The sequence below is a fragment of the Lemur catta genome, chromosome X (assembly GCF_020740605.2).
Source record: "Lemur catta isolate mLemCat1 chromosome X, mLemCat1.pri, whole genome shotgun sequence".
Taxonomy (NCBI): domain Eukaryota; kingdom Metazoa; phylum Chordata; class Mammalia; order Primates; family Lemuridae; genus Lemur; species Lemur catta.
Window position 1 is genome coordinate 16,166,544 of NC_059155.1, and position 72,089 is coordinate 16,238,632.

A 72,089-nucleotide genomic window follows, 5' to 3' on the forward strand; every position below is an offset into this window, starting at 1 on the left:
GTAAACAAAAACTAGAATACTAACATATGGAATGAAGGAAAAATAACATATTCAGATATAAAGATAATGTGTTAGAATTTGGGGGGTATTATGTTTGAAATGCCTGTGAGGTCTTAAATCCTAAACATATGTATGATAAAATTGATATCATTGCATTTAAATCATTGGTGACATTAAGACATTGCTTTTTGTGAAGTTTGGGGATTCAGGAAGTGTAAACTACTTTCTTACATTTTATGGTGAAGGGATAAAAGAGAGAGAAATGGTAGTAGCTTGAGGGATAGCTTAGGTTAGGAGAGAGAATTTTACAAACAAAGTATGTGGTCTTTAATTATGATTGTAGACTAACAGGAAGGATCTCATGTAGGCAAAGAGGAATACACTTAAGAGTTGAATGTAAATATTTAGCCTCAGAAATAAAGACGCATCTCCACTTTTTGGGAAAAAGTATGCAACTGTTTGCCTTTTACCTTGAAACTCTGATCTTTGTTGTTGTTTATAAACCACAGACAATTATCCTTCATCCTTCTACTTTATGTAGATAGACCACCCCTCTATATTATTCCATCAAAACAACTAAACTAGGGGACAAAAGATCAACACACATATACACACACACATACAGAAAATGGAAGAGAAGGATTAGAGACAAAAATGTGTTTGTAAGACTTTCTCTATCTTAGTGGGGTCTACTCTAGAGCACTTATATTTAATTTAACAGAATTATGTTCCAGACCGTGTGCTAGGTGCTAAGCTATATTGATGAATAGAATATAGTTCTTGCCTTGGGGGGCAGGGTGGTAGGGGGGTGGTGGTGTGTGTTACAATGCAGTGGGAGAAACCAGGAAATATCTATTGTTATATGAGTGTGTAAGAAGAATAGGGGGAGGTGTGTTAGTCATAATTCTGCAGAGAAACAGAACCAATAGGATATATGTAAAAATATTTATTATAAGAGATTGGCTCATGTGATTATGGAGGCTGAGAAGTCCCACAATCTGTTGTCAGCTGCTGGAGACCTAGGAAAGTGGGTGGTATAGTTTGAGGGCCTGAAAGCTGGAGTGCCAATGATAGTTCCAGTCTGGGTCTACAGGCCTGAGAATTAGGACACTGAGAGCGGAAGATCAGTGTCTCAGCTGAATAGTCAGGCAGAGTTAATTCAACCTTCCTCTGTCTTTTTGTTCTATTCAGGCCCTCAACAAATTGAATGATGCCCACTTACCCTACGGAGGGCTGTCTGCTTACTCAGTCCACAAATTCAAATGTTAATCTCTTGTAGAAACTCCCCCATAGGCATGCCCAGAAATAGTCCTTAACCAGCTATCTGGGCATGCCATAGTCCAGTCAAATTGACAAAAAGAAAAAAAAAAATAGCCATTACAGGGAACATAGCTAAGAAATACTGAATTGGCTGGGGCATGTCAGTAAGACCTTTATTAGGGAAGGTGAAGTGTGTCTCTGTTTTGTTTTGGAGTAAACTCTGGCTCCCAATAAAGTAGCAAGCTTATGCTAAAATGAAAACTCATGATTACTTTCTAACCCCTACAAAGCTCATTATAAAAGTTTTACAGCTCTAATTGCTTATTGCTTTAAATATAGTTACTTTTTCTTCCTTTGACACAAGAAGTTAACATAATTTTCCCTAAGGTGCAAGAATTATTGGTAACGACTGGGCTATTATCACAGCCATTGTTCTTTAAAATGCTATCTCAAAGGATGAAATTTATGTGTTTTATGTCCCACTATTCTCCATCTTTATCGGTTCTCTAACGTTTGCATCTTTCATTTCTGTAGTTAAGCACATCACATCAGTTCCATAGCAATGGAGTCATTGAAAGAAGCCTTTTAGATTAAAGTAGACAATACATTTAAGGTTGGCCTTGCTTTCATAATAAATAATAGCTGTCATAAAACAAGAAAATTATTATGTTCTAGTTGTTGCTAACATAGAGTTTAGTCATTTAAATGGCATGAATGTGTTTTGAAGTAATTATTGATGCCTCACTACATTATGAAACATGTTTTAGCTCATTGAAGGTTATGACATGCTCTTGCACAGAACAAGCACTTTATTATGTTTACTCAGTCAACAATATAATTCCAATTCTAGGGGATCAATGCAGCATAGTCTTTTTAGAAGCTGTTGAATTATAATTTGAGGATCAAGTAGCAAAAGGCCAAGAGAAGAGAATAGGGAGAAAATGGCAATAAAGATAGACAGCAATGGAGAGGATATTGTTATTTTAATAATTTAAATTCCTATTGTTTTGAATTTTTTTTCATTTTTGGGAGTGGTCAGGAACCTGAGCTAGGAAACCTAGGCTAAGAAAGAAGAGACCATATTAGCACAAAAGCTCATGATTCTCTCTTGAAATTAAAAGAGTAATTTTTGGAAGTAGCTTGTTAGACATTTCCTTTTAAATTTCTTAGGATATTTCAGAAATTTGTAAAGGTTGCATGTTGCTGTCTCTTGACCTCATCTTTATATTCTTTATCAACCATTATGATAAATAGATAAGAAAATATCTTTGTTGTTGTTGAGGCCTCAAAGCCTCAAATTGTTTTCTGATTACATCAACTCTTTTGAGAGAAATAGCCACAGGTTGTTCATTATGGTGTTGAATTCCATGTGAGCCACCTTAGGCATATCTGATTGGAAGAGGGATTGAGGCTAGCTAGCATTATATAAGTGGTTTAGGAAAGAAAACTCTGTCAATTAGGGATATCCTATATTGGAGTGTGACCAACTGACATAAACAGAGCCTCTCCTATAGAATGTGAATGTGAACGATATGATAAAATCCAGCAGAAGCAAAAGAGAAAATATTGATGCTGAGTTCCCAAAATGCTCAAGTGCTGGAGATTTTATTAGGTGACTATGATTGCTAAGTATGATTGCGAAATCCTGAACCATGCTTCAAGCCTCCATGACACCAACTATTAGATTGTGAAAACTGTTTACTGTGCTTCCTTATGTCTGTATGTAGCCTTATAGTAAACTCTTATCATCTAACAACACATCAGTATGTTTGTTCTTTATAACATAAAAGTTCTGAACTAACCCATTCTTCCTTTTTATTCTAGCATGTCAAGTGATTCTAATTTTTAGAACTGGCCCATTATGATGAATTTCTTTCTTTTCTTTTTTTTGGATTGGTGGTGTTCTAATGTCCCAATCTGTTTGATAGATTTATTGGATTATAAAGAAAGAGAGAAGCTGCAGTCTTGGTCCCCATACCCTCTTTTCTAGATTACCTGTGGTGCTTCCTCTGGTTCACAGAGGTCCCTTTCTTGGAATCTAGCTTTGATACTTGAGAATTGTTTAGGCAGGGAGAGCCAATACATGAAAGTGGTCCTGCTAGCTATATGTTTTCAAATTCTATTTCATGACTCTGAATTTACTGGCATATGATTGTTCTTTGAACTCAAAGAAGACTCTGGTTTCTCCTCTCAGTTTCTCAGAAGGAAAGTCCATTGGTTTTCTTTCTTCTTCTTCTTCTTTTTTTTTTTTTTTGCAGTTTTTAAAAGGAAGATTTATTTGACAAGTTTCGCTTAGTGCAATATACCTAAAAGGAAATCACAATACAATGAAAGATTTAAATTAAGGCCTCAGAATTTCGTATAAACACCAAGACCAAAATCCTAAAGTATTGGTATTATGTCTCAAATTTCCCCATTAACTTAAAAAAAAAAAAAGCTTAAACTTACGTGCGTTACAGGTTTTTAAATGAAACTAGAATTAAACATGCCATGCTTTTTTGTAAAACTCAGTATAGGAGCTTTGTCTACAATTAAAGCTCATTGGTTTTCAATGAAGCCTGAGATTAACATACAAAATTCTTATCAGAAAATTCACATTGGCTTTTTCAGAATACAAGTGTCTTTAGGAAAAGATTTTATAATAAAAATTTTATTTTCAATAACTCAATTAAAGGAATATATGTAACACCTTAACTAATCAACATCATGGGAAAAAGGGGGTTTAAAATGTTAACATTTTTGAGGGATTTAAGTAATTCCTCAATTTTCCTTTTGTTTATAGGGCTTTCTGGGGCAAATATCCTAAAATGTCTGAAATCACTTCATTTTTGTAATTTGTAGAAATTGATATATCATAGTTGTCCATATTTGGGGGATACATGTGATATTTTGAACGTATATACAGTGTGTAATTATGAAATCAGTGTAACTGGGCTATCCATCACCTCAAACATTTATTAATTTCTTTGTATTGAGAACCTTACATTTCTTCTCTTCTAGCTATTTTAAAATACACGATGAATTATTGTTAACTATAATTTCCCTATGGTACTATCAAATACTAGAAAGTATTCTTTCTAACTGTATTTTTGTAGCCATTAACAAACTTCTCTTTATCTCCCCTTCCTCCTTTTCTGTTCCCAGCATCTGGTAACCATGATTCTACTCTCTACCTCTACTCCCATAAGATCCACTTTTTTGGCTCCTACATATGAATGAGTATATGCAGTATTTGTTTTTCTGTGCCTGGCTTATTTCACTTAACACAATTACCTCTAGTTCCATCCATGTTGCTGCAGATGACAGGATATTATTTTTCATAGCTGAATAATATTCCACTGTGAAGATATAACACATTTTCTTCATTCATCCATTGATAAGCACTTGATTCCATATTTTGGCTATTGTGAATAGTGCTGCAATAAATATGGGAGTGGAGATATTTCTTTGATATATTGATTTCCTTTCTTTTGGATACATACACAGCTGTGGGATTGCTGGATGATATGGTAGTTCTATTTTTAGTTTTTTGAGGACCCTCCATACTGTTTTCCATAATGGCTGTACTACTTTATATTCCCACCATCAGTGTACAAGGGTTCCCCTTTTTCCACATCCTTGCGAGTATTTGTTATTTTTTTGTCTTTTCAATAATGGCTATTCTAACTGGGATGAGATGATATTTCAATGTGGCTTTGATTTACATTTCCTTGATGATTAATGATATTGAACATTTTTTCATATACCTGTTAATCATTTATATATGTCCTTTTGAGAAATGTGTTTCCAGGTCTTTTGCCCATTTTTAAATCAAAGTATTTGGGGTTTTCTTTTTTGCTATCAAGTTTATTGAGTATCTTATATTAATATATTCTGGTTATTAATCCCTTGTCAGATGGATAATTTACAAAACAATTTCTTTCATTCTTTAAGTTGTCTATTCACTTTGTTGATTATTTCTTTTGCTGTGCAGAATCTTTTTTGATGTGATCCCATTTGACTATTTTTGCTTTTGTTGCCTGTGCTTTTGAAGTTTTAAGCAAAAACTCTGGCCAGAACAATGTCCTGTAGCATTTCCAAAATATTTCCTTCTAGTAGTTTCATAGTTTCAGGCCTTACATTTAAGTCTTTAATCCATTTTGAGTTGATTTTTGTATACAATGAAAGAGAGAAAAATTTCATTCCTCTGTATATGGATCTCCAGTTTTCCTAGCATCATTTTTTAAAGAGACTGTCCTTTCCCTTCTTGGCACCTTCATGGAAAATGAGTTGGCTATAACTGTGTGGATTTATATCTGTGTTTTTATTCTGTTCCATTGATCTGAAATCATTTTTCCTGGGACAAGTATTGTTTCTTTGATCTTTGAAGATATTGCACCATTCTAATCTTCCATGGTCACTAACTGGGACAGAAAACTAGGAAAGAGGTAGCCGTAGGACTTGCCTAGTACCTACTCTTGAAAAAAAAATGCTTTTTATAATGAACAATGCAATTGATGATATGAAACAATCTTTTGATCTATGTTGTCTACCTAAATGTGGAGCAAGAAAAACAAAAGCTGATCAGTAAGTTTAACAGTTGTGGTACTGAATATCTTTTCCAAAGTAATTCCGTGATTCCTCCCATTGCCCACTCCACAAACATCTCAATGTAACACTGCCACATAATATCCTGTTTGATCAGACAGGGGGAAATCTTAACTCTCAGAAATAGAGATGTTATCAGTTATGTAAATAGATCCCTATTCAATTTGTTCTGCTATAGAGTAAAAGAAAAATATCCATTTGAATAAAAAAAACTAAAACCAGGTATAAACTCTAACACTTTCTGCTACCTATTTTATATCCACTTAATGCCTCTAACCCTGGTTGATGAAAAAATCTGGTGTTCTAATGAAGTTAGGGTTGTTTGTGAATACTATTACATCATAGAGGAGACATAAATGTAACTTATGTTACATATACTATGCTGGATGATTTTACTATATTGTTACACATACCAAGAACTAATTCCAAGAGAAATAAAAGTTCTACTAGTGCTCACTAGTGTCTGAACTTGCTTATCTTCATTCATTTTTCTATCACATCTGCTTCCTGACATCACAGAGAACATGACACTGAGGTAGTCAGCTGAGCGGAGATGTCCTGGAAAGACTTAGAAAAGTTGATATTTCCAAGGTGTACTATATTGCAGTGTTTGTGACTCAGCTATGACAATAAGCAAATCTCATTGTTTTTGTTCCCTCATCTGTAAAATGAGGAGAGAATTGGCTGACCTGAAAAACATTTTAAGGGAATTAATTCATTAACTAAGGTGACTGAAAAAAGAAGAATTACACAGAAGTTAAATTTAGCACTGAAAATGAATGGTACATTAACAGTGGTCTATAACCAGGTCTACTGATATGAGTAAGATGCAGAAAGAACTGCTATAATGTTTGATTAGTTATTTTCTTAATCTCCAGAATGTAGTATGGTTCTCGGTGACAATTTTAGACTGCATTTTAGTTTGATGTCATGTTGAGAGAGAGGCAAGAAAAGAGAGAAACATAATGCTTTCTTTATATGTCCCAAGGAGAATGACTCTGAAAGCTTCCAACTGAGAGAAGATTCAATGTGATAATGCATATAAAGTGCCAAACATAGAGCCTGACACAGAGTTATCACTCAATAACCACAAATTCCTTCTCTTGACCATAAAAGCAATAACCTTCTCTTTTGTGACAGCACCATCCTAAAAGGATCATGCTCACCTAACCTGGCATATCTCCCTTTTTATTATACCACCTCCACAAGTACTTTGCATCTCTTAATCTATTAGTAAGCTACTTTTACTAGTCATTTCTTACACCCATCTTTTACAAATGAAACTGTAGCACAGAGACGTTAAGCAACTTGTCCAAGGTCACACAAGCCAGTTAGAGGGGATTCATTACAGTCATTAGCTATGTGACAGGTAGTGTGCTAGAATCTGGGGATACAATGGTAAGCAAAATTAATACAGTTTTTGCATTTATGAAACTGACAATCTGGTGGTGGAGAGAAAGAGTAATCAAATCATCACACACACAAAGAAAAATAAAGTCGAATCTCTGGTAGGTAGTATGACAAAAAGGTTACATGTGCTATGAGAATATATAACAGAACCTATTAATGTAACTGACATGGTCTGAGAGCTCAGGGAGGGCTTATCTGAGGAAACGATATTTAAGATAAGAAGGATGCTAAGGACTTAACTTAAAAATAGAGGGAGAGGTGCTGCAGAAGAGTGATTTACTCTGTAAAATATGCACAAAATCTTCATTGTAGGGATGTAAGCCTAGAAAATGCACACACATACAGTGTGACTGGAGCAGGGAAACTGCGGGGGAACTTGGTGCAAAAATGATATTGCAGATGTAGGCATGAAGAGGCTAATAGTGTCTAGAAACCATATTAAGAAAAATTATGTTTTATACTAGAGTAATGAGAAGTCACAGGAAGGTTTTAAGTATGGTAGTAGAGGCTGGGAAGGGGTAGAAGCATGACATTACATGATTTCTGTTTTTAAAAGGTCAACCTCGCAGAAGTATGAAAAGTAGGAAGGGGCGAGAGTGGAGACCAGGGGAGACCTGGAGGCCAATTTGGAGGCCATTGCAACAGTCCAGATGAGAGGTGGTGTTGGCTTGGACAAGGATCATGGTAGTGAAGATGCTGAAAAACAAATGGACTTAAGATGCACTATTTGGGTGATGGGCACACTGATAGTCGGGACTCAAGCATCACAAAAGCGATCCATGTAACCTAAAACATTTTCACCTCCTTAATATTTTGAAATAAAAAAGATATGCAAAGAGAATAAAATGAATAGGAGGTGATGACTCATAAGATATGGAAATGAATAATGGAGATGAATGACCTTTGATAGCAAATGGAAAAAGCAATTCCTTAACAAAATAGTTTAGATTGATGCTATAAACTTTGCTGACATAAACGAAATTTGTGAATTTCTATTTTTTTTCCTTAGCTCCAACCCTTTCTTTGCCCCCTTCCTCTATGTGTAAGCTGCTGCAATCAGCCTCTAGCTTCCAGCTATTGAACCCAAGGTGCTTGGCCAGACTGTAGTTTTGCACTTGTTTAGAAAAGAATGCCTCAGGGTGAGAAGTTAGGTTATAACTAAGTTGGCATAAAACCTGTGGATGCCAGCCAGAACACTGCACCTTACCCCAACATGAGGTTCCAAAATCTTAGACCAAGGTGGTCTGAAAAGAAAATGAAACTCTATTCAGAGACTGCTAAAGATAAGAGATGTCAATATCTATGAAAGCAGTTAGACTACTTGAAATATTACCCAGATATAAGATTTTAAAATTTATTTATGTATAGTTCATTAAGACAAGAGCTCTCTGCCACTGCTTTGGAAGGATTGTTCCTGATATAGGTGATGTGGGCATGGAGCAAAATAGAATTCAGTTGAAATTAAATAAATGTTATTCATAAAATATACTAGTCTACCTTAGACTGTCTTTATGACAGAATTTTGAGGAAATGGGAGCTTTTGGTAACTTGTGAATAACACAAACTCTCAGTCCTTACTTTGCGGTTATAAAGAGTTTACTGTAAATTACTGGGTAAAAGGCAAAGAAAAACTATTCAATATAGAAAATCTGAGTAATCCTTTCCATTTGTTTCTTTATTTATCAGGAGATAATAATCCCTATGTCTTTGCCCTGTTGTGAGGAACAAAGGAAATATATTGTGTGAAATGACTTTGAGACACAAAAAAATACTATTCAAATACCAAGTACTATACTGATTATTTTGAAGAGTTAATTGATATTTTACTATTTCTCTATTCAGTTTTTCCTCTACCAAAATTGGAATAATTGAAATTTCCTTCTGTTTCCCAGGTACATTAATCCCAGAGTAATGCTAAACTATTGGTGAATTATTTTGTCTTTTTCACGTGTTCCTTAATTCCTCTAGCATTTCCAGGGCCCTATTGATAGTCATGTAAGTGCACATTTTTCCAATTTGCAAGTCAAGAATTCATGGTAAAAAAAAAAAATTTAGTCTCAATAGCTAAGATATGGAATCAACCTAAGTGTCCATCAATGGATGAATAGATAAAGAAATTGTGGCACATGTACACAATGGAATATTATATAGCCACAAAAAGAATAAAATCCTGCCATTTAGGACATGGATGGAACCGGACAACATTATGTTAAGTCAAATAAGCCAAGGACAGAAAGACAAATTGCATTTGTTCTCACTCATATATTAAAAACAATTAATCTCATGGAGACAGAGAGTAGAATGATGATTATCAGAGGCTGGGAAGAATAGCGGGGAGGGGGAGATAAAGTAAGAATGGTTAATGAGTACAAAAATATAGTTAGATAGTTAGAATGAGCAGTATTTGATAGCACAACAAAGTGACTATAATCAACAGTAAGTTAGGGTATACCTTATAATAACTAAAAGAGTGGAATTGGAATGTTCCTAACACAAAGAAATGATAAATACCTGAAGTGATGGATACCCAGTTACCCTAATTTGATTAATTCACATTGTATGCCTGCATCAAAACTTCACATGAACCCTATAAAGATACACAAATATTATGTGTCCATAATAATTAAAAGACAAAAACCCAAATAGTCTATGAGATTCTCCAGTTTTCCAAATAGACTTTTTTTTTATTTCAGCATATTATGGGAGTATAAAAGTTTAGGTTACGTATATTGCCCTTGTCCCCCTTCTCCCCCCGAATGAGAGCTTGAAGCGTGTCCATCCCCTAGACGGTGCGCATCGCACTCATTATGTATGTATACACCCATCACCTCCCCCCCACATCTGCCTGACACCCGATTAATGTTATTCCTAAATGTGCTCTTAGGTGATGATCAGTGAAACGAATTCGATGGTGAGTACATGAGGGTGCTTATTTTTCCATTCTTGGGATACTTCACTTAGTAGAATGGGTTCCAGCTCTATCCCAGAAAATAATACAAGAGGTGCTATATCCCCATTATTTCTTATAGCTGAGTAGTATTCCATGGTATACATATATCACATTTTATTAACTCACTCATGTATTGATGGGCACTTGGGTTGTTTCCACTTATTTGCAATTGTGAATTGTGCTCTGATAAACATTTGAGTGCAGATGTCTTTTTTATAGAATGTCTTTTGTTCTTTTGGGTAGATGTCCAATAATGGGATTGCTGGATCGAATGGTAGGTCTACTTGTATCTGTTTAAGGTATCTCCGTATTGCTTTCCACAGAGGTTGCACTAGTTTGCAGTCCCACCAGCAGTATGTGAGTGTTCCTGTCTCTCCACATCCACGCCAACATTTATTGTTATGGGACTTTTTGATAAAGGCCATTCTCACTGGAGTTAAGTGATATCTCATTGTGGTTTTGATTTGCATTTCCCTGATGATTAGAGATGTTGAACATTTTTTCATATGTTTGTTGGTCATTCTTCTATATTCTTTTGAAAAATTTCTATTCATGTCCTTTGCCCACTTTTTGATAGGGTTGTTTGTTTTTTTATTGCTAATTTTCATGAGTTCTAAATAGAGTCTAGTTATCAGTCCTTTATCGGATGTGTAGCATGAGAAAATTTTTTCCCATTCTGTAGGTTGTCTGTTTGCTTTTGTGACTGTTTCTTTGGCTGTGCAGAAGCTTTTTAATGTAATCAGGTCCCATTTATTTTTGTTGTTGCTGTGATTGCCTTTGGGGTATTCTTCATAAATTCTTTGTCTAGGCCAATGTCTATAAGAGTTTTTCCCACATTTTCTTCTAGAATTCTAATAGTTTCACACCTTAGGTTTAAGTCTGTTATCCACCGTGATTTGATTTTTGTGAGAGGTGAAAGGTGTGGGTCCTGTTTTAGTCTTCTACATGTGGTTATCCAGTTTTCCCAGCACCATTTATTGAATAAAGATTCTTTTCCTCGGTGTATGTTTTTATCTGCTTTGTCAAAGATTAGATGGCTATATGAGGATGTTTTTATATCTGGATTCTCAGTTCTGTTCCACTGGTCTGTGTCCCTATTCTTGTGCCAATACCAAGCAGTTTTAATAACCACAGCCGTGTAGTATAATTTGAAGTCTGATAAATTAATACCTCCCATTTTGTTCTTATTGCCTAAAATTACACAGCTAAACCAGTCCTGAGAGGAAAATTTATTTCCATAAATGCCTATATCCAAAAGACAGAAAATTTGCAAATAGGCACCCTAATGAATACACTCAAAGAGCTGGAGAAAGAAGAACAGACTGACCCCAAACCCAGCAGAAGGAGTGAAATTAATAAGATCAATTCAGAACTGAATGAAATAGACAACAGGAAAACTATACGGGAGATTAATAAAACAAAAAGTTGGTTCTTTGAAAAGATAAACAAAATCAACACACCTTTGGCTAGACTAACTAAGAGCAGAAAAGAAAAGTCTCTAATAACCTCCATCAGGAATAAGAAAGGAGAAATTACAACTAATGCCACAGAGATACAAGATATCATCTATGAATTCTACAAAAAACTTTATGCACACAAATTGGAAAATGTGTAGGAAATGGACAAATTTTTAGAAACACACAGCCTCCCTAGGCTCCACCAGGAAGAAGTGTCAGGATACAAAATCAATACACACAAATCAGAGGCATTCACATATGCCAATAACAGTCAAACGGAGAACCAAATCAAAGACTCAATACCCTTCATAATAGCAACGAAGATAATAAGGTACCTAGGAATACATTTAACTAAGGAGGTAAAAGACCTCTACAGGGAGAACTATGAAACACTGAGGAAGGAAATCTCAGAGCACGTAAACAGGTGGAAAACCATACTATGCTCGTGGATCAGAAGAATCAACATTGTTAAAATGTCTATACTACCCAAAGTGATCTACAGTTTCAATGCAATCCCTATTAAATTACCAACATCATTTTTCACAGATATAGAAAAAATGGAACCAAATAGATTTTTTTAATTGTATAAATTTAAGTGGGACAAGTGCAATTTTGTTACATGGACATAGTGCATATTGATAAAGTCTGTGCTTTTAGTGTGTATCTATCACCCAAATAGTGCACATCGTACCCATTAAGTAATTTCTCATCATCCATCCCCTTTAATTAATAGCTTTTTAGATTCCCTAACCTATGACTTGGGTTGAAGATGGAGGGGGTAGTGAATAGAAGTAGCCAAATGGCACCTTCTCTGCTTGCCACTTTTTCTATAACTTATTGTCTCTTTTTCTCTATATATATATAGTTCTGGAAATTATGGCATTTAACTTCCAACATTTTATCAAAATACTACTTTAAAAACACAACATGTGTTGGATTTATGGCCATATTGGTATTTAACCATGTAGATTAACATATGGAAAGTTCCAAACATGTAATTTTAAACAGAAACCTATGACTGTATACATATTTTTCTGGTCAGGAAAATTTATCTTGATTATGAACTTACTCTCTCCTTCCAACCAGTCTGAATGGCTTTGGTATAAGTTATTTTATTAAGACTACATTATCCTTTGTGTACCTGTAACTTAATTTTATCTACCAATCTAGCAAATTGCATCAACTAAAAATCTATTTTTTACCAGTTCTTCTTAAAATGCTACTCTGCCTACTGAAAATGACTAACATACAAATTATTTTGTCTGTATTAGTTTATTCTCAAATTATTATTTTCTTTTTATTGCAGAATATTATGGGTGTACAAACGTTTTGGCTACATAAATTGCTTTTGTACCATTTGAGTCAAAGTTACAAGTTTTCCTGTCACCCAGATGGTGTGATTGTATCCATGTGGAATGTCCACATTGCTATACTCAAGACTACTGTTAGTCTGTTTTGCACTTCTTTTGTTCTCATCTACCCATTTTAGGAAAAAGGACATGGGTCCATCTTATTGAGTCACTATGACTGATTAGACCTTAGAAATAAACGTGGATTAAAGGCTCAAATCAAACCATTAAACCAAATGAATAATTAGGAATTTGGAATCAGATTACTAAATTGGGGTCAAATAGATGGAGATCAGGGTCAAAGATGAAGCACTATCAATTTCTCAATCGCTGATCATGTGTTAGATACTGTATTAAGCACTGAGGATACAAAGATGAATAGCCCCTGAGCTAAGTAGTTCACAGTTTGATCAGAATGTTTGGTTGTCAAGGCACAGTCAGAAAGGTTAGAGATCAGATGAGCTGTGTTAGAATACATTTTTCTTAGGTATATCCTACATGATAAGTATATAGTATATATGCCAGGTGATGTGACTATATATGTATTGAATGAATCTATGTGTATAATGCACTAGACTTACTACTTATTTGGACATTTTCAAAACTTGGCCATAGGATAGAGGGGCCAGGTACAACAAACTCCCCTGGACACTGCTGGCCTCTGTTGGAAGCACATGACTGCAATTAAGCTACATGTACACAAAAATCATTTGGGCAAGTTAAATTTAGAAAGGTGGTCATTGAAAGTATGACATTTTCTATTAATTCATCTCTATATCCCATAAACACAGGAGTTTATTGAAACATTGGCTAAATCCATGCTATAAATCCATTTTACTAAAGCCTGTCCTCTTTATATTAGCTGGTCATTCAGGCTTTGCCATCTCCTGTACTTCAATGTGAACAATAAAATTCATTTGTTGTATAATTGAGCACTCACACTCAGTTTCAAATAGGAACTGGAAGATTTTATTTTCAGAGGGATCTATGTTCATGTCCTGGGAAACCCAAATGTAATTTCTGTGTAGTCTTGGTAAATTATCATGTATACAATAGTTTAAAATTGCAACTCATGCTTTTTTGTAATCTACCAGATATGCTGCTTTTGTTGCAATCATTATTTTCATTTTACAAATGTAGATTATTTTTTATCTTGCACCTGAGCTGTTGTTAAATGCTCCCCATTTTAAGAATATACTGTCACACATTTTTTTATTCCACTCCTAGGAAACTCATACACATAGATGTTATTGAAGATATCAGAGGACTGTGTCAGATGACTTTTTTCCAGGTTCTGAATTCAGACTTAAGATGATTATCAATCACTTGAAAATTATCACCTACAGACCAACAAATGAAAGAAAATAAGTTCCTCACTATATGATTTGGACATGTTGAGCTCAAGTATTCATTAAAAATGCAAAAGATTTTGTTATTCAGATGTCAAAATCAAAATTCCAGTGTTCTTTTCTATATAAGATAATCATTTCCATTGTTCCTTCATAAACTTTTATTACTAAAAATATTTTTCCCTGAAGTGCAGCTATCTTGTTTCTCTAAATGCAAGATGCTTTTATAAAGCCATGATTGAGCCTAATGAGAAATTTGACTAGTGAATCATCCAAGAAAAACAGCTGCAGAAATCCATATAGTATGGGGCTGATGGAGAGAATTAAAACATATTTTTAAAGCTTTAAAACAATGATAAAAAGTAACTCAGGGCATTTAAAGCCTATAGTGTACCCTATTGACAGAAAACAGTTGTCTCCAGTAGATACTAAAAGATGATATCTGTAGATAGTAATTAGGTTAAGGTATAGAAGATGCACCACTAATTTAGAATGGAGTTTTGTATAAATCATCAAATTTAAGAGATTTCTCTCATGTTTTATTGATGGGGCCATTTGATAAGATCTAAATAGAAGAATGGGAGGAACTGTTGGCAAAGCTGTTGTTGCTCAAACTTGTGGATATAATATAGTAGGAACAATAAAAATTTCTGAGGAGTTCTCACTATCATGATTGACACAGATCATGCCATAGGCAATTGGCCTTGGTGTCTTTCCTTCAGCCAAGTATAGATGTGTTTATGGCATATTTCTTGAAAGATTTACTTGGATACTAGTCCAATAATTTTCTGCCTTAGCTCCATTTATGAAGTTTCAGCATTAGCTGATGTGTAATATAAGGAGACAGGGAGTCAGCGGGGTCAAATAGTCAGAGTGTGACCCAAGCACACTGCTAGGTCCCTGGGTGGTTTACTGATTTCCTTCTGGGAAAACCAGAGATAAGTCTGGTGGTCAGGCCAGTGTCAGCACAAGAATAGAATCATAAGGCCAGATTCAGGAACTGAGATGCACATCCACCATAGCTAATGCCTCCCTTTCAAGAGCAGCACGCAAGGGCCCTCATTTGTATAGCAAAATGTGCTCAGAAAGGAACAGCTATGGGCAGCTTAATCATTCTGATCTTCAGTGGCAATGAGAGAAGAATTCATTGTTTCTCTTTCTACCAGCCATTTTATATACCTGAGAGTTGCTATCTGGTCAGGAATCTAAACTCAAAAAATGCATTTAGCTCTTAAGTTGCCAGCCAATGAAATCCATAGAAATAATATGTGAAATATTTATGAGAAATAAAGGCTGAACTGTCCTGCTATAGAGCATGTAGAGAAGAGTTTGAGTATTCTTCCTATGATGGGTTTATTAATTCATATATACTGAAAGTCTGTAAGTATGCATTCATTTCATTATTTGCAGCACTTTTTATACATAAAAGAGGTATAAATTGCCATGGTTCTAGAAGTAGCTCTATGCATTCTGGAGGTATGTGTTCTATGCTCTATTAACATTGAGGTAGGAAAGAATAATTGTTCCAAGAATGGCAGGGCATTTCAATTAGAAAAAGCCTTCACAGAGAGGAGGCTATTGATCCAGTTCTGGAAAGATGAGGTGAATTTAACAAGTAGACTAGAGGAGTAAATACATATAGATATGAAAGAAAATGGTCTAATGTGAGAATTGGGTTATCTCATATTCTTGGAGCATGGGATGCCTGTTGAAAACATGCAGGAGATGAGGCTTGAAAGGTTCATCAGTGGTTAAACTACCCAGGCCTTTGGAGGTACTGTTTGGGAGTTTGGCTCCATCAAAATACTTCACGCAAGGGAATAATATGATCATAGTTTAGATAGATCTTAGGCAGCAGTATAGAAAATATATTAATATTAAAATAGTACAGTCTGAAGGTAGGCATTGCAATTAGAGGTTTGTACAACAGCAAGTGATGTTGAAGGTCTGAATTATGATAGTAACAATAGGTACGGAGAAGAGGGAATCAATTCTAAAGATAATTAGGAGGTAAAAATTTACAAAAAAGGGCAATCTGCTCATTGTAGGGTAAAACAAGGAGAGAAATAAAAAATGACACTGATGTTTATAGCCTAGGCAACAGAGCAAGTGGTAAAGTTTTCATGTGAAACATAGAACTCAAGCAAGAAAGCAGTTTAAGGGAAACACGGAGGAATTTGATGAATTTGTTCTTGGACTTTTGAGGTTCAGGTGGCAGGGGGCCATCCAGCAGAGATGTGTTGTCATTGAAAATGTCAGTCCAATGTTCTGGAAGGGGCCCAGGGAGGTAGTAGAGTGAGAAGAGATGGGGACAACAACACATGGATTCCTGAGGACTACTAAAATTTAAGGGGATGCTGGAAGAGAAAATGTTTTAAAATGTATGATGCATAAGCTTATTTTAAGAAGTGTGTATATACTTGTCTCCCCTGAGTATGCTCGAGTACAGGTGTTTCAGTAAGAGATAATCTGTCTAATGATGAGATAATCCATACATTCAGAAAAATTTAGCTATTTCTGTTCTACACAATCCCCAATTAGGGCTTTTGAATTGAAATTTCAAACTAAAAGAACTGAGATTCATTTGAGCATAACATGGATAAATTATAACCATATTTACTAAGTAGATGAGTTTACCATTTAAATTCATTATATTCATGTGTGTGTTTTCTTAGATCACTATGGGAATAAGTTCTTTAGGGGGAGATGGCTAGGTTCTATTCTTATCTCATTTTCTCCCCTTTTTCTTTATTTATACATTTGTGTGTGTTATGGGGGCCTTTGGACTCCCCCCCTGCAATTTAATCAACATCATATTCTGTTATTAGCCTTATTATGTAATTACATATTATGTAATTAACCTTTTCCAAAAAGCTCTATAAAAGGTATTCTTACTTTTCTCTATACTCTCATACTGGCATATATTCCTATGTACTTTTCTCTCCAGCAGAATTCAGTCAATGCTCTGCAGCAAAACACTGGTGTTTTTCTCTTACCACAACCATCTGCTGCTTTTGTTTGCTCTAAGCTTGCCACAGAGCAGTTCTTTTCTCTGCAGCTTATTATTGAATGATTCTGTGTTGTTTGTATGGGGAAAGAACTGGCTTCCTTGTAGATAATCATCAGATGCCCACTTCTCAAGTGGAAAATCCATATACATGCATACAAACATACTACATATAAGCATACACACACCTCGATTTATGGTGCCTTATGGTATCCTTATATCTTAAAACATTCTCAACCTGAAAAAAATTACCCTCAAGGCCTTTAAAGTTTTTACCTTATACTGCCTCTTACATGTGAGTTAAATGAGCATTTTTTGTTATACTGTGTATACAAATAGAAACTAAGAAAGGATTAAAATTAAGAATTGAAATCAAAGTATTTACATTTTCAAAATATGTAATCAGAATAAATCTCACTTCATGAATCAGAATGATCAATGACATTTCATGCATTTAAGAATATGAATGAAAGAAAGCTTTTAGAGTAGGTACCAGAAGTCTCAAAATCAGAAATAGGAAAGAAGCATAAAAATGCAAATTTCCCATTGCCTTGTCAACATAGTGCGTTTGCTCTGCAAGAATTAATCATTTCTGTCATCCTATTTCAGTGCCCTGATATCCGTGTGTCATTGAGTTTGAAAGACTTTCATTTAGAAGGGCATATAAATTTTGGTACACAGTGTTATGTGGTATAAAGTTGTTATAAACTCTCTCTCTCTCTCTCTCTCTCTCTCTCTCTCTCTCTCTCTCTCTCTCTCTCTCTATGTATTGCCAAACAACTGGTCACTTTATTGGGAAATCAATCAATATGACTCTTTCAGTGTAGGTAAATATCATTAATAACAATGGCTCACATATTTATATGTAGCACTTTATTCTATTTAAAGCCTTTTCATAAATAATCTCTCCTTTGCTTCTAATCAATCCTATGAAGAAGCAGGATAGGTAATACTATTATCAATTCACAGATAAGAAAACAATTATGCTCATAGGTCATTTAGCTGGATTTAGACAAAGTTCAAAGTCAATATTTTCTGACTTGCAACCTGATGGTTATTTTTTCAGATACAGAACCGTAACGTGGCACACAGGGATTCTGTTATACAACATTATTTTATCAAAGAATTAGATAAGGATATAGGTAAATATAAGAAGTGTAACTAACATGTTAAATGGCAGAATTATTTAACAGGAACCAAAGAGGGGCAGAATCTACAAGGTTGATGTTTTCTAGGGAAAAATCAAAAGTTCTACATTTGAAGTCATAAAACAAAACAAAATACAATTTTACCAGTATATAGAACTAAAAGAGCTGAAATACATGCATTCCTACCTCCCCCCTAAAAAAAAACCCTCAAACATATTTACTAGTTTTAGTCAAGCATAAGTTTAATATGAGCCAAAAGAAGAATAAAGGTGGTCAGAAAATGTAATATAAAACTTCATCTGCAGAATAAAAAACTACAGGATAAGTAATGTCATAGACTCATTGTATTCTGTCCATGTGGACAACTCTCTTCATTTCTAGCCTCTATTCTTGAAGAGAAGGCAAACCAATATGTGTTCAAAAAAAAAGCAAGGAAGATTTAAAATATTCATAGTATATTAAAATAGTTGAAGGAACTGGGAAGTTCTTTACATGTTTAGAAAGATATAATGTGCAAGCAGGATTCTGTTTTACCTAGAGGATGTAATCAGTCTCAATGGGAGAGAACTGCAAAAAGACAGATTTCAGCTCAATGTAATGTTGACTATAAGAACATTTTCTAATCATTAAAGGTCTTCAAAAATAGAATGTGTTGCATGTTGGAGTGTTCATACAGAGATCGAGTGACCACTAGGCAGGAATGTGCAAGGCATGCCAAACTATTTGTGGGTTGGACTAGGAAAACAGCTTTTTCAAGACATGATTATCTCAGAGAATGATTCTAAAGGATATAACCTATCATTCTTAGATTGTGTCAAATTTTGTTTCAAAGTGATCCTCAGTATAGGGCTCATCCGTAAATATCTATGTCATCTCCTTGAGGTCTTGGAAATACTTTGTTAAACAGCCCATAGCCTGGGAAATATTGTAAGCTAGCCACAAAGAATTAACCACTTACAAATGTCGAGGTTATTTCCTAAGAAATTTGAGAGTGAAGCACCATTTTACCCCACAAATCTACATGAGGCATCTCTCCCTGGGTTGTAATGGGCCCACTTTCTGACCTGACTAGGAACCTGGGAGATTTGAGCTAGTAGAGTGAATTGTTTTGTTGTTTTGTTTTTTACTTTTAATATTACATTTTTCCCCAGAGCCATGGTTAATTGTCAACACAGAAAATGCACAGGAGAAGTATTTGAATAGAGCTAGACAATAATATTTAATTCTTACTTTCTTCATTAAATATTTATATACTTTAAAACAATGACTGGGAAAATGAAGACTTTATTAATTTTAATGATTTGTTTAAAAATCCATTGGTGTAAGCTACTATATGACTATTATGTAGCCCTTTAAGTGCTTTAAAAATATATTTCATTGTAATAATTGAGTTACTTTTATATTAGATTTCAATCAAGGTCAATGAATTTTTCACAGATTACTTCATGATTAAAGATGCTGCAAGGATCAGTAATGATAATGATAATCTCTTTCACTTCATTTATGTTCATTTAAAGAAATATCCTCATGCAATAAAATGAAGTCATTGGCTCTGTATTTTAAGCTATTTTAAGCTATTTTAATTAGCCTGATTATAGTGTTAGTAGTATATATGCAATTTAAGTCAAACTTAATATATAACATTTTAAAGGTCTTAAGTATAGGCTTTAAAATTGAGTGTTTTTACTAACTTTCAATGTTGATTTCTTTTTTTTTAATGTTCATCTATTTTATCAATATTTACTTGTATGAGAAATGATACACAGGATATTAGGGAACTTCTAAAGGCTGGAGAGATACTGATAATTTCCATGTATACATCAGGAGTTCGAGACCAGCCTGAGCAAGAGCGAGACCCCATCTCTACTAAACATAGAAAGAAATTATACAGACAGCTAAAAATATATATAGAAAAATTAGCTGGGCATGGTGGTGCATGCCTGTAGTCCCAGCTACTCGGGAGGCTGAGGCAGGAGGATTGCCTGAGCCCAGGAGTCTGAGGTTGCTGTGAGCAAAGCTGATGCCACGGCACTCCAGCCCGGGCAACAGAGTGAGACTCTGTCTCAAAAAAAAAAAAAAAAAAAAAAAAAATTCCATGCATACAAATTGCCTTAAAAAAATTAGTTGGATTCCAATAACCAAGTATTTTAAATCAACTTGTTAAGACTGACTCACTGGTTGTGGAACCTCTCTCCACCACCTATACATATCCCTAAACGTATAAAAGGAACACAAATTGATATATGGATATATAACATAAAAATTCCTAAATCTGAGTTCCTTCCTTCAAAAAGTCGATTTTTTTTTCTCATATTATGTAAAGGCTATTGTGTGTCAGCTGTGGCTCAATTCCATGTACCTTCTCATTGAGAAATTTAGGCTAAAGGAGACTACTCTGTGAGATATGCTGTTCCTGTAGAAGATTGAAAATTGAATAAATCTTGGTATTTTTTTGTTCCAAAATGAACAGATATGATTTTTGTAATCTGACAATGAAACTAAAGGATTTTTTATGAAAGGGCTATTTTTCCCCAAGAAAACATGATTAGAATGCAATGATGTAAAGATATTCTTAGTGTGTGGCAATGTAACATTCAAATACAAATGGGTTTTTTTCTTTTTTATATTTCAAAATATTATGGGGTATAAATGTTTTTGTTACATGGATGAATTGAATAATGCTGAAATCAAGGCTTTTAGTGTGCTCGTCACCAGAGTAGTGTACGTTGTACCCAGTAGGTAAATTTTTAGCCCTCACCCCCATCCACGGTCCCTCCTCTTTAGTTTCCAATGTCCTTTACCCCTGGAGTCCCCAACCAATGGTGAGTTGTATAATTATTTCATTATATATTGCAATGTAATAATAATAGAAACAAAGTGCACAATAAATGTAATACTTAAACCATCCTGAAGCCATCTCCCCTGCTCCCTGGTCCATGGAAAAATTGTCTTCCATGAAAATGGTCTCTGGTGCCAAAAAGATTGGGAACCGTTGCTTTACAACACTATATGACTATGTATATCCATCATTTAGCTCCCACTTATTAGTGAGAACATGTGGTGTTTGTTTTTCCATTCCTGAGATACTTTCCTTATGATAATGTTTTCTAATTCCATCCAAGTTGCTGCAAAAGGCATTATTTCATTTCTTTTTATGGCTGAGTATTATTCCATAGTGTGTGTGTATAGATACCCACACACACACCACATTTTCTTTAACCACTCATCAGTTGATGGGCATGTAGGTTGATTCCATATCTTTGCGATTATGAATTGTGCTGCAATAAACATTTGGGTGCAGCTGTCTTTTTGATGTAATGGCTTCTTTTCCTTTGGATATATACCCAGTAGTGGAATTGCCTGATCTAAAGGTAGTTCTACTTTTAGTTCTTTGAAGAATCTCCATACTGTTTTCCATAGAGGTTGTACTAATTTACAGTCCCACCAACAGTGTATAAGCGTTCCTTTTTCACAGCATCCACACCAACATATATATTTTTTGATTTGTTAATAATGACCATTCTAATAGGGGTAAGGTGGTGGTATCTCCTTGTGCATTTAATTTGCAGTTTCCAGATGATCAGTGATGTTGAGCATTTTTTTCATGTGTGTGTTGGCCATTTTTCTATCTTCTTTTGAAAAGACTCTGTTCATGTATTTTGCCCACTTTTTAATGGGGTTGTTTTTTTCTTGCTGATTTGAGTTCTTTGCATAGTCTCGATATTAGTCCTTTATTGAATGTATAGTTTCAAATAGGGTTTTTAATGGAATCTTTTATAATAGAAGACAAAAGTGCAAGAATGCTTTAGATGCTCTAGGGAATATGGCATACTGACCAGTCCCCAGGATTGTCCCAATCTCTTTTGTTAGACTATCAGTATAATGAGGAGAGGTTGCCATAGCTTGGTGACACCTTTAAGATTATTCAATTCTCCCATGTTAAAACAACAAATAATGTCTTGGCTTCATCTGTTTTTAATAGATTTTTCATTAAAGTGTAATTTATAAGGAGAAAAGTATATAAATCCTAAGTGTACAGTTTAACGCATTATCACAAAATAAGCACACCTCTATAACCACTACCCAGATTAAAAAGATAGATCATGAGCATCTCAAAACTCCTTATCTGCCACCTGCCAAGCATTACATACTCCATTCTCTCCAGAGGAAATGACTATCCATATTTCTATTGCTATATATTGATTAATTTTGTCTGTTTTCAAACTGTATAAAAATGAAATCATATGGTATTATTAATTGTTGTCTGCATTCCATCACTCAACATTATGGCTGTGAGATTCACTCATGTTGTTGCACAGAGTAGTGGTTAGTTTATTTTCATTGCTCTATAATGTTCCAGTATATAGATATGCCATTACTTATACATTCTGTGATTGGTGAATAGTTGTAATGTTTCCAATTTTGACTATTCTGAATAATGCTATTATGATCATAGGCAGATTTTCCAGGAAGATAATGAAGCTTAAGCTTCAGGGCCGCTCACTTGTACAGGCCTCCTTAAGGGCTATGAGTTACTACGATTTGTATAATATTCTAGGCAAGAAGGAGAAGCCAAATTCTATGAAAACATTTCTGGTAAGATGTCTAAAGAAGTTTCAGAAGAAAGAGGCCTGAATCCCAAGGCCTTCTGTAATTTTGGTGACATTTTTATCATTCTAATTACATAATCATTTCTGTACCTAATCTCATATTGATCATTTTCTATATTAATCAGAGGCCCCCAAATTGAAAAGGGTTCAGGTCCCATGAAACATGGATCTATACCTGAGTATGAACATTTTTGTATATGTTTTTAACATGTATTCTGTAGAGCTGTGATCCCCAACCACCAGTCTGCGGCCTGGTACCAGTCCAGCTGTAGCCTGTTAGGAGCCAGGTCTCACATCACTGCCTGAGCTCTGCTCCCCCTGTCCCTCCCTCCCCTACCTTCTATGAAAAATTTTTCTTCAATGAAACTTAGGAACTCGGCCACGCAGCAGTAGGTGAGTGGCACATAAGCAAGTGAAGCTTCATCTGTATTTACAGCCTCTCCCCATCGCTGGCATCACCACCTGAGCTTTACCTCCCTCCCTGAGCTCCACACCCCCGCCCCCCACCGCCGAACTCTATTTCCCCCTACCTCATCCATGGAAAAATTGTCTTCCATGAAACCAGTCCCTGGTGCCAAAAAGGTTGGGGACCGCTGCTATAGAGCATATACTTGGAAGAAATGTATCTGGATCATATAGTATACTCATTTCAGCTTTAGTAGATACTACCAAACAGAGTTCCAAATTGGTCACACCCCTTAATAATCTCATGGGCCATGTTTGAGTTCCTTTTGCTTATATCTTGGCCAATAACTTATATTTTGATAAGCTGCAGTGTTATCACACCATGGTTTTAATTTGCATTTCCCTGAGAAGAGGTTGAGCACTTTTTCAAATGCTTATTGGCCATTTGCATATCAACCTTTGTGAAATGTCTCTGCATGTCTTTTGCCCGTTTTCACTGACTTTTTTTATTGATTTGTAAAAGTTCCTACATACTCTGCTTATAAGACCTGAGTTGGTTATAAACATATTTCCTTACTCATGCTTTGCCTTTTTATATTTTTAAGGGTGCTCTTTAATTCACAGAAGTTCTTAACTTTAACAAAGTCTGATTTATCAATCTTTCCTTAATGGTTAGTACTTCTTGTATTCCATTGAAGAAATTTTTGTCTGCCTCAAAGTCATGGGGATGTTCTCCTGTGTAATCATCAATAACTTTTATTATTGCTTTATCTTTACCATTTAGATCATAATCTACCTGAATTATTTTTTTTTTGTAAATGATATAAATTAGAGGTCAAGTTACACTTTTTTTTTCCTTAAGGGTTTTGCATATCTCTTGCTAGATTTATCCCAAGGTATTTGACATTTTTAATGACTGTATATTTTATAAATTTTATATCTAAATTTTTATAGAATACAATTCATTTTTGTATATTGACAATACCAGCAACCTTGCTACATTTACTAATTATTCTAATAATATTTCTGAGATTCTTTCAGATTTTCTACACAAAAAATAATTGGTCTGTGAATGAAAATAAATTTCTTCTTTACCAATATTTAGAATTTTGTTTCATTTTCTTATACTATTTCAGTGACTAGGAGCTCCAGTACAATGGTGCACAGAAGTGAGAAAGTGGGAATCATTATCTTGCTTCTAATCCCAGAGTTAAATCTTACAGTATTTTAACCTTTGCATGACTCAAATTCCATTCCAAGAGTACTTACCTAACCACAACTGGTCATTCTCCCATCTTACTCTGTTTAATTGTATTCATAGAAAATTTTACTCTCTGAAATTATATTCTAAATTGTTTATGTGTTTATTGTCAACTGTCACTGGAAAGTAAGTTCCATGAAAATGGTGCATTTAGCAACATAGCCCTAGAATCTATCATGGTGAGTGGTACCCGGTAAATGCTAAATAAATATTTATTGAACAAATGAGTTAAATAATGCTCATGACAATCCTGTGAGGTAAATAAAGTAGGACAGATAATTAGGTGATGGCCTAAGTATCTCCATCTCCCCATTTTATCAACAAAGAAACTGAAGTTAGGATGGATAAGTGACTTGTCCAAAGTCAAGCAGCTTGTGATGGATTTTGTAGCAGAAGCAAATCCTCTGGCTTGTTCTTTTACATCCTTACAGCAGCTGAACACAAAAGGAAGGCTTAGCCTTGGAGATAGGAGCAAAGGAGTGACAAGGTAATGACAGAAATTTTAAAGAAGGGAAATTGAGGGAATTCTTATCAAGGAGGAAGAAAGTTTATCTGAGGAGCCCAGAAAGCAAAAACCTGGGAATGATTTTGGAAAAAAAATGAGAAAGATGAACAATAGGAGAAGGTATAACTGGAAAAACTGAAGCTGAGGAGGAGTTGTAATTTGAATAGATTAAATATAAATTGTCAAAAATGGCAAAATGAAGAGAAGGAAAAAAATCAGCAAAATTTAGAGCATATCTTCAGTTCATTTAGAAGTCAGCATCCAAAGTAAAAGAATTCTCTGTTGGACTTGACATCACTCCCATCCTCTGATATTCGCCTAGTTCATACTTTGAGATAAAAGACTCAGTAATGTCTTTAAGTTCATAATTGACTAAACATTGCTCAATGCAATTCCAACATTTGTCTAAACCTGAGCAGCATCTGGTAGATTCTTAAACTTCAGTAGAAAACTAGTATTGTATATGTTATTAATAATCCAAATTAATTTCAGAAGAAAGTATAAGCTAATAGATACAGGGCTAGTTTGAATTAATATGCCTTTTATGCTTAGAAAAATAAAAAACTGAAACATTGCATGGAAAGTGATGTGTGATACACATTCATCTTTTGGTCCCATTTGTTAACTGATTGTATATTGGCTGTTGGACCACTGACTTATTGTTCTATTGTTAGTTTTCTTCATTTATTTTATAAATAGTCGATTTTTAAATTCCCATAAGAAGACCCTTTTCTATCTTTTAAATTATTGCTATCAGCCTGGCATGGTGGCTCATGCCTGTAATCCTAGCACTCTAGGAGGCCAAAGTGGAAAGATTGCTTGAGCTCAGGAGTCTGAAACGACCCTGAGCAAGAGTGAGACCCCCGTTTCTACTAAAAATAGAAAAAATTAGCCAGGCATTGTGACACGCACCTGTAGTCCCAGCTACTTGGGAGGCTGAGGCAGGATGATTGGTTGAGTTTGAGGTTGCTGTGAGCTATGATGATGCCACTGCGCTCTAGTCTGGGCAACAGAATGACACTCTGTCTCAAAAAAAAATTATTGTTCCCTAAAGTTAACAAATCCAGATTATATGGTCCTTACACTTGTACAACACTTAAGTGAATAAATGCTTTGCCTTGCATTGTCAGGTACAGGCAAAAGTTGGAATCAGATTTTAGGATTCTACACCCCATTAGCTAAATAATGTGAGAACTAACTTCTGCCAACTCAGATTTTTTTTCCTAATCAATTGAAAGGGAATCAAATTTTTAGCATAAAGCATTTTAGTCTCAAAATTGAATACTGCACAAGTGGCAAATGATTAAAACTGTTCTTACGTCAGTTTCTTGATTGATGAAATTCACATTTTAATTCAGGAATAAAAAAGTAAAAAAAAATGGCAAAATGACTACTCAAAGAGGGAGAAACCCTCTATGATTTGGAGCATGGGGAGAATGATGGTCGTACCATCAGGAGAAGACAATTGCATGAATTTTGGCATGAAGTGAGGTAGTGGTAGTTCTAGAAACAGAAGTACCAGTAAAGAAATATTGCTAAAGATTAATGAACAGAATTTGGTGATTGATAAAATATCCAGACTGAATGACTAAATGTTCTGAGCCTGGGAGTCCAAGAATAATATATTATTTATGCTTTGAGGGCAGGGAATTTAAAAGTAACTGCTATATAAATGCATTTATTCTATGTCATACTTTGTAGAAGAATAGAGTAGTACACTGAATGCTAAATCCAATCCTTAGATCACATTCTGAATTTTACACTGCATAAAATGCAACCACCAAGTAGAAGAGCATTAGGTATGGATACACTTTTTCGACCATTACATCTGAATAATTTTGTGTCTCCACTTTGTTTAGGGGAAAATACTAAAGTTATAAATTTTAGTTATATTAACTCAGCTTTTTCCTGGCACAGTGAATTTCAAACAGAAAACAAGATTGCAATTTAAACGTAATATTCACTAATGTTAAATTCACCTAATTAAAAGATGAACAAAATATTTGATAATGGGACATTATCTCTCATGCAAAGTCTTTAATTATCTCTTTTTCTGACAAGAGCTAATAGCAAATAGAATCATGCACACATGAATTCTGATAAAATTATATCTTTTTAGGATATAATAAGCCTCCAGAAAACTCATTTGTATGCATATAATTTAAAATGCCTTACTATAACTGTTTTTCCAAACTACTCTGCAAATGAAGAGTTTATATTTGTATTAATAAGCAAAAGGAAGGTGAAACACACTGTGCCTTGGGGCTTATTTATACTTAACAGCTTAGTCTTACTATTTGTAGCATTCCCTACAGAGAAGTGATGCATTGTGGGAAGAGAAGGATAGTAACCAATATATTCAGTCAAAAATTGTTTAACCAATTGTGGATCTCGAATTTTGCTACAAACAAAAATGCAGGCAAGATATGAAAATTTGCAAAGGAATGAGCTAAAGCAAACAAGTGAGCAGCTGCAGGAGAAAAGTGAGTCTTTTCTATATGCCAAGGCAAACTGAGCAACCTAAGTGGGAGATGACTGTAGATCTGGCACTAGATAGAACAGATAATTGGCTGAAAGTATTATTGGCATGTGTTGTGGGAGTTGCAGATAAAATCTGAAGTAAGTGAAGTATCTCTTCTTTCATCTTTATGTTAGACTCTAATCAGCATACAGAAGAATTGGGGAAAACATTCACAAACTGAACACATCCGAGTAATGAGTGCCTAGATCAATATAGAAAATTAGCAGGACTACAGAAGCCCTCCTCATAATCCCTTCTGATCCCAACTCCCATGCTTCTACCACAAGGGTAAACTCCAGCCTGATTTTTAACGAGTCACATGTTTTTGTACTTTACACAAATGGAAATATACATAATGAACTCTTTTTTCTAGCTTCTTTCACTCAAATTTTTGAATATGAGATTCACATAGATTGTTGTATATACTTGTAGATAGTTTGTTCTCATTGCTGTGTAGCATTCATTGTTGCTACATAGACTTCATTGTATGACTGTACAATATTCTACTGTTGATGAATGTATAGATTGTTTACGGTCTGGGGTTATTATGAGTAACTATGAACATTTTAGTACATGTCTTTTGGTGAATATATGTGCTTATTTCTGTTGGGTAGCTATCAGGGAGTATAATTGCTGGGTTGTGGGGTATGCATTCAACTTTAGGAGTTACTGACAAATAGTTTTTTATTAATAAAATGGTTTTATTGATTTCACTCCTACCAGAAGTATGAGCATCTTAAATCCATATCCTGGATATTTGGTATTATCATTCTTTGTCAAGTTTACAGTTTCAGTGGATGTATAGTGGTAGTTCATTGACTAATGTAGTTGAGTTCTTTTTCATATGTTTATCAGTCACTTGCATGTCTTCTTTTGTAAAGTAACTATTTTAGTCTTTTTTCTCTTGGTTTGCCTATCTTTTTTATTGATATGCTACAAATATTCTGGATAGAAGTCTTTTCTTGGATATAAGTATTGTGAATATTTCTCCCACTGAGTTCTTTATCACTCTTTTAATGACGATTTTTAATAAATAGCTCTTAATTTTAGTAGAATCTAAATTATCATTGTTTTATTTTATGATGAATGCTTTTTGTTTTCTATTTCAAAAATTTTTGGCTACTCCAAGTTCACAAAGCTGGACTTATTTTATATTCGACATGCAGTATGTTTGCAATTGATTTTCATGTTTAGTGTGAGGGTAGGGATCAAGATTTTTTTCTTATATGAATATTCAGTTGATGCAGTGCTACTTATTGAAATGATCTTCCTTTGCTCATGGCATTCCAGTGTCATTTTTGCATAAACCAAATGACCATATATGTGTGGGACTGCTTCTGGACTCTATTTTGTCCAATTGGTTAGTTTGTACATCTTTTTGGCAATATCACATTATCTTATTATAGAGTAGTTTTATAATCCACCTTGGTATTTGAAAATGTGCATCCTCCAGCTTTGTTCTGTTTTTGTTTTGTTCATAACCATCAATGAAGACTACAGGAGTGAGGTTTATCTGTCAGACAGATTGTAACATGTCTTCTCCAAACTGTTACCAATGTATATTCAAATACTGTGATCATTTTGGCTAAAAATGCCCAAATTTGGAGATATTTGAATTATCAATTTCAAACAGAAATTAACCCCTTCCTAATGCATTTTAGAATGTACAGAATGCTATTAGAACAAATGAAAAACTTTAGGCAACACCAAACAAATATATCTGTCATGCTGACTCACTGAAAATATTTTAAGGAAAAAAATGTATTCTCCTTAAAGGGTAATAGGCCAAAGGGGAGTAGTCTAGAGATCCAGGGTCCAAGATTTAATAGACTCAGATTCCCTATAGTGTTCTTCCAATTGGTTCAGCAGAGGCACATTTTGCAGAAGAGGAGCAGTTTTTCTTAAGTGTGAACGCTGGAACACCTGCATCAGAGTCAGCCACTGAATTAGAATTGCTGGGTGTGGGGCTTCATCATATGCATTTAATAGGCCTTCAATTGATTCTGGTGTGTGTGTGTATTTAAAAAAAAAAAAACCCTGATCTGAGCAGTGATTCTCAACCAGAGGTAATTTTGTCCCCAAAGGGACATTTAGCATTGTGTAGAGTCATTTTTGATTGTTACATTGACCTGGAAGAGGTGCTACTGGCATCATGTTACAATTCAAGGGACAGTTCCCCGCAACAGATTATTATCTGTCCCAAAGGGTCAGTAGTGCCATTATTGAGAAATCCTGATACAGAGATAGTGAAGAAATTGAGGAAACACGGTTTGAAAACAGAAAGGATTTTTACACCAGCAGAAATAGCTACACAAAATGACTTAAATCAGCGTTCAGCCTGAAAAAACAACAGAAGCCCTCAGTCATTTCCCAGTGTTAACTTTTGCCAAGGCATGTCTTGGCTATTAGGACCATAGATTTCAAGGAACTTTGCTGCCATTAAACTGTAGGCTTTGACCCTTAGAATGTAAATACTTTGGGGTCTGCCTCAGTCATTCAGACTAGGAAGAAAAAAATTCAATGTAAGTGTTCACTCCATTGAAGGAACTATTTTAGGCATTTTGCATATGTGATTCCAAGTAATTCTCACAGCAACATTGTGAAACAGATAATATCATACATTTTAAAATGTAAGAATATTTTAGGTAAATAAAATGGAACTCAGAGGAAATAATTAGTTTTCTTTGGGGAAATACATATGAATGAAAACTCCCATCATAAATAACTCACAGTGTAGTTGGAGGTAAAATTATATATAATGTGTAAAGTATGAAGACAGTAATTAATATTCATATGCTTTACATTTAACACACATCATAATATTTTATGTGTTAGATCTCAATGTTATTTCCATTTGATATTATATATAAGGAAACTGAAGGACAGAGAGGTAAAATTAGTTGTATAAGGATACACAGCTAATAAGTGATGATCTGTTAGATTCCTAAGTGGTCTTAACCACTATACTGCTCTACTAACTTACATATGTATGTAAAGGTAATTTATAAACCAGGAGGAGATACAAATATTAAATGCTATTCCAAAATTCAATCTGGAAGCAATTTAAATAAATTATGCTTTTAGCATTATATGTAACAGGAACAGATAAAAATATGTTAATATTTAATATTTTATCTCCTACAGACAGGAACTATATGAATACCTGTGGGATTTGTTTTTTGATAATGTAGTTAAAGTTTTTAAAAGAGATTCTTTAATCTGAAGTTCTGAAATCTATTCAATTGAAAGCTTTCATTATCATAATTACTTTTATTAGCTAATCAGCTTGAATCATGCAAAATTACTTGAAATAACATTTGAGTAATTTTTCCCAGTTACTTAACTTTATTCCTCATAATAGAATCAGTGAGCAACAGCCTGTCTTTGGAGATTGTAACTGTCAATATCTTCTCTAGGCTTGAACTGTTTAGAGCAACAGCTTTCAAGAGTGTATTATTTGCATTTGACAGTAATTGTTCCTGTTTTAGCTAAATTCTTTTGGAGGTTTATTGAAAATTGCTTCTCTGATCTATAACCAAGTCGAAATTTTCTTTTAAAAGTAGTTTTGAGGTATCAAAATTCTGTGCATAATTTTATAAGGAAGAAAAATGTCAAATTTTACCAAGGTTTCAAACAGTACACTGTAAGAGTATTCTCTATTGCAGAGTACAAAAATTATCATCCTTTGTATTTCTAACAGAGCATTGTTATACATAGTGCTCAGCATACTGAGTACAGAACAATATATTTTCATATTTGCTTTAAAAAGTATTATGTATATAATATTAGACATAAATGTTATATATAAATATTTTAAAGAATTTTTGCATGTATATATAAAATTTTATTGAAGTCTAGTTTACTCACCATAAACTTCATAAATTGTAAATACTCAATTCAATGATTTTGAGTAAATCCACAGAGTTGTCCAACCATCACTACAATGTGTTTTAAAATATTTCTATCACCCCACTTTGGTAGTCAATTCCCACTTCCATCCCCAGAAAACAAATGAAATCATACAATATGTGGTCTTTTTTGTGTGAACTACTTCACTTAATGTTTTTGAGGTCCATCTATATTGTAGTATGTAGCAGTACTTCATTGCTTTTTATTGATTAATAATATTCCACTATACGGACATAGCACATTTTACTATCCATTTTCAGTTGATGGACATATGGATTTTTTCCCACTTTTTAGCTATTATGATTAATGCTTCTATGAACACTCATGTATAAGTCTTTGTATAGACACATACTTTCATTCTTTTTGGGTGAATACATAGGAGTGGAAGTGGAATTGCTGGGGCATATGGTAACTCTATGCTTAATATATTGAGAAACTGCTGCCAGACTGTTTCCCAAAACAGAGACACCATTTTACATTCTCACCAGCAATATGTTAAGGTTCTAGTTTCTCCACATTCTCACCAACATTTGTTACTATCAGTTTTTTTTATTATAGTCATTCTTGTGAGTGTAAAATGATATCTTATTGTGATTTGGATTTGCATTTCCCTAATGACTGATGTTGATTATCATTTCATGTGCCAATTGACCATTAATACATATTCTTTGGAGAAATAGATATTCAGAATCTTTTTCCATTTTTTTTTTCAATAGGGTTGTTTGTATTCTTCTTTTTTTTTTTTTTTTTTTTTTTTGAAACAGTCTCGCTTTGTTGCCTGGGCTAGAGTGAGTGCCGTGGCATCAGCCTAGCTCACAGCAACCTCAAACTCCTGGGCTCAAGCAATCCTCCTGCCTCAGCCTCCTGAGTAGCTGGGACTACAGACATGCGCCACCATGCCCGGCTAATTTTTTCTGTATATATTTTAATTGGCCAGATAATTTCTTTTTATTTTTAGTAGAGACGGGGTCTCGCTCTTGCTCAGGCTGGTCTCGAACTCCTGACCTCGAGTGATCCACCCACCTCAGCCTCCCAGAGTGCTAGGATTACAGGCGTGAGCCACCGCACCCGGCCTGTATTCTTATTATTGAGTTGTAAGAGTTCTTTATATATTTTGAATACAAGTCTCTTATATGTAAGATATAGATATATTATTTGCAAACATTTTCTAACCTCAGTTTCTTTGTAAAATGGGGAAATGGGTGACCTTTGCTGGGTGGCCTTAGCTTACAATTTTGTCATTTGTCATTCTGGATCCTGATTTCCACATCTGAAAAGAAAGTGCTGAAAAATTCATGTTACTTGGTGGTAGCCTATGGGTACTTGTGGCAAAAGTTTAAATATAGCACATATTCTGGACGTACACATTTTACAAAAAGAATTCAGGCAGAAAACATTATTTCTATAAAAAATAATATTTGGCTTTACAAATTAGCATTGACCCTCTCTCCTTTCCCTTCTCCCTAAACAGAATTTGCATTTATTTTGTGTGTGTATATGTGCTTTTAAGAGTGCTTTGGTTGAATAGTTCATGAATCACTGGATGATTTTAATAACCTTTGATATTCTATGACATATAATGGGGATATGACAAATATCTCCTACTATTTCATCTTCAAACATCTCTGGCTTCTCCTAAGCAAGCTCTGCCAGAGACCACTATATTCTGGTTTCTCTATGATGCATAAATAATGTGCAAACATTGAACCCTACCAGAGGAGATGATGTTTAAGATTACCCAGGAGTAAGCTTTTGATAACCTGAAAATTTGTGTAAACAACTTCTCTCGAACTTATCTCTTTATAAATTTGATTTGTATCTTGTTATAATTTCTTAAAGCAGGGTACAACTACCTTACATTTTTATGTTTGTTTGTTTTTTATTTTCATGGAATCATGGAAACTTATTGCTGGATAGAGAAACTCAGGATCAGAGAGGCTGACTTATTCAAGATCATTCAGCTAGATAATAGCTAAATCATGATAATGAAATCCCACATGACTGGTTATTATTGATTGCTACCATTCTTTTACATTATTGACAACTAGAGGTAGAGATAACATTACACTAGAATGAATAAGCCTGCCTAAAATTTATTTCCTATAAATCATCTTTAAATTTGACTTCATATGAAATACTGTACCCTATATAAATCCTGACTTATAATTTCCTTTTTGTTGTAAGAATCTTTGGTAATTCACAGGGCATTTCTAGGCTGAATATTATGAATGATAATAGATTAGAGTGTTTACCTTGAATATCTGTATTGGTATGCTAGCTTTCATAATCTTGTTTATATTTTATTTCTTTGTCAAATAGATATGGTATATGTTTTTGGAAAAGATAAGTGAGGATAAAACATGAGAGTATACAAAGAAATATAAATAAAACAACAAATAAATGTATTTTTTTCTCCACTTGATTATTACCAGATTTTATGGCGAGAGATTATTTGCACATATGCACATTTTCTAAAAAGAAACTTTAATATATCTTTTAACAATATGCATATAAATTTTTAATCCAGGGTACTAAAACAGCTGAAAAACTTAAAAAGAAATCTAAATATATAAAATTTAAAGAACAATTTACTTACATTAAATCAGTCTTCAATACCACAGGCAATTAATTTCTTAAAAAAATTCCATCATTTGTAAGATAAAATTAAAATATTGTTTTGAGGTTCTGTGTTTGAAATTTCAAAGTAAAGTCCTGGTGTTCAAATGCTACACTTAAAATTTATAACTGCTTTAATATTCTTATTTTTACCTTAGCTAAAAAATTTAACCAAAGATAAAGACAGACAAATCTATTGTATTTATTGTTGTTATTTTTCTAACCAAGCGCATCATGTTCAGGCCGAGATTGGTTCATTCAGTTTAAAATACAGTGTTTGAACAAAATCTACTGCATGTTTACTAAGTCAGTCATCAAAATTTCAGAGATAGATGAGTTAATTAGTGGAAGAAAAGGACTGATTTCCCATTTTCAATAAGAATAAATGTGTTTACATTCCAGTAGCTCATTAGTAAAGTTGGGAATACAGCATATCTTCCATTCAAGGGAAAAAAGCATCCAGTGAAGTTTTCTTGTACTTTTCTGTGAATTTAAAAGGGTGATTTTAGGCAATGAAATTAATTTCCTTCCCCAGAGCATCATAATAAAAAAATAGATTTTCTGACACAGAGAATGAGCAGACTTCGAAAGTTTGTGACTCATGCTCTAGGCAGAAATGCTTAAATGAAAGAGCAATTAAATCGTTTTATGGGATAGAAATGCAAAAAAAAATGAAGACATCTCCTCCCTCTTAATGTTACTCTGGAAATTGTGGTATGGTTCTTTTGCTCTCTTGTCTTCACGAATAACTAGCTGAGATAGTATAGCAACAGCAAAGAGTATACTTTTTGATGTTTTGTTGCAAGATGAAAATCCCTGTATTCCTTTCATATGAAATAGCTCCATATTTGGGTTCAAAGACAGTTACGAATACAGGAGATCATGTAGAGTACTATCGTGGCACTTTAACATACAACTACTTTTATATAATACATCATCGTCCAACTGTGTCTACTCAACAGTAATCATTCAAAAATTTATAAAAATGGTTAAATTGTTGGTAGGGGTAATACTCAATGGCTGTAGTGAATTATTTCTTTGACAATGTAAACTAATTCTATCTTCCTGGTTTCCCACAATTATCATGATATATCACTTACAATAAAAATAGCTAGATCCATTTGATTGTTTTCTTTCTCTTGCCCATCTTTATATTGGGAATGACTTGTTGAGCTGATGGAGAAAGGGAGGCAGCAGGGGAGTATTTGGGGAGATTGCTCGGGTTAATACTCTAGCTCATTCTTTTTTTAATCATGGGCCTTGTGGCACTTCACTTTCTTAATTTATCAATTCCCTTGCCCATGAAGTGAGGGTAACAATAGTATCTATCTCATTTTTTTAGGAAACGCAATGAAATAATTCATTTAAAGCACTTACCACAGAGCCTAGCACTCAATAAATGATAGCTGTGATCATTTTTCCAGATTTCCGAAAGCTATTTCTATTCTTGACTTGAGGAAAGCCAGGGAGCACATACGGATAACCAAGAGCAATGGTCTCAAACTTTAATGTGCATCAGAATCCCCTGGAAAGCTTGTCACAACACAGATTGCTGGGCTGCACCACCAGAGCTTCTGATTCATTAGATCTGGGATGGGGCCCAAGAATTTGTATTTCAAACAAATTCCCTGGTGATGCTGAAACTTGGTTGGATGCAGTTATGAATTATGTGTCCAACACAATAATTGCAAGTACATGTCTGTTCCATAGGTTTCTTAATTTAGAAAGAACATTTGTGTTCCAATAATGTTTATATTTGCATTATCATGAAAAAATCACTTTATGTTCAATATTGAAATTTTACTGACCATTCACTAAAATATTAGATGTTTTTCTTTCAGAAGAAAGATCTCCCTAAAGCTTCACTTGCCATTCGTTCATTGGATGAAAAAAATGTAAAGATTATTAGAATTATCTGATTTTCTAGTTGAAGCATTTGATTACACTAATATAAAACTGGTATATTTAACTATTTATGAAGTTCTGCTAATGGAGCCAGTATAATCACAACTACTGAGCCACTTTTTATACATGCATAATAATAGAAAATTAGAGCAATTAATTTAGAAGAACACTCATTTGATCTAAATAAGTCACATCTTACTCTGCAGCTGCTCATATTATATCATTGTCATTGATAATAATCTTAAAATAACTACTAATTTTTATAGTAGATGCTGATGTTTCTTCAGCAGATGTATGTCTCCTGGTTAACGTGGTCAGTTATATTACTATTACAACACTAACTTTTTGTGCAAGTTACATATCCTTGAGAAACAAACTCAGTATTTAATTTGCCATTAAGCATACACATTCTTTTACCTTTAATCATTGATACTGAAAAGGCTCACTGCAAAATTAAATGTGTTACCAGTAAGAAAATTAATAAGCAGTTGAAAATTTACACCATGACAAAACAACTGTAGCAAGAGTGTCGGAATACTTGTCAGATACTCCATAGCTGGACTACTTAAGACTTCTTAGCCCAGGTGCCAAATGTGTCATAAACTTAGAGAAGGCTACCCCTTCCCTGTCTCTTCCTGTCCCAGCACTACTCTGTCACCTTGAAGATTTGTGGGATCAGGTAAGAACACCCTTGGCATTAACATTAGCTTTCCTGTGCCAGAATTCTATCAGAAGTGGCAGATGTAAATCTTCATTTCACAGCTCTGTAAACAAAAATAGCAAACGTTTATTGATTGCTTACTGTGTCAGGTAAGTATATACCTGTTTTGAGTCTGATGTTAACTGGAAATAATAAAAACACCTTCCCTACCTACCTAACAGTGCTTTTGCTAATAGTAATAAGCATATATAGAATACTAAGTATTATCAGGCATTTTATATGCACTAGTTTATTGAATTCCCTCTATCATTTTTATTTCCCTCTCTTCTTTCAGTTTCTGTTCCAACAACAAATTTCCCCCTCTCCTTAGAAAAAACATTCCACTATGTATACAACATAATAAGCAGTTTACCACCTTTTGTTCTGGAGCAGATGCCATCTTTTTCCTGCACAGTCCCATTTAAAGATTTCAAACCTGAGGCACAGAAAGATTAAATTACTTGTTCATGTTACGCAATTAGGAAAAAGTCAGGCTTGTTTGACCCCAGGAGTCAGGCTTCAGAGCTCAGGTGCCCAAGCACTTAGCCATACACCTTTCTGACCTTAGGTGTTAATAATTGGAAGTGTCAATCAATGGAAATTGGAGTCAATAGGACAGGGAAAGCAGTGGTGACTAAAGCTGCCAGACTCATTTGAAATCTTTCGTGAGAACTATTTTGTGGGTTTTAGAACAAATTGAAGTATACTTTGAGGAAGAGTAGTTTCCTGCTTGACAAATCCTTTGTAATTTGAATATGAATGTAAAAAGCATCTCATTTGTATCCACAGGTTGGGGAGGCCTGGGTTGAGTTGTATGGAAATAAACGGGTTTGGATAAGATGATTCTTAAATTTCCTGCGTTAGCTCATTACTATTCTGATTCTACTTATCAAGGCACCAGAAGTATCGGATGTAATAATGTCTTACTGTCTGATTGATGCAAAGGAAAAAGCAGATGATGTTCTGAAACCTGTATTCTTCTTAGTTTCTAGTAGAAAATGACTTTTTGAAGGGCACTTGGTTTTTGATGATCCTCTCCCTACATTCTGCTCCTCTAGGCTGAGCAGAAGAAAATGTGTTGCACAACATCATGTGGTGCATATTTAAACATAAAGCCAGGCTGCTGAGATTATGGCATGTGTTTCCAGCCAATGAGGGAAATCACTTTCATCAGAAAAAAAATCAAACTGCCCACTGGGTATTTAGCACAGTAATCAGGTTGCAACCTTTTGTTCCAGTTGATCCAGACAGCTGTGCTGGGAACTAAACAGAAACCTTGGAGAAAGTACTGTTAAGCTGCATTACATCCCTTAATGATACAGGGCAGAAATTTGTAAACCTAAGGTGATTTGAGGAGTTTAAGCAGGCTTTAGAACTCTGAGCATTATGGGACAAAGAAAAACTGAATCATGATTTTTTTTACAAGATACTATAACACAGAAAAAATGCACCATGCGCCTATCAAAGCCCAGCTCCTCCAAATGTGTTCTAGACCCTCTTCTCTCACTACTAAAGGTTCTGCTTTTCCATTATCCCCCCTCTTTCCGTTGCATCAGCAATCTCTGATTAACTACTAGATCATTCACATAAGTGCGCCGATATGCTCTATAAACTTCAGGATTAAAACAACGAAATAACTAAATCTCGCTTGACTCAACTTCCTCCTTCAGCTACGATTCTATTTCTCTGTCCCTTTTAATGGCAAAATGGTATGTTTGGTCTCCATTTCTTCAAAATCAGTTTGTATTATGAAATATTTTAAGTACACAGAAACCTATAGTGAGTAATATAGCATATGTACCATGTGTATCAAAAGCTTAATATCATACCATATTTGCTCAAGATCAAATGTTCTGTCTTCTGTTTTTAGAGAAACTACACATAAGAGATGGATTTTGAGTCTGTGTATCTCTCTATTTCCATTCCATCCTTCATTTTCAAAAATCAACCCCAAATCAACAACTGTGGTTTAGTATTAGTATTCCCACTATTTTTCCTATTTTTACTACACATATATGTAGCCACAATGTATGTGTGTGAGGGTTGTATATATGTGTGTATATATATGCACACACAAATATATATTTGTCAGACTTTTAAAATTATATTCAGTATCATAAGTACAGTATGATACTGTAATTAAGATTCTACAGCTTACTCTGTTTTGCAAACCTTGTATTTTTTATTTATTCCTATTGGTAAATATAGCTTCTCTAGTTGATTTATTTGACTGCTATTGTTACCGGACCAAACTGGAGTTTGCTTGCTCAGTATAATAAAGTCAGGCACTGACGTCAAGATTTGCAGTGGGGAAAAAGGCATTTTGTTGCATGGCACCAAGCAGAGAGAGTAGGCAGCTAACACTTAAGAACTGAACTCCCCAATGGCTTACAAGCAAAGGTTTTCAAAGGCAGGGTTACATTTTAAGAAAGCAGAAGTTGCAGGCAAAATCATAAGCCAATATGTGGAGGTTATGTATTGCTTTGGTCCGTGGGTGTGACCCCCAGGCCCCTCAGGAAGGAAATTTAGAATGAAAACTGCGTCAGAATTCAGTCCTCAGTTTCTCCTTTTCTGAAATCTGTTTTCCGTCTGGTGGAGTTTTTAAAAAACAACTCGAGAGCATATGTTAAGATGTTATCTTTTAGTTTCCACAGGGAATCAAACACCTTGTGATGTTATTATCTTGTTTATCAGGTTGTTTGTTTACTTTTCAAGGCTAGCTAGGTGCCTGGAATTTACCCTGAAGGGACTCAAGATTTTTTTATTTTCAGGCTTGGGGGGCCCAGCAAGCCCCTTACAGGGGTCCCTGTTCCATCTTATTATAAAGTACTCTATTGTATGGCCATATCTCAATTTAGTTATTCACTTTATTTTTTTGCCATTAGAAGCAATGCTAAATAATCATTCTTCCATATATCTATCACCTGGTGCCCATGGATAAGGAAACCTATAGTGGGCATACTAAGGAGTGGGATTGTTGATCACAATTTCATTTTTGTCTACCATCAGTTTATGAGTATTAGTCTTTCCACATTTTTGCTTATGTAGAAGGTCACAATAAATTTTTTAAAAAAATTGTTGTGGATAAAATTATATCTGTTTTTCGTTTTATTTTGATTCTCCTGTTTATTGTTGAGCAACTTTTCGTATGTGTATTGAACCTACTAGCTGATAGCTCTCCGAATTTCCTATACTTTGGCTGACTTTTCTTTCAGTTTGTTTGTTTTTTATTTCCTTTTTATTTGAAGCAGTTGTTGATACATTCTGGATACCAAAACTTGGTCAGTTATATGCATAACTTCTCCCTGTCTATGTCTTCCATATTTCTAATACAGGTTTTCTTTTTTTTTTTTTGATGTAGACAAATTTTAAATTTCACTTTGGTAACATTTATTAATTATTTTACTTTATGTTTTGTACTTTGTATATTTTATTTAAGATATCATTTCCTTTTTGAACCTCATCATAATATTCTCTCATTTTAAAAATAGTTTTAAAGTTTTCCTTTTTCATGTAGGTCTCTCATACATGTGAAAAGGATTCCTATATACTGTGCTTTAGGGGTCTGATATTTTTGTTGTCACTAATTCATTCATTCATTCACTTAGCAGCTATTTATTGAGCACCCACCATGTGCCATGCACTGTGTTAGGGTCTTGTGATAGAGCAGTGAACAAAACAGACCAAGTCTTATACAAAATGGAATTTAAATTCCAGTTGGAGGACAAAGAGAAAAAGTCCTCACTGATAAGAGGACGTTTGAACAAAGACCTCAGGAAATGAGGGAATTAGCCATGTAAAGAGAATGGAAAGGGCAAAGGCCCTTTAAATGAGAGTAGCTTACTTCATTGTGAAAATAGCAAGTAGCCAAAGTGCTTAGAGTGGAGTGAGAAGTGTGAGATTAAGAGATGAGGTTTAGTTTTAAGTAATTGTCCCAGTGCCTTTTACTTTATAGTTTATCTTTCCCTTTATCAATTTGTAATGCCACCTTCATTACAACTTTCTATATACCTATGAAAGCATTTGTATATAATGCTGCATTTGCTTATTAGTGCATTCCTATGTAAATATCACACAGTTTTCATTATTGTAGCTTTATAATGAATCTTTCTGTTAGGACAATTTCCCACTCCTTTTCTTCTTCAAAATTATTGTGATATTGTTTCATTATTACTTTTTTTTCCTTAGTCTTTCAGAAAGATCTTAGGATCAGTTTGAAAAGTTCCATCAAAATCTGTTGGGATTTTGATTTAATATGCATTGAAATTATTGATGATTTTGGCAAGAATTTTTATCATTAACAATTGCAGTGTTTCCATTCATGAACATAATATCCGGAGCCTTGGCATGCTGACTACTTTGAACTGAAGGAAACAGGAAGGGCCTCTGACCTTCTTCTGCCCTCCTTTCTCCTGTGCTCCTTTCTCTCAAGGTGGCCATAGAAACTAGAACCCCTACCCCACAAAATAAGCTATAAAACCTACAAAGGTCATTGCCTTCCTTCTCCCTTGAAGACCCTCATTCCAGAAGGTTCCTGCCCTATACCTAGGAGAAAGAAACACTACACAGAGAGGCCAAAGAGAATCTGCACAGATTAACAGACAGGCTTTGCTGGGTCCCTTCCATCCACCCTCAGTCTATTGCCATTAGATTATATCCTTTGTCCAATCACATTTCTACAAGTCTGTCCATTCTTCACCAAACCTAACCATAAACATCAACAGTTTTCTCTTGGTCTTTGGTTCTTCCTTTCTGAAGGCTCTTGTGTCACATAAACATTGTTAAATAAATTTACTGTACTTTTATATCTTGTGCCTCATTATTTCAGGGTTTTTCTAGTCCTTCTCCCCTCCTCAGAGGTTGGTGGTAGGGCTGAAAGCTTCAACCCTCTAATCATATGATTTGTTCCACTGGCCTTCAATCCTTAACCTGAAGCCAACCTAGTGCTCCACAGTATGGGTTAAGTTTATTAGCATAAACTTAGTGATCAAAAGGAGTTTGCTATATATAACAACAAACCCTCCTATCACTCGGGACATCCCAAGGGTTTTTGGAGTTCTATGCCAAGAACTTGGGACAAAAGTCAAATACCATTTTTTTGTTACACCACTCTTATTCTACAGACTGTAGAAGATTACTGAAATTACAGCATTGAAATTACAACATGGTGAAACCACAGATGGAATTTGCCAGGATCCAGTCACCTGTTGGAGGACAGCTGTTTGAAACTGATTATTATAGTCATATGAGTGAGAAATAAAAACTTATTTTGTTAAGGAAATTTGATGTAAGCATTGTGACAGCAGCTAGCATCACTTACCCTAATGAATACATAAAACCCATTATTTTTACTATCTTTAATTTTTTGTCTAAAAAGAACAATTTTGACTAAAGTGAAAAATCTAAAGACAGAATTTGGGGTGAATGCAGAAACTGGAAATTTAGGGGGGAAATCCAAGACAGGGGAGAGCCATAGGGGAAAAGACATATTTTGCATAAAATAAGAACCATAAATGTGTATGTTTCTAAAAATGGCCTTGAAATATACGAAGCAAAAATTGACAAAATTAAAGGAGACATAGAAAAATCCTCAAACTTCATTGAAGATTTAAAAACCTCTCTTTAATTGATATAAGTAGTCCAAAGGTGAATAAAGTCATAGAAGATCTAAAAATGCTATCAACTATCTTGACCTAATTGATATTTAGACATCACGTGATAAAACTGAAGGCCACATTCTTTGCAAGTACAAATGACATGTTCATTAATATAGACAATATTGTCATGGTTCAGTTCATGGCTGAACTTTGAAGTATTCTCCCCATTCTTGGGCTCTGGGCTTGGAAGAATCACAGGTCTTGACCCACACCACGGGGAGAGAGGAGAGATGACAGACACTCAGTATGCGTGAACAATTTATTGTAAGGAAAGTTTAAGGGTGCAAAGCGAAAGATGTTTCCTAAGGGGAAACGGGTCTGTCTCCATGAGTGGAGTAGACACTGTCTACTTTTATGTTTTTCCTTTTATATGCTATTTAGGTAAAAATTATAATTATTCATAACTATGCATCACTGTTTTGGGAATTCTTTCCAGGTATGGACATGACTTAAAGGTTATGTTATACATACTGTGGGGAAAGTTCCATTTCCATTCTCTGACTGGCGGTCAGTGTTCCATGGCCTAATTACCCCATTCTTTTAGACTGAAATAACTATTTCCCTGGTTATTTTTCTGTAACTATTTCCTCCTTATTGTTTTTCTGTAAATGCTTTCTGGTTTCTGTTTTTCTGATTTCCATTACCTCTCACTTTTCTGTCCTTAACAATATGACTGGCCATTAGAGAAGTCATAATAAATTCATAAGGCTTGAAACCATACAGAATGTGATGTGTTCTCTTAATGTAATGAAATTAAATTAGAAATCTACAACAATATAAGATCCAGAAAATCCCAAATGTTTGAAAAACAATTAACTGACATACTTCTAAGTACTTCATGGGTCAAAGAAGAGAGTACAGGAAATTAAAATATACATATGTGAATATGTAAGATATATGAAATTAGATATTAGAAATATTTATAACTGAATTAATATTAAAAGAACACATATGACAATTCTTGAATATTATATGCTGCTATATACATATTCCATCATAGCTATAAAAATATGAGAATTTTTGTATACTTTGAATTTCAATTGTTGTAAATATTTCTAATATCTATTATGATATATTCTTTGGTCCCTGAGATGTTTGGAAGTGATTTCTAAAACTTCCAAATATGCAGGCTTTATTTTTTAGGTATCTTTTTGTCCTTTATTTCTAATTATATTCTATGTGTCTCAGAAAATATGATCTTTACCATATCTATATTTTGTACTATGTTGAGATCTGTTTTTGGATCCCATATATGTTCAATTTTCATAAATGTTCCATGTGTGCTTGAAAAGAATGTGTGCTTCTAAATTATATATGTCAAATTCTATGTATAGATAAAGAAGCATATTATATGTGTTCTAATAATCTACGTACATAAATGTGTGTTAATGTTAACATTTCTTTCAGTGTTGGACATATATAAATTTATCCTTTCTATCTTGTCAATTTTTGCTTGATACTTTGGACTATGATATTGGATATGTACGTGTTCATTGTTGCTATAATTTCTGGCATGTTTTCTTTAATCATTTGCAGTGTCCCTAATGTGAGTTCTAATAATGCCACCTGCTCTAAGGTTTAATTGGTCTGATATTAATATAGACACACCAGCATATATTTGTTTACTATTTGCTGGGTTTATCTTCTTCATATCTTTCAATATTGCTCTCACCTATGTTTTGGGGTATCTCTTATGAACAACACAAAGGTGAATATTTTTACCCAATATGAGAATCTGTCTTCTAACTACCAAATTTTGTCCCTTCACATATGATTGCTGATATATTTTGCTTCATTTCTACATCTTCCTATAGACCTTGTATTTTCTTTCATTCTCCCCTGTTTTCCTGACCTATCTTTTGTTAATAATATTCTTTTTCTTTCCTTGTCCTTTCTACAAATTTGGAATTTATATATTCTGTTTCTGATGGTGGTTATATGGACACCCAAATATTTCTAACTTTCTTCCCAAAATAAAAGACATTACAATAACCTTCTTCTATTCTTATATGTTATTCTTTAGTACTTTTATCTCTATTTAATACTCACAAATTATTATCTATTAAAATTATTACTTTATATAGGAAATATTTATCGAGACATATTTATGTGTTCGGTTTCTTATGTCTTTTTTATGGATCCAATTTCTGCTTTTCTGAAGTATATATTTTACCATTTGTTTTTAAGAAATTATCAGTGGCAAACACTTCTAGTCTTTCACTGGGATTGTCTTTATTTAATTCTTACTCTTGATTTATGATTTAGATGAGTTTAGAATTATATATTAACATTTATTTTTAATCATCAGCCCCATTTCCTCAGTTTCTTCAGGTCTCTGTTTAAATGTCACCTTTTCAGTGAGACCTTCCCTAACCAGTCTGTTTAAACAGCATGTTTCTACCACACCCCACAGTATTTCTTGTCTCCTTAATTAGCACTTATTACCATCAGCATCCTTTGTATTCCTTATTTGTTTGTTGCCTGTCTTTTCCCACCAAAATGTAATTTCCATGCACACCTGAACTTGGCCTGTTTTGATCACTCCTGCATTTCCCATAACCTAGAACAGTGCTGGGCACATAGTAGGAAATCAGTATATAGTTGTTGAATGAATGACAGAGTTCTGTTTGTGCTATTGAGAAGTCTACTGTAAGTCCAACTGTTATTCCTTTTCTTTCTGGTTGCTTTTATAATCTGTCTTTAGTGTCTTCCATTTTAATTATAGCTTATCTGTAATGTCTAGCTTTCCTATAACTCTTTACTATAGCTCTTTTTATTTTCTGCTTTTTTCCTTCAGGACTTTTATGTGACTCCTAAATGGGAGAATGTGTATCTTATTGAATTCTAGTAATATCTCAGTTATTATCCCTTCAAAATATTGTCTTTCCCCCATCTTTGTCTTTATTCCTCCTAGAACTCCTATGAGATGTATACTGGATCTACTAATTCAGTTCCCCATGTCTCTTAATGTCTTTTTCATATGTTCTCTTTATCTCTGTAATGAATTTTGGCAATTACCTAAGAATGGAATATGTTTTCCATTTCATAAAATCTGTGTGTCTAATCTGATGTTTATACAATCCACTTTTATTTGTACTATAATCATTGTATATTTTATTTTTAAAAATTTATTTTTGAGATCTCCTTTTACATAGTGATGTTTATTTTTACATTACATCCTTTATTAGTATATCCTTCTTTAAAGTGTACTCTTTTATAGTTTCTATAATATTGATCTCAAGAGTCTGATCTTGCTGTTTGTTATATTGGATGACTCTTAACCATGGTGGATTATTTTCTTATTGTATAATTTTTCATTCTAACCTCATATCTCGTAGGTAATTTTCTGTGATAACACTTTGCTACATGACCTGAGAGTGTGCATCCCAGAGTGGTTTTGTATTTATCTCTTTCAAATACCTGATAGATATTGTGGGGCATAGGTTTGCTAACATCCCAGCTTAGCGCTTCCTGTATCAGGTATATGATGTGTATTTTGACCCATGAAACACATGTGATGTAGGCCCATGTTCTTAAAGTCTCAAAGACTGACAAGCCTGTATGTTGTCTTCTTCTGATATTGAGTGAATTTCTTCTATTTTTTAAATTGATACAAAATATTTGTGCATATTTATGGGATACATGTGATATTTGTCCTAAATTTTTTACATCACACTACACTTAGAAAATTATAACATTTCTAAGACACACTAAAGTAAGTCCCACCATGCCAAACTCCACACTCTAGTTAAGCTCTGAGGCTGGGCATGGTGGCTCATGTGTGTAATCACAGGCAAAGGCAGGAAGATTGCTTGAGGCCAGGAGTTTGAGACCAGCCTAGGGCAATATAGGGAGACCTCATCTCTACAAAAGATTACAAAAAAAACCATTAACTGGTTGTGGTGGCACAAGCCTATAAAACCAGCTTCTCAGGAGGCTGAGGCAGGAGGATTGCTTAAGCCCAGGAGTCTGAGGTTGCAGTGATGCCACTTGCACTCCAGCCTGGGTGACAGACACAGTGAGACCCTGTAAAAAGAAGGAAGGAGAGAAAGAGAAAGAAAGCAGTTCTGGTCTCAGTTTATATAGAGATCTATGTTCTAATTTAGTACCTTAAAAATGGACAAGCCCTGCCTTTTCATCATGTGGGGCTGTTGAAACCTTCAAACTCTATGGTTATTACAACCCATATTCCTCCTTCCCCACCCTCATCCAATGGTGGCTGTAGTGTTATCTTAAATTCTAGTGATCAGTTTACAGGTTTTTTTTGTTGTTCCCTGGTCTTTTTTTTTTCTGGGCCCAAACACGTACTTAAAATAAGAATTTGCTTTATTTGGTATTTCCATGTATTTACAATGAGAAGGTTTTCGGTTAATTTCATTTAAAATTGTTGGTACAATTAGTTAGCCCTTCTTCTTTAACCCGCTCTAATCTTCTCCCATCAGTATCACTGCATTCTGATTGCTTTTAGAAAATGTAACAATTGGTTAGACTAGGCCATGCTGCAGTAGTAAATGATTTCAAAATTTCGCTGGTTTATCTACAACAAACATGTATTTTTTTCTGCACATTACATGTTGATTGCAGGTCAGCTGAGATTCTACATCATCCTCTCTTCACTTCAAGATTCAGGCTAAAGGGAAAACCCCTATCTGAAATAGTGTCATTCCTATGGCACAAGAAAAGGAGGAAGAATATGCTTCTGCTCATACCTGTGTTGTGTGGATGTTTGGTCCCCCACCCCATAGGGAGGAGCCATAGAAGGGGCAGTAAATGGAAACAGCTGATACTTTGAACAGTAACTTAATATCCCACAATGTAAAACATCAGATTATAAACAATCTCTCTTGCTAGTTCCCATAGATGTGTTTTAGTCCTCTTATTAGTCAATTTATCATCATTATTTGACATAGAACACAACTGCCTACTTCTTAAAGCAGTTTATTCACATGGCTCTCTTGAGTCTATACGTTTTTGGTTTTATTTTAATAATCAGTGTATATGTGGTATAACTGGTAGGATCTAACACTGTAAAGGTTACCACATTTTAGAAATCTCTTATATTAAAAACATAAACCTATCCTTATTGTTCTAAAATAACACACCCAATTTTCTCTTTTAATGTTTGATCAATGAATTAGAAACATTTCTAATTCACTGATGATTCATTAGTGACTCATTTGCATTAATGCCTGACTTTTAAAAAAAATTTTTTTTATTTTTTTAGTGACTGACTTTTACCAGGGAAAAAAAAACTTTTCGAAGTGCTTAACCTTCTATTAAAAGAGGTGTAGATAATCTCAATCCATCTTCATTTGTCTTTTTAATTTAACAACAGGTGTTATGTTAACAGCATATTAGAAACCTTCACTTAAAGTGGTTTCTTCTTCTGGTCCTCCAGTAAACATAAGCTCAGAGTGAGTTAAATAGTTTTATAACTGTAAAAAACATAATTCTGGAAAAGTCAGACGCACTTAAGTTATGTAGAACATAACTTATAACAAATAAGTTATGTATTTTATTTGACCAGGTATACAAAATAGTTCTTTCAAAATGCACTTATGTAAAATAATGTATTTGGAGTTTACAGGGCTCATAGACTAGTATATTTTGGCATGATTTAATCATACCATCACAAGCTAAAAAAATATTTGTCTTTTCATGATGTTTTACTAAAGAAATACTCTCTTACTCCCAGATATTCTGACATCTTGGAGAACCTCTCTGAGATATCAACAGCAATATCTGGTAGATATTTTGAGGCTAAAAATACTACTTCTCAGAAAAATATGGGATAAATTGCTTCAAAATCAAAATTATCACCATTATGAATTAGAGCAAATTTTATCCCCTTTCTTCTTTACCTTTCCATATTGCTAAAATGAAGGAGTTGGGTTAGATGATCTCTAAAGCCTTTTTCAGCCATTTCTGCTTTTACTAGCTATAAATGTCCAATGACTTTTATCATTACTTTTTAAAAGTGAATTCATATTTGAGTATGAGTGGAACTATTGTCCTTCCCAAATGATATGTCCCAGATTTTCTTTCCTGGAGTCACTCCCTGGTGGTCAGCCTCCATGGGAATAGTATCATCATTGTTGCCTGAAAATGTTATTTGATTGCCTTATTTACAACCAATAAATGACTGCAGAGAATGAAGCACTCTCTTCATGAAGATGCTAGTTTTATACATTTAAAAACCTTGAGACACAATGCACATGAGAGATGAAATATGTCATCAGATGGGTACTGACCTGAATGTCAGGGGATCTACTTCTTGTTTTGCCACTATTATGTGACTCAATCAAGTCAATAACTGCAATTAAATTGGGGGAGGGTGCATTATTTGAAAAGTATTTCTTAGTTCCAAAATTATACATAGAATACGTTACACACTGGCTCCCATCTTTATGTTGGCAAAGTCAAGAAAACAAAATTGGAAAGGTTAAATTTAATCAAAGATTTGGACATAGACTTCTATGGCACTTACATCTCCAGTCTTCCGGGATTTCTGAGACCTCACATTTCACTCATGTTTGTCTCATTTAATCCCCTGGCACTTTTAAAACATTTTAGTTATTTTCTGCTTTACATAAGTACCATAATGACTAATGTTTTATATGTTCACTAGGAAAGACTTCTCATTCCATTCTGGATTTTTGATTGATTTGCATTCACTTAGATCTTCTTTTATTTTTGTTTAGACTTTATAATAAACTGTTTAGATTGCTTTTGATTGGTATAATCTATAAATTTTATCTGAATCTGGTAAGCAAGTTTAGACCAGCTGTGAACTGATTAGCTTTCAACATTTTGCTTCCCTCACAGCTGCCTGTGACAGAGGCACAGCTATAATTATGATTAGTGATGAGGTGAAGGTAGAGAATTGTTAGGGAAATTTCAGGCATTATGAGGATGCCTGATGAAGCTATTTCCTGTAGAAGCTTGGAAAATAAGAAATGCCAGGAAATCCAGTGAGGAACAAATATGTATATACATAGAGCACGTGCGTGTGTGCACGCACACACTTTTTTTTTAGTCAATTAAACACCTTTATTTTAAACTACATTTATACATTTAATATATGGTACTCATCCCTTTCTTAGGTCTTCTAATTGTCTTATGACAAAGCCTCCACTACTAAGACCCTTGTATTGGATGAGGAATTACATGTTCATAGAGCAATACCTCCGTTTGGTGCAACTTCCAGGAAAGCTGTTTTTGAAATTGATTGTAAAGTCAAGGAAATGATTAGCAGTGGACATTATCACTCTTATTGGCAATGATGTTGTTAATGTTGTCATTCATGGCTGTATTGAAATTCCAAGTTGATTTTTAGTGGGTAATTGTTGAAGTATTATTTTATTAATTCCAACCATTCCTAAGGTTTTCAAAGTTTCTGTCTTTTAATATTTTTAACATGCTCATAATGAAGAAAACTATAGAAGCAAAGTATATATTTATGTAAGAAGGTTTGGCTGCCTCACTATAAGGGAAACAGTTTTCTGCATGTTCATAATCATTTTACCTCTTAATAAAACCAGGAGACAGTAGTGTACAGTAGTGGCACTAGCTCCAATGGCAGGGTGCCTAAGTTCAAATCTTATTTTCGTTATTTACTGGGTATGTGGCTTTCACAAACTGCCAAACCCCTTTTCCTATTCTGTAAAATGGACATACTAATGTAGCATATACTTAATGAGGTCATTAGAAATAGACGAGTTAATGCTTTAAAATAACTTAGATAATAAATAATAATGTGTTATATTGGGGCTCAGGCCACACCACCTGAAAATAGGGCTGTAATAGACCAGAATATGCCACACCAACATATACTTCTCTGGCATATTTCGAGCTGGTTATTTTGAGAAACTGCAGACACAGGAGTAGCTCTGAAAACCTACCCTTATGTATAAGAAATTTATATCTATGAAAGAAATTCTCATTAGTAAAAAGTGTCTGTATCAGGAAGAGAGTGGTTCCAGAACTTTTATCACCTGAGAGATTTTTATCTGCATAACCAGGCAACCTTTATTAACCATATATTTCCTCTCTTCACCCTTCCAGAATTTGTCTCTACTCCCCACCCCGCCACCCCAAAAACCCTAAGTCCCTATTCCTTTCTGTGGCTCAGGATGCTATACAAACTTCAATCTTCAATCATCGGGCCCTTCTTCTTCTTCTTCTTCTTTTTTTTTTTTTTTTTTGAGACAGGTTCTTGCTGATGCCCAGGCTGAACTGAAGTGTAGTGGTGTAATCAGTCATAGCTCACTATAACCTCAGACTTGTTAGCTCAAGCAATCCTCCCGCCTCAGCCTCCTGAGTAGCTAGAACTAGCTGGGCATGGTGGCACATGCCTGTAATTAAAAAAATAGTTATAGAGACAAGGTAATATTCTGTGGGATTCCCACATTATATGCATGTAATTAAAATGTTTTTTTCTTCCTGTTAATCTCTGTCAGTTTAATTTGTAGCCCAGCCGAAGAACCTAGGAGGGTAGATGGAAGCTGTTTGTTCCTCCCTTACAGTTACAATAGACTTGAACACATTGTTACAATTATTTACAGAACAAAATGTTTTGCAAGCCAGTACTGATCTACTGCTTATTGGACATTATTTAATACATAAAAATTCTAGCAAGACAAAAGAATTTAGGCAGGTACTATACTAATGACTCCTATAATATTGTTGGGGCTCAGAAAATGATACCACAAAGTATGGCACTTTGACACGTTGAGTACTTTGAACTAAAGAGGAAGCCTCAGAACCAAGGTATCCCTGTCTCTTGCCCCTCTGCCTCTCCAAAGCCACAGGGTGGGGCTTTCTTTGGACTAAGGGAAGATCCTCCAGATGGAATGCAGTTGTCTTGGTCCCCACCTCTTTATAATCTCATCAAACAGAGAAGATTAACTCAAAGAAGACTAGAGGTGACACCACATCCAGAGCCTAGACAAACCTTGTTCCAAGCTATTGTCTATTTTTGGACCCATTCATATCCCCTATAAACCATTTAGTCTCCCTTTAAAACTGCCTACATCTTTGATTTCCTTTTCCCCTATAAACAGGGAATATAAGCTTCAACCATCATGCCCTTCTGTGAGTTTCATACTGCGTGTGACTGCTGTGTGCTTGCATGTTAATAAATTTGTATGCTTTTTCTTCTGTTAATCTATTGTCGGTTTGTTTTATAGACTCAAATTATTGAAACTTCAAGGGGCTGAAGGAAAGTAACATTTGCCCCAACAGTAACAAATAAATAATTCTGTGAGTTTAGATGAAAACACAAGGTTTTATTCCAGCCTTATTCTTTTGTTGGATGGAAAGATTTGACATTAGGTCACCTTCTAAAATTAATAATAGATATACTTCTAGTTACAGGGTGGCAGTTGGAAGATTTGAAAGTTGAGCTCTAAATACAAAAGAGGTTAAGGGAGATAGAGAAAGAAAACCCAGAGTAGGGGCAAGTGAGGAAAGGTGCTGATGTATGAAACCAAATATTTAAGAAACTAACAATTTGGATTAAAAGAATCACTAAGAGGAAAAACTGGTTTTGTATGTTTTCACAATACCTTAAAAACTAATCCTAAGAGTATTCAGATCGTGGGAAGTGAAGTTTTGTGGGTATAGCCAAAGCTAGTTAACATCAATTTTATTTAAGCCACTACAACTCAATAAAATCGTTTTATAATACATGAGATAAATATGTCTAGTTTAGATTGACTGGCAGAGAATTCTGTCACATGTGTGTTCTGAAAGCACTTAGGTTAAATATCATATATTGTACAAAATAGCTCTGCTTTTAAATTAAGTTAAATAAAAAGTTCAGTAACTTACATGGCGCCTTTGAAGGTGCTCCAAATAGCAAAGTAATGTCATGGATGGACAGGAGCAAGGATTTCAAATTGTAGCATTAAACTGATGGTGGGAAAATGCCTCCTGTTGGTTGATTTCATTTTTAGGTTGTGGACAATCAGGCTGCTTATGAGAAAGCACTATTTATAGCAAGGGTCCCTAACCTATGGTGAGTTTTATAATTATTTCATTATATATTACAACATAATAATAGAAATAAAGTCCACAATAAATGTAATGTGCTTGAATCATCCTGAAACCATACCCACTCCTTCCTGGTCTGTAAAAAAAAATTGTCTTCCATGAAAATGGTCCCTGGTGCCAAAAAGGTTGGGGAGAACTGATTTACAGTTTTAAAAATCCCACTGTGAGCAAATAGATGTGATACTACCCCTTGATAGCATTAAATGCAATGTTGTGCCATAAAAATTCCTGAATATGAGCAAATTTCTAAGCAAGCAAAATACACTGCCCCAGAGAGAGTAGAGAGAGGGTAACTTTATTCTGAAGCATTCACCATTTCAAATGTCAACCATTTTGGAAGTTTGATGTGAAGCGGAATGCACTGTATGGGGGAGGGACACACTTGTAGCCCTGGCTTGGGTGGGGCAAACAGCATTACATGTAACCAAAATGTACCCCCATAATATCCTGAATAAATTTAAAAAAATAGAAAAAAAATCGTAAACTCATGTTCCTAGTGTAGTGTTTTAAACTAAATAAATTTATGCTACATACATACACATGAAACCACTTGTTCTTCAAGTATGCAATTCAAGTATGCATACAAGTCACAAAATGCATGCATTGTATGCATTTTGGAAGATAGATGATAATCTTATAAATGGATTTTTATTTATTGCATGTACTTTGACAAAATGAATTTAGGATTTTTCTTTTCATTTATTTTTATAAGACAATAGTTGAAAAATGGCTTTCCTCAAAGAATATATCTACTAAATTAAACCATTAATGAAGCCATGCCACTGTTTTCACCTTAGCTCCCATATGTGGCAATTGGATTATTTGAGTTACAACTTTTAGATGCTGCCACAATTCATCTGCCATAAGGTGTGATTTAGGGAGTGATTTTTCATGTGTATACTATTAATATATGTCTCTTGGCTGTGTAAACATTGCATGTTATCAGGTTGCCCATACTTTGCCACTGGTTTAGTCAATAAGTTTTTATTGGACAACACCTATGTTTGCAAAATTGTACTGAGTGCAGATTGTGGAAGAAAGAGTAGGGAAAAGACAAAGAAGTGCACAGTTTTGTCTTTGCTGTTAAACATCTTCCAACCCAAATACAAATACATGTAATACCAAGTGTGGTAGGAAGAATTCTAAGATACCCCTCATGAGGTTCTTCTCCTAGTGTTACTTCTCTGATAATGTAACATGGAAAAAAAGATTTTTCAGATATAATTAAGCTTACTAATCAGCTGACTGTAAAATGGGGCTATTATTGAGGTGAGCCTAGCCTAATAATACAAGTCCTTTAAAAGCAGGAAGTTTTCTCTGAATAGGAGCAGAAGAAGATTCAAAACACATGGGAAATAAAGGCACTACTGCTCACTTAAAGATGGAGGTATCCAAGTGGAGAAGACCTGAGAGTAGCCTCCTATTGCTGATTGACAGCCAGCAAGAAAACAGGGACAGTAGTCTACAACCACAAGGAAGTTGATTATGGCAACCATTCAAGTGAACTTGGAAAAGGACCCTGAGGCACATATGAGAATGCAGCCCCAACTGACACTTGGATTTCTGCCATGCAAAACCCTGAGGAGAGAATATAATCTAACAGAAGGCAAGTGTAGCTGTAGAATGGTGGACCAGAAGAGAAAACTGTACAGAATCATGCAGGGGCCTATAGACTATGATAAATCAAAGAAGGTTGTTTGTTATTTTTGTTTTATAAAGCAAGGGAGTGATGTAATCAAATTTACATTATGAAATGGTGATTCAGTTTGCTGCATAGAATATGGATTGGGCATGGGTAAGGGGTGGTGGGTTGAAAAAGAGAAATGAGTTTGGAACTATTATAATAGACTAAGCAGGGGGTGATAGTAGCTTAGCCCAGGGTGATAATATTAGATACCCATGGAAATGGTAAGATAATGATTGTGTATTGTTTTAAGCATCTAAGTAGTAAAATATATTTTGTAAGAAAAGTATAAATAGGAAAATGTAAGATACTGTATTCTTTTAAGGTTCTGAGGGACAGGCTCCATAGAGAAAGTTGTATTTAAAGTGGGTCCACAAGGATTTGGATTTGATTTTTAACATGTAGACATTTAGGGAATTAATACCAGGCCAGTAGTTCTCAAATTTGGCAGTATATTGGATTACTAGGGTGCTTTAGAAATACTGACAAGAGTTTCTGATTTAATTGGTTTGGGTGATAGCTAGGCAGTGAGACTTTTAAAAATCTCCTTAAGTGTTTTCAATGTGTAAGTAGGGTTGAGAATCATTCCTCCAGGCAGAAGGGACAGTATGAACAAAGGCATGGAATGGAATGAGTTTAATGAAGAATAATTCCATCTGGTTAAAATTGAGCAAATATGGGAAACTAATGTATATAAGGTTGTAAAGCAGCGGTTTCAATTTGTCATCATATAGGCACATTGCAGCCCTAGGCATATTTTGTTTAACCAGCGAAGTACGGCTTTTTGAAAAAAATTATTTAAGTTTTTTGGTTCATTTAATTTGAACATGTTCAGGTAAGCCTTTACTGTCCAGTTTGTCACAGGTCTGACCACTCCATATTGTTTTATGTCTGTCTTGGCTTAATTAATGCATTCATGTTATCTCTTTGGTTCCTGTATGTATTTAATTTGGCCATTTCTATAACGTATCTTTAGAAAAGATTGTGAGGGCCTGAGGAGTTTGTCCTCAGTTTTACAAACAAAGGGTGGCTACTGAAGCTTTTAGAGCAGGGAAAAATTAATTTGGATATATTATTTATTTTTATTTCAGCATATTACAGGGGTACAAATGTTTAGGTTACATATATTGCCTTTGCCCCACCCGAGTCAGAGCTTCAAGTATGTCCATCCCCCAGTGAGCACTGCACCCATTAGGTGTGAATATACCCATCCCCTCCTCTCCACCTCACCTGCCTGACACCCGATGAATGTTACTACTATATGTGCACTTAAGTGTTGGTCAGTTAAGTCAGTTAATACCAATTTGATGGTGAGCACATGTGGTGCTTGTTTTTCCATTCTTGGAATACTTCACTTAGTAGAATGGGCTCCAGCTCTACCCAGGATAATACAAGAGGTGCTAGATCACCATTGCTTTTTGTGGCTGAGTAGAACTCCATGGTATACATATACCACATTTTATTAATCCACTCATGTATTGATGGGCACTTGGGTTGATGGCACATCTTTGCAATGGTGAATTGTGCTGCTATAAACATTTTAGTGCAGATGTCTTTTTGATACAATGTCTTTTGTTAATCTGGGCAAATGCCCAGTAATGGGATTGCTAGATCAAATGGTAGATCTACTTGTATCCCTTTGAGGTATCTCTATATTGCTTTCCACAGAGGTCGCACTAGTTTGCAGTCCGACCAGCAGTGTATGAGTGTTCCTATCTCTCTGCATCCATGCCAGTATTTATTGTTTTGGGACTTTTTGATAAAGGCCATTCTCACTGGAGATAAGTGATATGTCATTGTGGTTTTGATTTGCATTTCTCTGATGATTAGAGATGTTGAGCATTTTTTCATATGTTTATTGGCCATTAGTCTATCTTCTTTTGAAAAGTTTCTGTTCATGTCCTTTGCCTACTTTCTGATAGGGTTGTTTGATTTTTTTCTTGGTGATTTTCATGAGTTTTATATAGATTCTAGTTATCAGCCCTTTATCAGATGTGTAACATGTGAATATTTTCTCCCATTCTGTAGGTTGTCTGTTGATTCTCACGATAATTTTCTTGGATGTGCAGAAGCTTTTTAATTTGATCAATTCTCATTTATTTTTGTTGTTGCTGTGATTGCCTTTAGGGTCTTCTTCATAAATTCTTTGCCCAGGCCAATGTCTATAAGAGTGTTTCTAACATTTCATTCTAAAATTCTTATAGTTTCATGCCTTAGGTTTAAGTCTATTATCCACCGTGAGTTGATTTTTGTGAGAGTTAATAGGTATGTATCCTGTTTCAGTCTTTGTATGGAACTAGAGAAAACCTTGAATAGCAAAAGCAATCTTAAGCAAAAAGAACAAGTTGGGAGGCATCAATTTACCAGACTTCAAGCTATACTACAACGCTATAGTAACAAAAATAGCATGGTACTGGCACAAGAACAGAAACATAGACCTATGGAACAGAACTGAGAATCCAGATATAAAACCATTCTCATGTAGCCATCTGATCTTTGACAAAGCAGACAAAAACATACACTGGAGAAAAAAATCCTTATTCAGTAAATAGTGCTGGGAAAACTGGATAGCCATATGTAGAAGACTGAAACAGGATCTGTACCTTTCACTGCTCACAAATAATTTGACTATATTATTTAAGATAGATTGGAATGGAAAGAGGAAGGAAGCAGAGAGGCAAGTTAGAAAGCTATTTCAGTAGTCTAGACAAAAAGTAATTCAAGACTGAATCAATGGTAATACAAAGCAAAGTATAGATTCAGAAGTATTTATGGGATATAGTGACATCGTTGATTGGGAAGGAGAATAATGGTGGGTTGGGGCTTATTGAGCAAGATCCGACTTTTGTTTCTTTTGTGAGCTTTTATTTCATTTACTTTAGTAAAACTGTAAAGACATGATTAAGGATCGAACACTCATGGATGTGATGAGAGAAAAAAAATGTTTGGTTGATGTTCACACAAAGCCCCAGGAAATGGGCTTGAAAGGGTTGAAGCAGCGATTGCTGTACCACATTCAACCAGGTTAAAGAATAAATATCTGTTAAGCATCTGTATGTGCTAGACACTCTGATAGACTGTGAAGAATCAGTGGTAAAATAGGCAATAATGCTTCTTGTCCTGATGAAGCCTAGAGTCTAGAGGATATATATATTAAATTAATAAATGAGTAAGTATATGATTACAAAGTGAGATAAAATTATGATTAAAAAACCCACAAGATGATATGGGAGAATATAATGGAAGAAATCAAATTTATTTTAGGGATCAAAGAAATACCCCTCTAAGGCTGGGTGTGGTGGCTCATGCCTGTAATCCCAGCACTTTGGGAGATGGAGTCTGGAGGATTGCTTGAGGCCAAAAGTTTGAGACCAGCCTGGACAACATAGCGAGACCCTGTCTCTGCAAAACAACTTTAAAAAATAGCCAGGCATGGTGGTGAGCACCTCTAGTCCTAGCTACTAGAGAGGCTGAAGCAGGAGGATCACTTGAGCCCAGTGAGCTATGATTGTGCCACTGCACTCCAGCCTGGGTGACAGAGTGAGACAATGTCTCTAAAAAAATAAAAAAGAAAGAAAAGAATATCTCTGTAAAGACTGATGATTGATACATGATGAAAGAGCGAGCCATGTGCAGATAGGAGGAAAGAGCATTATAAGGAGGAGGGGGAGCAGCTTATACAAAGACCCTGAGACAAGGAAAGACTTGCCTAAAAGAAGGTTAGTGTGGCTGCACAACAGTGGACAAGGAGGAGAAGGGTGAGAGAGAAAATTGGACAAGATCATGCAGGGCCCATATTTGTAAAAAATAATATTTAGATTACATTGGTAAGTCCAATAAGGTGGTTTATTTATCTGTTTGGTTTTGAAAACAGGGTAGGGATGTGATCAAATTTGCATTGTAAAATTATAATTCTGGTCTCTGTGTGGAGAATGAATTGGATTAGGGGTAAGAGGTGGAGAATGGAAAGAGAAATTAGTTCAGAAACTATTTCAATAGTCCAGGCAGGAGATGATAGTGACTGGATGAGGGGGCTAATGTTAAAGATAGTAAAATTTGGGCAAGTTTAAGATATATTTTTGTAGTCGATTCGATAGGAATTGATAACAGATTAAGTGAGGGGAGTGAGAGAGAGAAAAGATTCAAGGATGAGTCCCAGGAAACTGGCTTACGTAATGAGGAGGAAGCCATTCACTGTGATGGGGAAGCATGAAGGGGGCTTAACATTCTGGGAGAAGAGATAATGAATTTAGCTTTGGACATATTAAAGTTGAGATTTCCATCAATATTCAAGTGGTGTTGTCAAGAAAGGAATTTGATTTAAGAGTTTGGGGTCAGAAGAGATTTTTGGAGTCAATAAAAAAATTCTTCTTTCCTTTTATCATAAACTTGGTCCAAGTTCCCCCCGAATAACCTCTTCCTTAGCATTCTGCATTCTTACTTCTCTGTAATGTGTAACACTGGACTGCTCTCTTCTGGAAACTTCTCTTGTATCCTCTATATTGCAGCAATCTTTATCTTTTTGTGTCTCTTTTGGTTTCCTTCTTTAAAGTTAAAACAATTCTCATATAAAAAATAAAACTTTTAAAAACCCTATGGAAGTATAGAGAATAAAATGTACAAATCACCTTTATGTACCTCTTAGAGGGCATATACTTCCAGAATTTTTTATGTATCTGTAAACATACAGATTAATAAGTAAAACAAAATTTTAGATAAGATACTTCTTATCTCAGTTTGGCTGGAACTCTAAAGCATACAACAATGGATGCCAAATAACCCTACATTCTAGTGTGGTGCATACAATCTATGCAGGACTGGTAGAGCGATCTCTTCACCCACTTTAAGAGTTTATAAAGAAAGATGAAGAATTCATTAATCATTTAAACGATTTGGTTGAGAATATTTTGTTAAAGAGTTGGAGTGCTGAGGCATTTTCCTCCTCAAGTGAGAAGAGCTTTAAGATGTCTCCTCAGAGAAATGTCTTCTAGAATTTGGGGAATGATGGAAGTGGAACTTGCTTCACTACTAAAAATCCTAAAGGCAAGTGGCTACTGGAAGTGGACTGCTTGGCAGCAGAGCAAATCAACAAGTCTATGTTGGGAGTGAACTGTATTTCTTCCAGTGGTGGAAATTTCTACCAGATTTGAACTCTAAAAGAGACTCTGCTCAAGAGGACTACCTGATGAATGAGGTGACTCCAGTAGAGAAAGGTTGGTAACATAGTGCTAGAAGTCACAGATTGAGAGGGAATGCTGAGTTATAAAGAATAAAAAGGAAGGCGTTACCTCCATCAGCAAACTGTAGGGAGAGGTCCCCAGAGGAAAATAGGGATCACCAAAACCCCTACATACATACCCATGTGAGAGCATACCAGCATATTTGTATTCACTCACCAGAGGCCCCAATGCTAGATTATAACTGTATGACTCAAGTAAGAATTTCTCTGCTTCTGGAGGGGTCAGAGCAAGCAAAGGGAGCAGATGAGAAGGTAAGCACAGAGGAGGATAACCACAGCTCTTCCTCACTGCATGTCTCCCAGCTCTATTAGTTTTCTATTGCTGGCATATTACCACAAACTTAATGGCTTAAAATGACACAAATTTATCAACTCAGACTTCTGTAGGTCTGAAGTCCAGGAACAGCATAGTTAAGCTGGTTCCTTTGCTTAGAAATAAAAGAATTTAGCCAAGCAGCGTTCCTCTCTGGAAGCTCAAAGGAACAAATCCTCTAGGTTCATTCAAGTTGATAGCTGAATGCAATTCCATGAGGCTGTGGGACTGAGGTCCTCATTTCCTTGCTGGCTGTTGTATGGAAGTCATTCTCAGCTACTCGAGGTCTCTGGCATTCCCTGGCTACTTGTCTCCTTCAATGCCACCAACAGTGAATGGAGGCACTCTCATGCTTGAAATATCTCTGACTCTTCTGTCTTAATTCCTCCAGCACATCTCTTCTGTATCTTGCTTTCCTCTCTGCTTTAAAGGGCCTCTGTGATTACATTAGGCCCACCTGGATAAATCTGTGCTGCTCTATCTTAAGGTGAATTGATTAGCAACCTTAATTCGATCTGCAAAGTCTCTTCATAGCAGTAGAGTACTTTAACTGAGTAACTGGAAGACAGGAATATTTTAAGATTAATGTATATGGAAGTACATTAAAAAATGTAAAGGACTTTTTAAATGAAAAAAAAAATTGATTTTTTTTTTTACTTCAACCAAACCGTGACTTATCAGCTGCAAAATAATTTAATTAAAATTATCATTAATGCAGAAAAGTCCAAACAAGCTGAATCACTGTTTTATATACAGTCAAATACATTTTTGGAGTTAAGTGAGAGCTAGTGGTAACATCATTTGCATTTGTGATAACTGTTAAATTTGCTTTGGGTAATTTCTATTTGATTTTACAAACCTGTTTCTTTATAATGCATCTTCAGAACAGCATATAGATTGAAATTTGAGTAAAGAATCATTTTCCTGGTAATGCATCCAATAGAAATTCAGCAGTTTTTTGAATTATGCAAAATTCATCTTGATTGATTTTCCAATATTTTCAGTTCAGCAAATTACACATTTTTATCAAATGAAAAAATGTCAACTATACACTTCTGGTTAATTTCTTTAGCATATCATATCAATATGCTGTGTAAGGTCAAGAAATGAACAGGCTTTTTTCAAAGAGTCTCCTAAATTTTTTCAAGTTAAATAATATACAAGTCATGAGGAAAATATTTGAAAAGTCTCTAATAAATCTCTAAGCACAATAAGTTGAGTTCTTTTAGCATCTCTACATATTATTTTTAGAACATGACTATGGACATATATATTTTTAACAGATCCATTTGTATATTCACAGAATTGTGCATCCATCACCACAATCAATTTTGGAACATACATATGTGTATAATTTTTAGAGCAGTTTTGGGGGTCATAGCAATGTTGAGCAGAAGATACACAGGTTTCCCATTTACCCCCTGCCTTCACATATGGACAGCCTCCCACACTATCCAACTCTTGCACCAGAATTGTACATTCCTTATAATGGATAAACCTACATTAACACATTATTACCCAAAGTTCATAGCTTACATATTGTTCAATCTTGGTGTTGTACATTCTTTAGGTTTGGACAAATGTATAATGACATATATTCACCATTATAGTATCATCCAGAGTATTTTCACTCCCCTAAATATCCTCTGTCCTGTACTTACTCATCCTTCCCTCCCCACCAACCTTCGTAACCACTGATCCTTTTACTGTTTCCATAGTTGTACCTTTTCTAGAATGCCATACAACTGGAATCACACAGTATGTAGCCTTTTCAGATTGACTGCATTCATTTAATAGCAGGCGTTTTAAGGCTCCTCCATGTCTTTTCATGGCTTGATAGCTCGTTCCTTTTTAGCACTGAATAATATTCCATTGTCTGGATTCACCTACTGAAGGACATCATTTTTGCTTTCAATTTTCGGTCATTATGAATAAAACTGGTATAAACACGTGTGTGCAGATTTCTATGTGAATGAAAGTTTTCAATTCCTTTGGGTAGATACCCAGGAGCACGACTGATGGAACAAATGGTAGAGTATGTTTAGTTTTGTAAGAACCTGCCAAAGTATCTTCTAAAGTGGCTGTACTGTTTTGCATTCCCACAAGCAACGAATGAGAGCTTCTGTTGCTCCACAACCCCACCAGCATTTGGTGTTGTCATTGTTCTGGATTTTGACTAGTCTAATAGATGTGTAGTGGCATCTCATTGTTGTTTTAATTTGTAATTCCTTACTAACACATGATATTGAGCATCTTTTTATACACTTATTTGCCGTCTGTATCTTTGGTACAGTGTTCATGTTTGTTGCCTAATTTTCATTCATGTTGTTCATTTTTTTATTGTTGAGATTTAAGAGTTCTTTATATATTTTGGATAATAGTCATTCTTCTGGTATGTCTTTTGCATATATTATCTCCCAGTCTGTGGCTTGTCCTGTCATTCTCTTGACAGTGTTTTTCACAGAGTGTAAGTTTTTAATTTTAATGAAATCCAGCCTATCAATTATTTATTTCATGAATTGTGACTTGGATGTTTTATTTAAAAAGTCATTGTCATACCTAAGGTCATTTAGCTTTTCTTCATCTTTACCTTCTAGGATTTTTATAGTTTTGTGCTTTACATTTAAGTCAATGATCTATTTTGAGTTCATTTTTGTGATAGGTATAAGGTTTGTGTCTAAATTCATGTTTTGCATGTTGGTGTCCAGTTTAAAAATAGAACTACCACATGATCCAGCAATCCCACATCTGTGGATGTATCTGAAGAAAATGAAATTAATGTCTCAAAGAGATGTCTACACTCCCATATTCATTGCAGCATTATTCACAAATAGTGAAGACTTGGAAACAACCTATGTGTCCATCAATGGATAAATGGATAAAGAAAATGTGGGGGGTGTGTGTGTGTGTGTGTGTATACATACACATATACACAATGGACTATTCAGCCATGTGAAAAGAAGAAAATCCTGCCATTTGTAACAACATATATGAGTTTAGGGCATTATGCTATGCAAAATAAGAGACAAATATTGTATGATCTCACTTACATATAGAATATAAAAATTCAGACTCATGAAAACAGATAAGAATGGTGGTTGGCAGAAACTGGGGGATGAGGGAAATGGGAAGATGTTACTGAAAGGGTATAAACTTTCAGTATCAGAGGAATAAGTTCTGGAGATCTAAAATGACTATGCTTAATAATAGTGTATAATACATACTTGAAATTTGCTAAGAGAGATTTTTTTTTTTTTTTTGAGACAGAGTGTCACTCTGTTGCCCGGGCTAGAGTGAGTGCCGTGGCGTCAGCCTAGCTCACAGCAACCTCAAACTCCTGGGCTCATGCAATCCTTCTGCCTCAGCCTCCCAAGTAGCTGGGACTACAGGCATGAGCCACCATGTCCGGCTAATTTTTTCTATATATATTTTTAGCTGTCCATATAATTTCTTTCTATTTTTAATAGAGATGGGGGTCTCGCTCTTGCTCAGGCTGGTCTCAAACTCCTGAGCTCAAATGATCCGCCCGCCTCGGCCTCCCAGAGTGCTAGGATTACAGGCGTGAGCCACCGCGCCCAGTGAGAGTAGATCTTAAATGTTCTCACCACAAAACCAAAAGTTAACTATGTGAGGTGATAGATGTTCTAACTAACTTTCTTGATTGTGGTAATCATTTCACAATATGTATGTATTTCAAATCATCATGTTATACACCTTAAATTTATCCCATTTTTTGTCAGTTATACTTTAACAAAGCTGGAAAAAATGAATTCTTAGAGAAACAAAGATACTATTTTTTTCTACTACAAGTTTAAAACATCAGAAGAATAAGAAAAATCAAAGTTTTCATTTTACCTTCACTTATTCCTTCTCCAGTGCTCTTTCATCATTTTCCTTCTCTCTAAAGAACTTCTTTTAATCTTTTGTAAGGCAGGTGTACTGGCAACAAATGTCCTCAATTTTTGTTTGTCCGAGAAAGTCTATTCCTCCTTGACATTTGAACAATAATTTTGCTGGGTACAGAATTCTAGTTTCATGTGATTTTTTTCTCTCTGAACATCTTCAATATTTCACTCTAGTCTCTTCTTGCTTACATTGTTTCTGAGGAGGAGTTGGATGTAATGCTTATCTTTGCTCTATAGTTAAGGGGATTTTCCTCTGGCTTCCTTCAAGATTTTTTTCTTCACTTTTGATTTTCTGTAGTTTGCATATGATATACTTAAGTGTAGTTTTTTATGACATTTATCCTGCTTAGTGTTCTCTGAGCTTCCTGGATCTGTGGTTTAGTATTTGATATTAATTTGGAGAAAATTCTTAGTAATTATTGCTTCAAATATTTCTTCTGTTCCTTTCTCACTTCTTCTCTTTCTGCTATTCCCATTACATTTACGTTATACCTTTTATAATTGTCCCTCAGTTATAGGATATTATGTTCAGTTTTTTTCAGTCTTATTTTTTCCCTTTGCTTTTCCATTTTGGCCATTTCTATTGACATATCTTCAAGCTTAGAAATTCTTTTCTCAGCCACGTCCAGTCTACTAATGAGCCTATCAAAGGCGTTCTTCATTTCTGTTATACTGTTTTTGATCTACAGCATTTCTTTTTGAGTCTTTCTTAGAATTTCCTTCTGTCTGCTTACATTGCCCATCTGTTCTTGCATGCTGTCTACTTTATCCATCAAAGCCCTTAGAATATTAATCAGAGTTGCTCTGAATTTCCAGTCTGATAATTCCAACACTCCTGCCTTATATGGGTCTGGTTTTGTTTCTTGCTCCATCTTATCAAACTGTGTTTTTTGTTTTTTTGTGTGTGTTTTGTTTGTTTGTTTTGCATTTTCATGAGCCTTGTAATTTTTTGTTGTTGTTGTCAAAAGGTAGACACAATATATTGGGTAAAAGGAACTGCTGTAAATAGACCTTTAGTAATGTGGTAAGATGTGGGAGGAGGAAAAGCTTTCAATAGTCCTATGATTAAGTCTTAGTCTTTCAGTGAGCCTGTGCCTCTGGACTGTAAACTTCTCAAGTGCTTCTCAGTTCCACCTTCCTTTACCCCTTAGGAAGACTGGATGGCTAGACTGGGCTAGACTTGGGTGGAAGTTTAGAGGGCACTGGAGTTAGATATTTCCCTTCTGCTCCATGAACGGCTAGAGCTGAGTGGAGTTAACTTATTTCCTTTCCCTCAGGTCATTTAGGCTCTGATAAAACCCTAATAGTTTAGGCTCTGATAAAATAAATTATCTTGAGGGCAAGCTTTATCAAAAAGAAGGGAATACTCTGATATACTTCAAAGTGGTTAATTTCCCCCTCCCTCTTCTGAAAGCATGAGGGGATTTTTCTCTGGTACTCACTGTGAGAATTTGGTTGAGCTTCTGGACCTTAGATTCACAAAAGTGTGGGCCCTCCCATATGGCTGGGCCCCCCTGGAGATTTTAACTCTCAGACTTCTCCACACTGAGACTTCAGCAGTTTGTAAGTTACGATTTAGGTTTTCCTGCCCTGGTACTGGTTCCTGCAGAGGTTAGTGATCCCAGGTAAGTTGTTATTCTCTGTATTCTCCTGTCAGTCTAATTTTTACGGCAGCAGTTTGCCCTGTGATGTTACTGTTCTGATGAATCAAAGAAGAGCTGTTGATTTTTCAGTTTGTTCAGCTTTTTACTTGTTTGAATAGAATCATGACTTCCAAGCTCTTATATGGCATGACCAGAAAGTGGAAGTCAATTTTAGAACATTTTCATTACCCACAAAAGAAGCCCAACACCTATTAGCTATCACCTATACCTCTATCCCATCCTCAGCCCTAGGCAATCACTAATCTACTTTCTCTTTTTGTAGATACTTTGACCATTTTATATGAATGTAATTTTAAAATATTTGCCCCTTTGTTACTGCTTACCTTCACTTAGCACTAATGTTTGCAAGCTTCGTCCACATTGTAGTATGTATCTGTACTAAATTTCTTTTGAACTGAGTAACATTACATTGTATGGATATCCACATTTTGCTTATCCATTCATTAGGTGATTGTCAGTCACTTGGATTGTTACCACTTTGGGGCTAATGTAAATAATGCTGCTGTTAACATTTGTGTATAAGTTTTTATGTGGGCATATATATTTCTCTTTAATATGTACCTAGGAATAGAATTGAAGGATTATATGGTAACTTTATGTTTCATAGTTTTATGAGTTACTCACTTGTTTTCCAAACTGCCTATACCAGTTTACGTTTCCACCAGTGCTGTATGAGAGTTTCAATTTCTCAAAATCTTCACGAACACTTCTAATTATCTGTCTTTTTGATTATAGATTATAGTATCCTAGAGGTTGTGAAGTGTTATCTCCTTATGGTTATGATTTGCATTTATCTGACAGCTACTGATGCTAAATATCTTTTTACGTGCTTTTTGGCCATCTGTATATCTTTGGAAAACTGTCTGTTCAGATATTTTGCCCATTTTAAGAATTGGGTTATTTTCCTCTTCTTACTGAGTTGTTAGTTCTTTAATATATTCTAGACACAAATTCTTTACATACCTGTTTTTCTCATAGTAACTCTAATAGATACATTCTTTTATAGATTCTTAATTATTTTGATAAGTGGCATGATATTCTTATGAAATCAATTTATTTTACCACATATAACCTTTCTTGTCTTCTATGTTTATATTTATTTTAATTGCTTTCACTTATAAATATTATTTAGTGAGTCTCCAATTAAGATATCATTCATTGATCTGATTTCCGTGTTAAAATGCAATGCATGTTCATGGTAGAAAATTTAAAGACCCCTAAAAATTATAAAATAAATTCATCCATAATACTACCACATAGAGGTTAATCACTATTAACATTTTGAGGGGTTTTAATGATTTTTTCTTTGTACATATAATGAAAAGGGAGAATATTAACTTTATCATTGGCATCAGAATTTTTTGCCTTGCTGAATGAATGGGGAAATTGTCTTTATCTGGGAAAACTACTGGGTATAGGTGTTTTCTTGAGAGGTGAGGGAGAGAAGAGGGGAGGGGAGAGAGAAGAGAGAGAGAGAGATTTTAAGAATGGTAATTCTTAATTTCCTTTAGGATTGTACTGTGATTAGTACATATAGACTTTATTAGGATCTTGACAGTTTGATTCATATTTGATACTGACCTACACAGTAAATATTTGCACATAAATGAAGACTTGTTTTGATCAAAATTGTAACATAAAATACCAATGATGTACAGTGAACTATTAGTATGTAAAATTAAATGCAATGGTATGCAAACAAAACTAATTATAGGTCTTAATGTTCCATTTAAATGTGTTTGTGAAATGAAATTAAACCTTCCTTCCATTTCCCCCTAAATTTTTACTAAAGTCTATTAAACTCTATAGCCCCTAAAAAGATTTTATGAATGTCTTTTCTTTTGAAGTAAAAGGAAGGTCTTAGTTTCATATATGGATCAATACAGCATATATGTAAGCAGAAACCTAGACATGAAGGCAAACAAAGGAATATAGCCTTCCTAGGAACTTTCTGGGATTTCAGGAAGGGCTCTGTACTTCCAGAGGCTGGAGTATTTGGAGTTTGCAGTGATTTTATAGAAATTGTTGAGGGGCAGGGAGGTCATTGGCTGATAACGGATTCTGTATACGTAATTTATTTTAAATTAAACATACTATTATGTAGCCTACTTTTTTCACATAAAATATATAGTTAACATTTTCACATATTTTCAAATATTTTAGAAATATGATTTTAAAGAAATGTGTAATTCTCCATCATTTTAAGTTATTTAATTGAGTTATTTAAACAGTATCTGTTATTCAAAATTAGGGTGTTTCCATTTGTTATTGGAATTTAAATTATTTCCATTTGTTTCAACTTTGTTCTTGTGTTGCTCCTAGTCTATAACCACTAGGAATTTGTATTAGTGGCATTCAGACTTAATTAGCAGCTCTCTATTCATTCTAGACACCACAGAAAAATCTACAAGATATAGAAACATCTGTATCCTTCCAGTATCTGAGATGCTTCTGATGATGCACTTAAGATAAAATATGTAAAAAATGACTTATTTTTCCACTTTAAATACATAGTGTGCCATCATCTGAAAATATTTTTCTTTCCATATGCTTTTTTTAATGCCAAGGGTGATTTAAATAAAATTTATCATTTTGAACAATCAGAGCTGCTTTAATTTTATGAGAGAACCAAATACTAGGAGGCCATTTAAATATATATATAAAAATATATATATTTCTATGACATCAAGTTCTTTTCTTTCCTTGGAAGATATTTTCCTCTCTAGTAAATGATCGTTAGACTACAATATTATATATCACAATTAAAGAAAAAATATTCAAATTAAAGAATTTTTTTAATATATTTTGTTGACATATGCAATACAATGAAAAAGTACGGAGATCACAAGTGGCATGCCATAAGCTGGACACCTAAATAGCTAGAATGCAGAAGAAAGAGAACATTGCCGGCATGGCAGAAGTCCCTTCATGCCACCTTCTAGTCACTAGCCCCTCCTAAGGATAACCATTATTTTGACTTTTAAACCATGGGTAAGTTTTACTTCTTCTTGAACTTCATATAAATGGAATCATATACTGTGTACTCTTTCACATATGCACTTTTTGTTCAATATAGTATTTGTGAAAATAAAATTGGGGATGTATTTTAGCAAACAGAATCAATATTGTGTGTGAACTCTGCACACCACTTTCCCCATGTTGGTTTTGAAGGGCTGCAGATAAGAATTTGAAGCATAAGCATAATCTGTTGAAATAAGGAATGACGTAGAGAGCACATTTTGGCATTGTCTATTCAGATGGTTTTAGGTTAGAGGGAAATTTCTGGATGAGAAATTGAAAGACTACTACACAAGACTCCAGTTACCTTTTAATATTCAGACTACTCATAACAAAACTTAATAAGCTCATCAGATATGTTAGCCCAACATAAAAAAAGAAGTATATATCTTAAGCTAAACGTTTTTAAGGGTCTATAACTGTAGGCAGGGGTAGTTATAGAAAGCACAATCAATGTTTGCCCTTGGTTTTCAGTTCCTCGGAAATGTATATGAATTACAGGACTAGGAGGTAAGAAATTTAAGATGGGAATTTTTTTTTTTTTTAGCACTAACTTTGGTAAAAATAGGATTGTGAGAAATCTGAATATTTACAACAAAGTAATAAAAATAATCTTATTCAGCAAAGCACATTATCGAATATTTCTCAACTTTTTTGTCAATAAGAGACATTTTAATCCATACTCTGAATCTACAAGCAGAACAAAAAGAAAATATTTCTTTGTATTTATTCATGTAGTTAATTCAGTGCAAAAACAAATTGATTAAGATGATTAACACAACAAACTGTATAAATATATAGCTTCCTTAAAAGACATAAAATTATATAAAGTAATAAGTATAGCAATGTATTATAGGGTTTGTAATAAATATGGATTGTAATATGTAAAATAATAGCACAAAAAGGGAAGAAGGAATAGAATTATATGCAGATAATATTTCTATATATCACTGGAATTAAGTTTGTATAAATCTGAGGTAGATTTTAATAAGTTAATATGTATATTATAAGCCCTAGAGCAAGCACTAAGAAAGTATGTAAAAAAAGTGAATACAATTAAAGGAATTAAAATGTTACACTAAAAAAATTCACTTATTGTAAGTCCTGGTCAACCACTTGTCCACCATGTCACAGAGTATACCTACCCTTTGTCATGTTTGTGAAATCATTCCACTTTGTTGTTGTTGTTGTTGTTTTGTTTTTTTGTTTTTTTGTTTTTTTTTTTTTTTTTTTTTTTGAGACAGTCTCACTCTGTCACCAGGCCTAGAGTGCAATGGCGTCAGTCTAGTTCACAGCAACCTCAAACCCCTGGGTTCAAGCGATCCTCCTGCCTTGGCCTCCCGAGTAGCTGGGACTACAGGCCCACAAGACCAAGCCTGGCTAATTTTTCTATTTTTAGTAGAGACGGGGTCTCACTTTTTCTCAGGCTGATCTTGAACTGAGCTCAAGCAATCCTCCTGCCTCAGCCTCCCAGAGTGCTAGGATGACAGGCGTGAGCCACCGCTGAGCCACTCAGCTGAAATCACTCCACTTTGATTTCTACCTCTATATTCTTACGTATCCTTCAATCTTTCTTGGTATTATTATAACAGCCTTCTCCAAAAATCTCTCAAGCACAGTGTCAGCTCCTTCATTTACTGGGTGTGGGGGTAGACAGTGTGTATTGGATTCTATGGATTCTATGTCTATAACCTAACTACTAACTGGAATCCTATGAACAAATTGATAAATTGATGTAATTCGTGGCAAAATCATGACAATGAATCCCTGACAATGATTTGGGACTTGTATATCACATCAGGCAAGAAACTAGAGATATAATCTACCTATTTTATATACTTGTCAAATGGTGACTCTGAATCTTTTATGTTGAAATCAGAAATGATGAGATAGAACACACTATTCCCCATAGGAGAGTTTTTCCCATTGGAAGAGGGAGTAAAAATCTATTTCACTTATTCCTGTTCTACCAATTTAAGGAGATCCTCTCTTTAACTCTTTACCACTTCCATGTGCTGGCAATCGTATTTGCTGTGTCAATGTTCAGAACACAAATGTCACAAGAAAAACACATTTACTCACAGAATCCTGGTTGTACCAGGCATTTTTTGGATCCCCAGCAGCTGAATCTTTTTCTATGTTTGGGGAATTTCCTATCTTATAAATCTTGGTGGGGGACAAGTTCAGCCAGCCATCTTATTGGAATTTAGAATCTGGAACTAGTGACACAAACCAACTATGACTGAGAAAATAAATAGTGATGGTAGCAATAGCAACAACCTGTTTCCAAGGGCAGTAGCAGGAGTAATGCCAGCATCAGTGGAAGCTTTGGTGGTCAGTGGAAGTGACAATGGTGTCCTCACTACACTAGTTTCATGGTAGATTTTGCCTGCAGTTCTATCTGCATTGGTTTATTTTCTAAGCCAGTATCTTTTTGATGATTCATTATTGCTCATTATTTTCTAAATAAATTCCTTTTTAACTTTTTCAGTCACTCAAGAAGTCTGACTCACACAACAGTCATAAAATATCAAGGCTCAGAGGAAAACTTGTATATGTCTAGTATAGCCATCTTTTACAGATGGGAAAATTGAGCCAATGATATAATATTTTATGTTATATGGATATAATGGGGCTTCACCTTGGAATGTGTATAAAGAAAGTCTAGAGAGAAGGGATAGTGATTCCACCTTAAGGGTTTTAAAAGTAATAGTGCCAAAGAGTCATCCATGTTAGTAACTCAAGATTTTTGAGAAGACATGAAAGACTAGTGACTTTATGTCAGTAAATTTCACAGATAAGATAGAAGTTGAAGGTGCTATTTGAAAGAAGAAAGATAATTAAATTTTTCTATTTTTATAGTACATTCCCAATATCTTGGGCATAGTATCTAGGTAAGTTATAGGCAACAGGGATAGCATGACATCAGTTAGGAATGTGGGAAATACCGTGTTAAAGGTACAGACAGATATAAGGGACAGGACACTAGTAAAATTAACAAACTTTGGGTCTGATCGAAGACTATTTTAAAAATAACAAAACCTGTTTTTGCGAGAAAATGCGAGGGTTAAAAAACACATAAAACCTTAGCCCTTGAAATTAATTTAAGTTCTAAACATATTGGATATATTGTCTCACCTTTAATTTCTCATTAAGCATAAATCTATGGAAAAAATCACATATGGCTCAGCTTTCCTTCATCTATATTTAGGCTATTTTTAAAATATTTTAAATGTAATATTGGTTTGGGGGAATAGAGCTAATAACATCTTTTAGATGAGAGTTTATAAAAGATGTTTTTTGAATGAGGTCTTGGTTTGGGGTCCAGAATTTGATTTGCAGGATTCTCTAATCCAGACCAGATATCTTGAAAGTTTCCCTATAGAAAGATATTTCATCATTTTGTGCCTGCATTTTGTATATATCAAGAATTATTAGTAAAAATAATTATTTTTAAGCTTTGTCATTGCAAAACATTTGGTGATTTGTTAAACTGAATATTGGGTATTCCTATTACATATCACAGCCAAATTCTTATAGATTTATGGATCTTTGTCTAAAGATACTTATTTAAGATAATCTTTGTGGTTCTTAAAATGCTTATATA